This window comes from Helianthus annuus, chromosome 13, assembly GCF_002127325.2.
Source record: "Helianthus annuus cultivar XRQ/B chromosome 13, HanXRQr2.0-SUNRISE, whole genome shotgun sequence".
NCBI lineage: Eukaryota > Viridiplantae > Streptophyta > Magnoliopsida > Asterales > Asteraceae > Helianthus > Helianthus annuus.
Window position 1 is genome coordinate 136,859,654 of NC_035445.2, and position 72,089 is coordinate 136,931,742.

The 72,089-nt window shown below is 37.1% G+C and overlaps 4 protein-coding genes and 1 long non-coding RNA gene across 6 annotated transcripts; 2 read left to right on the top strand and 3 right to left on the bottom strand.

Annotated features, from left to right (window-relative positions):
- Positions 1-4,603: 4,603 nt before the first annotated feature.
- Positions 4,604-6,485, bottom strand: LOC110903277. The gene is made up of 3 exons (XR_002571810.1): positions 6,362-6,485; positions 5,039-5,091; positions 4,604-4,633 (listed from the first exon to the last, which is right to left on the bottom strand). It is a non-coding gene; the product is annotated as an uncharacterized LOC110903277 (long non-coding RNA).
- A 6,373-nt stretch (positions 6,486-12,858) lies between these two features.
- Positions 12,859-19,322, top strand: LOC110899430. 2 transcript variants are annotated; one of them, XM_022146320.2, is made up of 5 exons: positions 12,859-13,228; positions 15,454-15,592; positions 16,335-16,420; positions 16,539-16,691; positions 18,645-19,322. In XM_022146320.2, the coding sequence occupies exons 1-4, from the start codon at positions 12,923-12,925 to the stop codon at positions 16,671-16,673; spliced, it is 666 nt and encodes a 221-aa protein (XP_022002012.1). In that variant the 5' UTR covers positions 12,859-12,922; the 3' UTR covers positions 16,674-16,691; positions 18,645-19,322. The 2 variants fall into 2 exon arrangements, with proteins under 2 accessions (XP_022002012.1, XP_022002011.1); XM_022146319.2 differs by lacking the exon at positions 18,645-19,322 and adding an exon at positions 16,885-17,186 and having other exon boundaries at positions 12,860-13,228.
- A 1,246-nt stretch (positions 19,323-20,568) lies between these two features.
- Positions 20,569-22,254, bottom strand: LOC110899432 (inositol-tetrakisphosphate 1-kinase 1-like). The gene has a single exon (XM_022146321.2). The coding sequence runs from the start codon at positions 22,010-22,012 to the stop codon at positions 20,954-20,956; it is 1,059 nt and encodes a 352-aa protein (XP_022002013.1). The 5' UTR covers positions 22,013-22,254; the 3' UTR covers positions 20,569-20,953.
- A 2,872-nt stretch (positions 22,255-25,126) lies between these two features.
- LOC110899434 (uncharacterized membrane protein At4g09580) lies at positions 25,127-28,965 on the top strand. The gene is made up of 4 exons (XM_022146323.2): positions 25,127-25,517; positions 26,550-26,820; positions 27,524-27,694; positions 28,516-28,965. The coding sequence occupies exons 1-4, from the start codon at positions 25,288-25,290 to the stop codon at positions 28,642-28,644; spliced, it is 801 nt and encodes a 266-aa protein (XP_022002015.1). The 5' UTR covers positions 25,127-25,287; the 3' UTR covers positions 28,645-28,965.
- A 784-nt stretch (positions 28,966-29,749) lies between these two features.
- LOC110899433 (beta-amyrin synthase) lies at positions 29,750-36,361 on the bottom strand. The gene is made up of 18 exons (XM_022146322.2): positions 35,960-36,361; positions 35,275-35,460; positions 35,065-35,154; positions 34,785-34,982; positions 34,239-34,323; positions 33,614-33,780; positions 33,326-33,514; positions 33,139-33,252; positions 32,574-32,693; positions 32,365-32,487; positions 32,184-32,282; positions 32,026-32,082; positions 31,891-31,937; positions 31,311-31,454; positions 30,690-30,867; positions 30,512-30,592; positions 30,337-30,420; positions 29,750-30,122 (listed from the first exon to the last, which is right to left on the bottom strand). The coding sequence occupies exons 1-18, from the start codon at positions 36,167-36,169 to the stop codon at positions 30,000-30,002; spliced, it is 2,295 nt and encodes a 764-aa protein (XP_022002014.1). The 5' UTR covers positions 36,170-36,361; the 3' UTR covers positions 29,750-29,999.
- Positions 36,362-72,089: the final 35,728 nt, after the last annotated feature.

Sequence of the window (72,089 nt, forward strand, 5' to 3'; positions counted from 1 at the left end):
ATAACAATTTGAATATGAAGCAATAAAGAGTGGGGTAAGGATCCGTACCTTAATAACTCCAAAGTGAAGCTACCTTGTGCTAATATTTTAGATTTATATGGGCAGAGTTTAGACTACTGATTAATCTTTTAACCTAATTTAAATAACATGCACACAAACTAGGTTAGTAACTTAATACAGCATTTACGATAACTCACGAGATCAAATTCTCACAACGAACGACAAAGTGCGATACTTAAACATCCATCGAATTAACGACGAACGACAAAGTACGATACTTAAACTCATCCATCGAATTAACGACGAACGACAAAGTACGATACTTAAACTCATCCATCGAATTAACGACGAACGACAAAGTATAACCCTAATGTGGGCGGCACTTAAACATCCATTGGATATATTGATCAGGCGGAAAATGAATCGTAATAGCGATCGAGTTATTACCCTGATTGTGGCAGCACTTCGTGAATTAATGTGTGTTGTGGACTGATTTAACTATAACTCGATGTACACAGAACTTATGAGCGTCGTTTCAACTTCCCAGATCAAGTCCCAATGTCCTCTATTTATACTAATTTTTGGGACATGCCTACCTACCTGCTTGACATGCCTACCTACCTGCTTGACATGCCTACCTACCTGCTTGATTGACATGCCTACCTACCTGCTTGACATGCCTGCCTACCTGCTTGACATGCCTACCTACCTGCTTGATTGACATGCCTACCTACCTGCTTGACAGACATGCCTACCTACCTGCTTGACATGCCTACCTACCTGCTTGACATGCCTACCTACCTGCTTGATTGACATGCCTACCTACCTGCTTGACATGCCTACCTACCTGCTTGATTGACATGCCTACCTACCTGCTTGATTGACATGCCTACCTACTTGCTTGATTGACATGCCTACCTACTTGCTTGATTGACATGCCTACCTACTTGCTTGATTGACATGCTTGGGTATCTTAATTAGGGTTTTCTAGTGGTTTATAATTACTATTATTCTTTTTTATTTCTAGAATAATGATTTTAAATTTATGGGCATTACATCATCACTACTTCTTCCCCTTTGTTGTCACATGTTTGATAGTGGATACTTAGTTTAGGCTGTAACGTTTCGTATTTCTGTACTTTCCATTTTTGGCAAGATGTGTTGAACTTTCCCAATTTAGATAATTGTACTCTCGTTGCATTCTATTCGTTTCCAATTTGTAATCTGAGACTTGAAATCATAATGAAAATGCATTCGTTTTAATCATATTCTTGTTTAAATTCTATGTTATGTTAAAACAGTTGAAAGCATGTTAAACTATGTCAAACACGTAAAAACAATTGAAAGATACCCTAATCTCAGTTCTTGAATCAAGCGTTGCCAAGAGATTACCCTAAACCGTACAAAAATCTGGAATTCATATGTTAATTCGGTAAAATACCCAAAATTTGGGTTAAATCAAATAATTATAATATTTATTAATATTAAATAAATAAATTAATATTTTTAATTAATTAAATAAATAAATATTTTAAATAAGGGAATTATTAGTTTGATTAAATCTAACCAATTTAGTTAAATCATATTAAAAAGGGTTAACAAAGTTAGTGAAAACCATAGTTAAAGGATAACTAGGTTAGTAATTATTCAAAGGGAACCACTAACTGAGTTAGAAAACTCAGTTAGTCCAGTTAAGTGCAAATAAAAAAGGGGGGATCTCTTGTATGATCCGCCCCTTACACGAATCGAACCCGCGACCTCAGTCTCACAAACACACACACTAACCAAATGGGCTACCATCATCACTGGTTATATTTGGAAACATAATAAGTTATATATGTTGTTCGATATTCAAACCAATTCCAATTAACCGCCCAAAACAGCAAACGCGTGGACAGCTTCTCCTTTCCTTTTTTCGACCGGCAGGCCTGTCAATCAACGATCAAATACATCAATTGCCTTATTTACGATCAGTCAAATCCTCAAATCCATTCGATCAATCAATACGATCTTGGTCAATGCTTTCCAAACCTGAGACCCCCTTCGACCCCTATATAAACACCAGCCCTCCTCACCATCCTGAAACCTTTCTCCACCCGAAACTCACACAAACCGGAACCCACACACACTTCTTTCTCACCCCGTTGTCGCCGGAATCCCACTGCCCGTTTCTTCTCTCGCAGACACCGCCGGAAGACCGCCGGAGAACACTCCAGTCGCCGGAAAAGTCCTTCTTCCCCGGTTCCGTTTCTTCCGACCACTGGTATGGTTATATCATTATTATTAAAATTATTATTATAATTATTAATTAAATAAATTCAGTTATTATTATTATTATTTATCATTATTAATTAAATGAATTCAGTTATTATTATTATTATTATTATTAATTAGATAAATTCAGTTATTATTATCGTTATTATTAATAAAATAAAATCAGTTATTATTATTATTATTTATCATTATTATATTTATTAATTAAATAAATTCAGTTATTAATATTATTAATATTATTATTTATCATTATTATTATGAATTACTATTGTTATTATTATTATTCAGAATTTTTAATCAAAAATATTATTATAGTAAATCCGAAATATTATAAAAAAATCAGAATTTATATTATTATTACTTTTAAAAGTTCTCATTGTTTTAAATCAGAAATGCTTATTATAATTAACTAGAATTATTACTATTCTTATTATTATAAATTTTATTATTGTTATTGCCATTATCACAACAAGTAATATTATTTAACAAAATAATATTCTAAATGTTGTTATTAATTCCCATTACCATATAAATCATTTTACCAACCTAAATTAACGAATTCCCAATCACAATAGGGTAAATCTCTTGCGTTTGTTGCAACTCTTTTGGATCCAACTCACTCTCTTCTTTTAACAAGAAATACGCAACGCAATCTAAGGTGAGTATACATGACCCATTTTCGTTTTACACGTTTTGGGTGCAATATGTATTACTTATCAAACTACACCATCACATCAAACATTTTATGCACACTCTATCCATACTCTATGTGATACATTTTAATCATGTTAGACATGTTATGCTACTGTAAACTCTCATGACTATGTGTTCATTAACTTTGCAAGCCTCCCCTAACAATGGTAGCGCTATAGGTTGAGAAACGCCCCTCTCGTTAGATTAACGGGTATTGTTAGGTTAATCTATGTTAAAACCACCCATACTCTTTTGGGTAGGCACGTTAATTGCGTTAAACTTTGGTTTGGACATGTAGAGTAACATCGTTTCGAGTATACTGTCAATATGATATTGTATTTCACATTTGGATATGAGCAACATTTTAAACACGTATTATGCTATGTATGAAAACTTGTATACTCGCCAACATGCTTTTGTTGATTGTACTTTAATACATATTGCAGGTTGATGTTCAAGAAACAAAGCAATCCAGCTAGGATGGAATTAGAAACCCATTTTAGCATAGTATTTTATTATGTTTGAATTGTGATGTAATTAAAAACAATGTATTTCCATTGGAAATTTATGAAATGAATTTAATTTATATTGTCACAATAGTGTTATGTTGTTTTGAGCAATTTGTACGTCTCATCCCGATGTTTCCGCCATCGATTTGGGTGTGACAGATTGGTATCAGAGCCATAACTATAGGGAATTAGGTAGGATTGCCTTACTTTTCCCTAGTCTATAGTAGGAATACTCTGATACCAGATTGGTATCAGAGCCATAACTATAGGGAATTAGGAATGCCTTGCCTAGTCTATAGTTTAGGAGCTTATTCACTATGTGTTGCTTAAAACAACTTCCTTTCTATCTTCTTTGCTTCCCTCTACTTTCTTTTGGACTCTTAATATACATGCCTTTCCTAAGGCTAACACAATACACACTTGGAGGCTTTGAAGACACTCTTACAACACAATCGAAAAGACTCATCAAGATAGGGGTGATTCCCACACTTGGTGATGATTTTCACTCAGCTATACTTTGATTTTTGCACGAAATCTACCCTCAAGTTAGGAGTGATATCCAAACCTTGATGGGAGTTTTCCATTTCATATTCTAGTGGACCCTTATCTTAGGATAAGTACCAACCACTTTAGGGTACGATGTTATCAAGTTAGAGGTGATACTCGCATCTTGTTAACTAGTCCCACTCCTCGATTTTCGCTCTCGCCAAAGTTTCGATTTTCCCAATCGATTAAGGACGTGTAGTAACTGGAAGGACAAATATCGTTAATCGCTTCTCGATGAGAGTATTTGTCTATTAGGCCAAAGCACGTTTCCTTAATTTGAAAAGGACTTTGATTCACTTTGGAATTGTCGTGTCACACCCTCAAATTACCACTTAGGGAGTATCCCTGTTAGGCGTGTGACCACTAGTAATGAGCCACCAATTACATTGAATCCATAAGTTTAAAATAAAGTTTCATCATTTAATAGTAATAAAATCCAAACATAGGTAATTCAAAAACCATCAAGTTCAGCGGAAGCGTTATTGTATCATAATGTAAATACTTTCCAAACAACCATAGTAAATAAATGTCTGATAAATAAATCCATCAATGCAACCATGACCACTCTCGCCCCACAGCCAGCAAGTTCCTGTTTCCAAGTACCTAACGACCTGCGAGCATGTAACAAGTGTATCAGACAAAGCTGGCGAGTTCACAGTTTTAGAAACGTTCGTTACCAGTTGTATGTAAAACAGTTCAATGACCAATGCAAGTAATATTGTTAATATCTCATTTCCGAACAAGATGGCTCCTGAAATACATGACTGCCCTTCCCACGTACTCCTATCTAGTACTGGGCCACGACTGGGTCATTAGTTCACATCCGTCCTACCTAGGAGCGGTGTGAGGGTGCCAAACCTAAGTAGCGCTACCAACTAATACCCGTTACCCTCCAGGTAACATAATAAGGGACTTACAAAATGATAGGTGAGAATATTAACCAATATACCCGTTTTTACCCAAACCACTGACTGTCCCCAACCACTGGGACGCATGCTCGAATGTAGTGAACTCACCTTAGAGTGCTCGGTAGGTTATGTTACTTGTTTAAGAGTTGGTTAGATACGTCCTATCATGGTTTACCAACAACAATTAGTTTAGTATTCACGTTTAATCACATACTTCATCACAAATTACATTCATGCAATATATACACAAAATGTCATGTCATAATCAACAGTTGATCACATAACATATTCAATCGTAACATACATCCTAACATTTCATATACTAAACATTTGAATCACATAGAATATATATCACAATCAAATTCAATAATCAATACTTGTTAGCCCACTTCAGCACTTGTATAATCATGTAACCCAAAGGTCCGGCCCGGCCCCCACAGCGAAGCCCAACAATCCTGGCCCAAAAGAAATGTAGAGTGGTTCGATAGCCCACTGTTTATTTCCACCAATGAACCCCCCTTATACCCAGCCCACTTTCTCGATTAATATCCTTCATGGTGCAGTACAATACAATTTGCATGACATCCCTTTTTAATTGCAACCATGTAGATTTCATATTTTACGACTTTCACTATCAACACTACATATTGTACCATCTAGCATTCGGTCCCTTTCATAAACAACACATACTATACATTCCATGTCTTATGCAAGTTATTCAACTTATCAGGTGAACATTTACCCATAGCACACATTATCATATTAACACATAATCATGCAGTAACCATTTGGATCACAAGAAGTTTTGCATTACCATCATGCTATCCTAATAACAACTGACAGCCCAATGTGGTTCTTATGGTGGTGTGCGGCCCAAATCGGTGGTCCGCAAACTGGGTTCGCAGCCCACTCCGATCCAGCGCAACCACATCTCAGCAACATTAATCACACTCTACTTACGAATCATCATATACGCCTCATGACAGTTTCAGCATGTCATCGAATCAATCAGGATTTCATATCCTAACAAGTATCATTCATCTCTGTCATATACGTATCTAACATTCAGTTGCGTATAAATTTCGGGTCACGTAAGTATCGTTCACATAACATAAGACTATCAACCAATCCTCCTGATGCAACACTAATACCGCACAGTTCATGCGGAACATGACCCGGGATCGATCATCACCCGTTACAACAAACCCTATGTAATCAATGTAATGATCGATACAGTTTAACCTATCCTATACTCACTACTTGTTTAAATCTGTCGGTTAGTTATTATAGGATGTTTATCAATCTTCTATTATCATGCATATCATATTTCACAACTAACAGGTAATAATATTCCATCACACAATTCAATATAGCAACATATCACCCATTACAATAAAGTGTTAAATCAATTAATAACATTCATGCACTAACCGTCAAAATGAAACTGAAGAGGGTTTCGAGAAAGGGTGGGGTCTGTCGTTGACTCCAAGAACGATGAGGGGGTGGGGTCTGCCGCACGTACAAATTGGGGAGAAGTAGGGTTTCTTTGGTTTGAGTTTTTGTGTTAAGTCACCACATGATAATATTACCTACACTAAATAATAGAGGTTGTGGGCTTTTAGCAAAATAAATACATGTTGGGCTGAGCAATACACGTTGAGCTGAGTGTTGAATCACCAGCGATGAATTGGGCTACTAAATTGCTTACATACATTAGTGGCCCAATACTATTTGGAACCGGGTTAAAGTAGTTCATTAAAGACTTTGGCCCAACATAACTCTTAGACACTTCAACTAACCCACTAAACACGCAAACATATTTAACCCGATCTTTCATTTAACAAGCTTATAACAGTCACACACATTAACAATTTTTATCATCGAAAAGGATGTAAAGAGAAATGATTAGAGAACAAGATCACGCGAGTAAAGGAACTGACCTCGAAAGTTTGGGTTGTCACATGTCGTATGTTACGTTCCGTGACAATCCATATTTTACGTTAAATCTCTTTTATGTTATCTCAATTTCTATGTGTTTACGTTTGAACGTTATATTCATTTCAAGCTAGGAGTCACGATTCACACTATTGTCGCAACCTAAAATAATTAATGATACTCTCTCGTGAACAAATTAAATTTATTACGCTTTCAAATTTACATGTTATTCTATGTGAAAATTCATGTTATACTATGTGAAACTTTATGTGAAACAAGGTGCTACATGTTGCATTCATAAAAACAAATTTTTCAAATAAACATTATGATCAAAGTCTCATCCACATTTCATTTCGAATTCGTAGATGTCTTCATCTCGTCAACTCTCCAGCTCATCCAAGAAGTCAAGAATCAGTTCGCAAAAGAAAATGATGGCTTTCATGGCCAAGCAATTCACCCGTATCATTCCCAAGATTGTGACTGAAATTCAAGCTTCCAACACCCCTAACTCCTCTATTGACTCGAAAGTGGTCCAGCCTAAGCCTGTCACCTTCAACTACAAGCACTTCGCCTCTTGCCACCCTAAACCCTTCACTTGCAAAGAGGGTGTGACAGCTATGTTCGAATGGTTCGACAGCATAGAAGTCACGTTTATCAACAGTGAATGTCCTGATGAGCTCAAGACACGTAGTGCTACTGGTGTCTTTCAAGCAAGAGCCCTAGAGTGGTGGACGAATGAAAGGAACATTCGTTCAAACGAGTTGGCATATGCGTTGTCATGGGAAGAATTGAAACAACTCATGATGGAGGAGTTATGCCCTCCTCATGAACAGCAAAAGCTTGAGGAAGAGTTTTGGGCCCTCAAGCAAGTTGGAGACGATAACCTCACGTATACCACCCGTTTCAAGCAGCTGAGCTTTATTTTACCCCACCTGGTTCTCACTGTTGATCGTATAATCAAAAAGTATATCCACGGTTTACCCCCTACCATGAGAGACACCATCGAGGCAGCCAAGCTCGACAACATCAAGGCTGTCTATCGTCTCGCTGCTAGTTTAAACAATAATCGTGTTCGTGATAAACAAGTTGTCGCATCCACTCGGGTAGCCAACCAGATTACCATTGACCCTGAAGCCCCAGCAAGTGGCAGCGAGGACAGGAAACGAAAATTTCAAAGCTCGGAGGCAGTCAACAGAGTTCGCGCATGCTACAAGTGTGGAGACACACCACACCTTCGCCCACAATGCCCTCTATGGAATCAAGAACGGCAACCAGCACCAAAAGGTCCAGCTCTCAATGCCAACTAAGCTCAAGATGCCAGCACCTGATGGTAAAACCGTCACGATCGACGTTGTTTTTCAATATTCATATTTCCTCGGTCAACCACCGCATTGTTTCTTTTCTTTCAGTCTTTCCTCTAAGATTTCGAGGACGAAATCTCCTAAAGTAGGGGAGACTGTAACGTTTCGTATTTCTGTACTTTCCATTTTTGGCAAGATGTGTTGAACTTTCCCAATTTAGATAATTGTACTCTCGTTGCATTCTATTCGTTTCCAATTTGTAATCCGAGACTTGAAATCATCATGAAAATGCATTCGTTTTAATCATATTCTTGTTTAAATTCTATGTTATGTTAAAACACTTGAAAGCATGTTAAACTATATCAAACACGTAAAAACAATTGAAAGATACCCTAATCTCAGTTCTGGAATCAAGCGTTGCCAAGAGATTACCCTAAACCGTACAAAAATCGGGAATTCATATGTTAATTCGGTAAAATACCCAAAATTTGGGTTAAATCAAATAATTATAATATTTATTAATATTAAATAAATAAATTAATACTTTTAATTAATTAAATAAATAAATATTTTAAATAAGGGAATTATTAGTTTGATTAAATCTAACCAAGTTAGTTAAATCATATTAAAAAGGGTTAACAAAGTTAGTGAAAACCATAGTTAAAGGATAACTAGGTTAGTAATTATTCAAAGGGAACCACTAACTGAGTTAGAAAACTCAGTTAGTCCAGTTAAATGCAAATAAAAGAGGGGGGGATCTCTTGTATGATCCGCCCCTTACACGAATCGAACCCGCGACCTCAGTCTCACAAACACACACACTAACCAGATGGGCTACCATCATCGCTGGTTATATTTGGAAACATAATAAGTTATATACGTTGTTCGATATTCAAACCAATTCCAATTAACCGCCCAAAACAGCAAACGCGTGGACAGCTTCTCCTTTCCTTTTTTCGACCGGCAGGCCTGTCAATCAACGACCAAATACATCAATTGCCTTATTTACGATCAGTCAAATCCTCAAATCCATTCGATCAATCAATACGATCTCGGTCAATGCTTTCCAAACCCGAGACCCCCTTCATTTAAAAATTATATTTAATTCATGCACATCAAGTTTTTGGCGCCGTTGCCGGGGACGCGGGTTTTCTTGAGCACGGTTCGAGTTACTTATTTAGCCATTGTGAAAAGCGTATAAAGTTTTTGTCTACTTGTTTTATTTGTCTTTTCATGATTACTTGAAAAAAATGATTATTTGCTAGTTGTTTTTAGTTTTATATACATATAGTGCATTGTGCTCCTCCTTATTCCCTACAGGTCGTGCATGTCCTCAACCCCCGTTGCTGAAATAGTTGAGCCTTCATCGGAGCTGGAGCGCAATCTTAATCGGAGACTGCGGGAGCAGTCCCGCGTGGTAGCTGCTGCGATCGAGGTAGACGTGGCGGGAGGCGACACATTCTACGAGGTTTAGGTAGATATAACGGACGAAGAGGAGACAAGGATCTTAAATGAAATAGGAAAACCGTCACTTGAGGGTTTACCTGCGAGCATTAATGCACCAACGATAAATATTAATAGTTTCGAGATCAAATCTGGCACCATATCGATGTTGCAGAATGCGGTGCAGTTTTATGGCAAGGATCACGAGGATCCTTGATGTGCACAAAATGCAACATATAAATTACATCAATTGTGGCATAAAACTAACCCTTTTTTAGTACTAATGTTGGAAAAAGTGTGCTTTTGTCTTCCTTTTGTATTTTCAGGATTAAATGAGCTCAAATGAACAAAAGAAGCAAAAAGACAGCTAAATCTAACATAAATACAAGAAAAGGAACAAACGTGGCATGCCCGACCTCCCGACAGCATCTCCCAAAGCAAAACAAGAAGACAGAAGGCTGAACACGCCCCGTGCTCAGTGAGCATGGGGGCGTGCCCAAGTGTCAGCAGAAAATAAGAAGTGATAGAAGCTTCTACTGCCCACCACGGGGCCGTGCTCAGCGGACACGGGGGCGTGGTCAACTGTTGCAGACGCATTTAATGAAATTGCAAATTGCAATTAATGAAGAGAGAGACTCGGATGGACACGGGGCCGTGCCCAGGCTTCTGTTCAGCCTATAAATAGGAGTGCTTGGAGCTCTTGCAACTCATCCCTTGGCACACCACCTCTCTCACACTTCACCCACCACCCACCACCATCACAATACCATCATCCACCACCATCATCCATTGTCCATCATAGAGTGTGTGAGTCGTCTCGGGATCCAAGATTGATCGTAAGAGTTCTTGACAATCAAAGGCCATATTTGCCTAAGTCTCTTACATCACTTGGTGAAGACAAGTGTTTAGTGTAATACTTTTTATTTTTAATCTTTTGCACTTTTTAATTGGTTTTGTATTAATGACTTTAATTACTAGTTTCTATGTTGAAGGTGATTCTTCCTTATCGTTTGTCCGTGGTGTCTTGGCATTATTTTACTGTCTATATAAAATAAAAGATTTTCACCATTCATATCTCCACGGTCTATATGGAGGTATGTTGGCTACCTGGTCGGGGGTTAAGGGAACGGTTTGGTAAGAGTCTTGCCATTGTTCATTGTATATATCCTGCAAAGGACCTGGGTCAAATTTAATAGGACCTCCTTCAATACCCAACGGTATTGGATGGCGGGGGTCCAAACTCTTTGACCCCCTCATAAGTTAAACTACTATTAAAACTTTAACCCGGCTACTTAGGACTGTATCCCTGCTGACTCAGACTACTTAGCCGAGGGTAACGTCGCCTTCAAAAGAGGGGCCTACCACATTATGCATTAATAACTTAATTAATTATCTTTTAATAATCCGACCCTTTAGGATTGTATCCTTGCTGACTCAAACTACTGGGTTGAGGGTAACTCACTTTCAAAAGAGGGGCCTACTACAATAACTAAGATAATCTCTTAAACAAGTGCAAAAGTGCGAAAATAATCAAAGGTTACACTACACACGAGTCGGATCCAAGTGATTCATCTTGTCTATCTGTTTTTACTTTTACTTTCTTTTTCAGCATTTTAGTTAGTTTTATTTTTCTAGTTTAAAAATCTCTTTCTAACATTTTGATTTGATTAGACGTTGAGGATAAACCGGTATTAAAAGCTCTTGTGTCCTTGGACGACCTCGGTAGCTTACCAACACTATACTACGTCCACGATGGGTGCACTTGCCCATATGTGTGTTTAGTGTTAGTGAATATCGTGTTTATAAATCTAAAACTTGGCTAAAAAGTGTAAAAAGGGCTTAAAATATACACCTAAATTATATCGCACTTCACGCACATCAATCCTAGTGTCCACATCGCGGGTTTTCTGTAGGTTTGTGCCACGTTCACGATTCGTGATGCATCATCGGATGCTATACGCCTTCGGCTCTTTCCGTTTTCTTTACGTGATGGAGCCAAAGAGTGGCTTCTCTCACTTCCAGCTGGATCTATCACTACATGGAATCAATTAGCTGAGAAGTTCCTCCAGAAATATTTCCCTCCAGAGAAAACTGTTCGGTTGAGAACCAAGATTCTCAACTTTCGTCAGGACGAGGATGAGCCCCTTTATGAGGCGTGGGAGCGGTTTAAAGAGCTCATGAGAAAGGTCCCACATCACGGGTTGCCTAGGTGGCAACAATGTCAGATCTTCTACCATGGTTTGGATGGTCCGGGGCAGATGATGGTTGATACATATTCGAGCAGAGACATTGGCATGAAGAATGCCAACGAGGCGTTTGAGATTTTGGAGTAATGCGCCGTGAAGAATCAGACACAACAGCCACAAAGACATGGAGTTCATCAAGTGGACGACTTCACTGCCATGACAGCTCGTATGGATGCCTTATCTTCGAAATTTGACCGGATGATGGAAGTTCACTCAAGTGGTTCTTCGAGTGGGGGAGCGTATCATGTAGGCGATTTTCCGACGGGAGAGCTATTACACGAGCACGTTGATTTTATGGGAAACTAATACCATCCTCAGCATAATCCTTACAGCAATACTTATAATCCTGGGTGGAAGAATCACCCAAATTTCAGTTGGAAACCTGGCGCTTCTAGTCAGCATCCACCCGGATTTGTTCCACGTCCCACAGCTCCTGGAGCATATGGTCCACCTCGGCCTCAACAGATATCTTCCACTAGCGAACCTAGTGCGCAAGATATGTTTAGTCAACTTTTAGCTAGTCAAAACGCTCAAAAGATCGACAATGAGAAGCGTTTTAGAGAATATGACGTTCGTTTCACGAGGCACGAGAGTGAGTGGCTTCCATGCAGACCATTGAGAACCAACTTGGCTAGATTGCCAAGATGTTGTCAGAGAGATAACAGGGGGGCCTTTCAAGCAATACAGAGCCTAATCCAAATGCTACTACGAAGGCTATCATGTTGAGAAGCGGCAAGACCGCTGAGCCTATCACTTCGGGTTTGGTGATCACATTTAGTTCCTCGGGTTTCTTACTCCCTCAAATTTTTATTACGTGTCGCTATACATTCAGGTCCGTCTATGTTCTACGTTTTTTTTTTTCAATTTTGTCATTTGATTGCTGCTTAACACGGCTTTACACCTCATGCTTGCACCCTGTAACACTGATAACACACTTTTACGCCCCCATCCGCAACATGGGGTCAAGACTAGTTTTTATGAATTAATAATACGACTCTTTTCACTCACAAAACCCAAAAAGAAAAAAATCAAACCACCAAGCCAACTCTTTTCACTCACGAGTTACCATGACCAACCAAGAGCCTTCATCAAACCCTACCACCACCACCGCCACCGCCACCACCACCACCACCGGTCTAATCATCTCCAAAACAGAAATCCTCCGATCATTCCTTTCTACATCCGCCACCAACACTCACCTCTCTCAAGACCTCCGTCAAATCGCCGCATCTCTATCTCACAATCACTCTTCTGTGCCCTACCGATCTCTCCGCTCCATTTGGTCCGCATCCGATCCGTTAACCCGACCCGATCTATCCGCTCTGTTAGCCGGATCACAGTTTGTTCTTACCAGTCCTAAACCTCGCCAGAAGGTAACTAACTAAATGATTGTTAATTGTTTTCAAATTGTTGCGGTTTTAGAAGATTAAGTTCCAAGAGTTGTTTTTAAATGTGTTTGGTTTGTTAGAGTTAGTTATGTTTCTGTTAGTTTCTTTTAGTGACTTACTGATTCTCAGTTTTGAATTTATTGTGTTTTTAGAGGATTAAGTTCTGAAGAGTTATTATATTATTATTAGGAATGTTGGATTATTGAAATTAAAACATAGCAATTGATTCACAGGAAAAGATATGTTCTGTACAAATCTTTGGATTTGTTTATATCCATGAATATGATTCCGGATCCGCTAATATGTTAGTGTTAGACCAAGTGTAGTGGACTCTTGGTTTTAGAAAGTGAGAAGCGAATAAAAGCGACAAGGTCTAAAGTCTAAACCAAGGTGCGACGCACCAAGCACAAAAGCGCACCGCTTTTCGTACCAAAGGCGCAGCTAATTATATGTTTCCTATAGGTTTCTAGCATCATTTACTCAATCTTTAGAGAGAAGGAAGCTTTATATATCTTTTAATATGAAAATTACATACATATACAACTGAATTGCATGTTGTACAACAACCTTCTCACAAAAATATGGGAATACATGAGGCACACGTCTCGGGTCAATTTTTTTTTGCCAAGAAATCGCGTCTCAGGTACACTTTTTGAAAAAAGTGTGCCTTATGCTACCAAAAGCACATGGGCTTGAGCCTTGTTGCGCCTAGGTGTGCTTTTTTCAACCAAGGTAGTGGTTTAACTAAAAAGTGAAAAAGCTTATGCAACGTACGCAGTGGGGCTTTAGCTAACTACACATTCGAAAGTGTGTATTGACTGTATTCGTTTAACTTAAAAAGTTAAATAAAGAAAAAAGAAAATAAAAAAATGTGGGTGATGTGCTAGGTGGTGATTGGCTCAAAAAAATTTTTTAAAAAAGTTTCACTCTCTCTTACACACGCCTAAAGGTCACGCCTGTCAACTCCATGGTGCCGGTGCCCTTAATGCGCGGTAACGCCCACACCGGAATGGTGTTTGGCGCCTTCAGGTGCTGAGGTGGATGGGTAACGCCCTCCACTACACATGATCTTAGGCAGAATCCTATCTTGATTTCAGTTTTCTGGTCCAAATGATCACATTCGGAAAAGCAGTAGTTGTAGATTGTATGGAAAAATGGTTATTGAAATATATAATCTAACTATCTTGATTACAATAATCGATTTAAAAATGCATACCAAGACACCACTAAATGAATGTCTTGATGATCATACTTGGAGAAGCATCATGCATGTCTTGATTACAATAATCGATTTATAAAATGGTATAGGGGTGTTCATCGAATCGAATATCGAATTTTCGAATTTTTCGAATAATTTTTATTTTTCCTTGAATTCGAATTCGATTCAATTCGATTAAAACCTACCCAATTTGATTCGAATTCGTATTCGAATAAAAAACCCAATTCGTATTCGATTTGTATTCAATTAAAAATTCGAACTCGAATCAAATTCGAATAAATTCGATTTGATTCGGATTCTTTTAAAACATGTAGAAAAACTATCAAAATGAAACATCAATTTTAAAGCAACCATAAAGCACGATATCAAATTAAAAAGTTTCAAGTAAAGTACCATAAGTCTTAACACTCAAAACGAGAAGTCGGTAATAACCACTCCACATTACAAGTTAATATTTTTAGTGTTAGAAATCTATTGATAGATTTGTTACTTAGGTTTTAGTTATGGGCCATATAGTGGGTTTGGTATTGGGTAATTTTAATACTTGGAATAAATTTTAGAAATAATTTATAATATAGCAAAAACAAAGTTATATATGTATTATTTATAAAAATAATAAATAAAAATGTATAATTTTTATTCGAATTTCGAATCGAATCGAATTTGAAATTATAAATTCGTATTCGATTCGTATTCGATTTACTTGACTTGAATTGAATCGAATTCGAATTCTTATAATCGAAATGAATTCTTGATAATCGAATCGAATTTAATCGAATTTCGAATTTTTCGAATTCGAAACGAATTCTGAACACCCCTAAAATGGTATATTGAATCATATGTAAAATCACATAATTATCTTGATTTTTGATTACATTGATCACTTTAAAATGCATGTTCAACACCCCCAAGCTCGATTATTTGATTATGAAAACAACTATTGATGTACTGACTAATGATTACATCTTTGTTGATCTATATGTATCTGTAGAGTGAGGAGTTGAAAGCAAGGCTCAGGAAATTCGAGGAAGCGGCGGAGAGGAAAGCGTATAAGGAGATGGTTAAGGATATTACACCACAAAGGGACGAAAGTGAGCCATTTTCTTCGTACAAGGATCAAATAGGATTTGGTTAGTTTTTATTTTCCTTTTTTTTGTGGCTATATCTATGTTCCTTTTCATATCTTAAACGCTAATTACACATTTACACCCTTTAATTTATTACAAACTAGAATTTTGACTCGCCGCGCGTTGCAGTGGCGTCGAAACCTAAAGTAACTCGAATTTGTATGGTCAAATATCTGACCCGACTCATTTCCAAGAAATATTTACGTCAAAACGTAAACCAACTTGGATTTAATACCGAAATGTACTTAAAGAAAGCACGTAAGAAAATAGTATCTTTAAGTTAAAAAATGGTATCGCGCGTTGAGGCAGCGTTGAAACGTCTTGTAACTCGAATTTATACCGTCTAGTGAAAGCATATTATATATGACAAAACGTAGACAAACTGAAAACATACATAAAAATAAGCACGTAAAACTCGAGGGGGGGGGGGTCAAAATGACATTTTACAAAGTTTTTATAAAGCTAAGGGGTGTAAGTGATAATATGCTGAAAGTTAAGGGGAGAAAAAAAAACAAAAAGAAAAAACATTTAAAAAAACCAAATCACTGTACATTTAAATGAAGCTAAGGGGCGTGTAAGTGATACAATGATTTTGGTTTTGTTAATTGTTACATTTAATAATGTTATGGTCTTTGATACCAAAGATTTTCAGCTTTTGAAAATATTAAAATTTGGGTGTTCATTTCATAGTCGGTGGCAATTTCGGCGATTTTGTGCATCTAACATTGATATTGAACTTTATCAGGTTTGCATGTCGCTCTTACGATGTTTACAGGCTATTTGGTTGGATATTATACATTCAGGGCATTGTTTGGACATAATGTAGTAATGGTACTACTTATTCAACCATCACAACTTTCTTGTATATTCAGTTGTACAAACTTGCATGATATTGTTATAACTTATAAATTATAATAAACAATTTTTTTTTGTCTTGATTGATTTTCAGCATGCTGCTGGAGGCATCCTTGGATTGGTTGTCGGCATGCTTGTAGAAACGCTTCTTTTTATAATACGCGCATCCAACCAAGATCGTGATCGTAAGACGACTTTCACAGCTTCTAAGATAAAGAAGAATCAATAGATCTTCTTGTCTTTACAGGTAAATATTTCTTTCTTTCTTTTTTTTTTTTTTTTGCAATTTTTGGTCATGACAATTTTCTTGCCCTGTACATGTTCAAACCCTTGCCATAAATAAAATATGTTAGATTATTTCTATAAAAAATCTGGCTACAATGCGAGTAGATATATACGTTAGGATTGAGATCGCCTCACGTGAATGATCTCACTTGCAGTTGCAGCATGTGTTGCGCGGTTTGGCAATCTGCTTGAATCCGTGGGTTAGGATTTTATTGTAAGTTTCTTCAACATCGATGAAGTACATAGCATGAAGAAACCTGCTTTCTGCTGAAGAAGAAGAAGAAACAGACAGAAATACGCCATAGAATAAGTCTTTTATTAGTAATTGTTTCTTTTACCAATTTTTTTGTTGATTTCTTTTAAAATATATTTGGTTAAGCTGTAGAATTGGGGTCTATGTAGATTTGTATAAGTATAACTAATTACTTTCTTAAAGAATTTTTTAATTCTTGAGTTATTAAACGTGTTATATTATCAAATGTGTCAAGTTCATAACTAAATGAAACAATAAGAAATTTGAATTAAATAGTTATAACAAAAATAACATGATAATAAAAAATAAATGTAAAGTATGGTGTTGAGCCAAAGGGGTTTCTAGCCTAGTGGTATCCATGTGCGGTGTTTCTTTCCATGAGGTTGAGGGTTTGAGTTTTATATTGGGCATTGGTGTATACTTAAAAGTAGGATTAGAGGGTGTGTTGGCTGTTCTGGGAAAAAGATAGTGTTCATGTTGAAATCAAAGAAATTGTGAAGGATGATAAGATTGAAGAAAAGTGTTTAAAGAATATCCGAATGTGTTTCCACTTGTTGATGCTCCTACACCATCTCTTATTTACCATATAAAGGTATTATATCTTTTCATGGTGCGCTCAAGACCGGTCGGGACGAGAAGAGTAGGAAGCTTTTGGATATGTGGGAAATCAAGGAGGACGATCCGGGCTAAGGGCGATGCTTAGTTAGCGAGTGTAGTGTAGTTTTGTTTTTGTGATTCGGGTTTTGTGGGTTTGGCTGTGTTTTTGTTGGCTTTGTAGTTTTTTGTCTGCCTAGGCTTGGCATGTCAAGCCTAGTTAGTGTGTGTCGAACTCTTTGTCACACCCTGTTCTTTGATTCTTTATAAAATTCACCGGGGTAACCCTTTACCCAAAAAAAAAAAAGAATGATTACAATTCTGCGTCAGAGCACCTCCAATGGAGGCGTTTGTGGGTGAATTGAAGCCTATGTGGAGGAGAGGAGAGAGAGCAACTCATTCGTACTTAAAACGAGAAATGTGAAAGAAAAAAATGAGGAGAGAGAATAAAAGAATGAGAGTAGAATGAAATGGTGAATTGCTAGCGTAGATGTTATTATTAACTTATGAATCACTAGCGTAGATGTTTACATTTTAAAGAAACATATAGCTAAAAAAGAAACACCTAGTAACAAATAAAGAAATAATATTTAACATATAGTTATCCCTTAAATATTTTTGACGTTTTAGACAAAGTTGCATGTCAAGTCATCATACCCTTACAAAAAGGTTAACTCGTTTTAACCAAATACACGATAATGCTGACCAAAATGTATGATTTCGGGCTGACTCAGGATGGCCTGAACTTGAAATATTAACGGATCTTGAACAAGAGAACGAGTAAACGAGAGTAGAAAGTTGAAACCTCGACCTAATTTCATTGATGGAGGCACAAAACAAAGAATTTGACGTGTAACTAGAATGCATGCATGCCCAGGTATCAATTTGGATTTTGGACACATGACAAGTGTTAATCCAAAAGGTTTTTAATTGATTATATGATCCTCAAGATAAAATTCATTTTGCTTTTGGGTTATGTCTCTTACTTTCCCTTTTGTGATATCCTGCAAAGAAATTTTAGACTAAAAGAACGTAACACTTTGAAGATTTTTGATGAATTTGTTGCAGGTTTTACATCCTTACTCTTGATGGGAGATGTTGGATCTATAATGCTTAACTGGAGATTGTAGTTCGTTTTATGGGTATTTTTTCACGGGACTGCGAGATACAACAGTAGTCACTCACATTACTGTCAAAGTTCCAAAAAGGCATCCAGGGATTACCTTAATCGCCCACGTGAAACATAAGTCCTGGGTACTCGTCATGGTTGATAACACAATGACAAACAATGAGCATTTAGGGGAACGTCTACAGGAGAGCATAAATGGTATGAAAATCACTAAGATTAAAATTGACAAAGAGCATTCATATTGCTCTACATAAGGTTTGCGGATGCAAGCCATGAATAAATGGTCAAATATCTTCTCAGATGGTTTGGTTCTAACCTCAACTCCAGATGGTCAAAATATAGCCAAGGGCATTAAAGAAGCATAGCATACAATTACCATCTACCAACACTAAAGAAGCATAGCAACTATGAAGACTTCACAATCGTTATACTCCAAAATGAATATTGAGAAACATACCTAACTTATATTTGAAAAAAGTTCACTACTGGGACATGCCATGGAAAGCTTCAGAACAAAGAAACACGTATATGACAAGACTATAGAAATATGTTGGTTGGAATATTCAGTTTTACAAAGTAATGCATATTCCGATGCGTCATTGACCCATTTAAGAAAACTATACGAAACGAAAAGAGTCAAAAAACAAATAGAATTTCATCGCGTATAAAAATTACTTTGTTTAGTTTCCATATTTGGCCTTCTTTGTATCTATAACCTATATATAGAGATTGGAGACTAAACCTCATACTGAATATCGAGTCAAATATTTCCAAATCTCTTAATTGTAACACCAACTAATAACTATTCATCCTTTCTTAAAGGTCATTTGCGTCTTGAGAGAACATAGCTTAAGCTAAATATCTTATCAATAGAAAAGACTCGTGAAAACAAGTTTCAGGGCTTTAAAATGACCAGGTCAAACCACAAAGCACAAGAAACTATAAGCTGACACTAATACTATCTTCACTCCTAATATTCGTAAACATCATGCATGCAATAAATTAACATGCTTTATGATACAACTACCCGTAGTTGTCAATAGCAAGTGTAGCGATCGCTATAGCACGCTATGTAGCGTATAGGTCTAGTCTCGCTATTAGGGTCGATAGATAGCGACAGTTTATTTTTATTTTTTGTTTTTTTAATATGAATAGCAATTAAATATAGCTATAAGATAGCTGGATTTTAGCTTTTTGTTAAATATACATGTAAAATAGCATATATATACCAGGGTATTTTGATATAATATACATATAATTTTTTCTTTAAAAAATATTTCTAGAGTATCGCTATTTATAAAATAGCCTCACGCTATTATCGCTATTCGCTATGTAGCATATAGGTACCTTATCGCTATTTGGCGCTATTCACCATTAACAACTATGCAACTACCTTAATCTATGATGTGACAGAAGAGAACCTATTCTAAGGACACACAAATATATACCCACTTTCCCCATGACAAGACACCCCCATATAACCTTAGGGAGTACATTAGAGGTGGTTTGTCACCTCAATTTTTTTCGTATATACAACCACTCTACCAAACTTAACATGACAACGATCCAACATGACCATCCTAAGGTTACACCAAAAGATCATCCATCATAGTTTGTGTATAACTAGAACTTAAAATCATTAAAGATACCATTGACTCATGTACACTTGGATTAAACCCCTATTTAGTAGTGCTATCAATGCAAGTAACCTCAAACTACCATGTCACACCATTGAGCAAATGAGAAAAACTAAGCAGCATTATCAAACTAAGAACGCTTGGGTAGTATTAGTGATACGCTAATGAGTTTCAAACAAACTAAAGCAAGAAACAATCTATATTACAGTAAGAGAAAATAGCAATCTAGTACCATCTTCCAAAAGGCAAAATTCATTTATCAAAGCTGTCAAACAGTCAACGGCACACATTTTTAAAAGTTCCCCAAACTATGGAAACTTAACATTCCTACAAACTTAGGGAGAAACGGAAAGTACCTATCTCTGAACCAAACGATAAGATGTACAAGATCAACAAGGAACACCAAGTAAATTGTCGTCAGGAGGCCAAAACAAAAGTAACGACCCTATTCATAACTCCTGTACTAACAACTATCTAAATTAAAACGCCCACAGCCAGCGCTCCCTTTGATTAACAAACCCGAAGATCAACATTCACGATTCAGCATGCGTTTTCGCAAAACTGACCCGACTTCCACGTGCAATTTCGAAACCCTAACGTCCTCCTTTCCTCTAAGCAGAAGAAACATTCGGACACACTGTATCCTCATCACATCCACCATCATCACCCACCAGCTTCATCAACTCCTTCTCGCAGTCGAAAAACCGATCCTCTTTCTTATTCAAAATATCCCAAAAGAAATCCGTCAGCACGGATTCATAACCGGGCATCTTAGCATACCCCGGGAAATAGTTGATATCAATAACAAGGTACCGATTCCCAACCTTCGTATCCCTAATAACATCGAAATTGAAAAGATGCAGTTTCATCGCTTTACGCAGCCCACGCGCGATATTACTTATCAAATTCATCGGCGGCATTGCCGCATCCTCCGAATCCATCATCTTATAATACTTATCATCATTCCTCTCATCAGATGTCAAATTCGACACCTGAGAAAACGACAACGAACCGCGCAAACTCTCCAACTTCTCGTCGTCGATATCCGGCAATGACTTCCGCTTCACACACTTCACATACTTCCCAACCACATACACCTTGAAAATCACTCCACCATGATTCACAAACTCCTGCAACACAGTAGGAGTTTTCAGCTTCTCGAAACCCTCGGAACTAAATATCAACAACATCTTATGCGATTTCGCACTCCCGTCCGCCACTAACGGCTTCGCAATCACCGGAAACTTCAAACTCAATCCCAAACCCTCACTCAACTTCTCCGGCTCGTACACCACAACCTGTTTCGGCACTCCAAACGACGCCGTTTCATCAATATCCTTCACCTCATCAATCTCAATCTCCGAAACAACATCAAGCATAGAAATACGGTTATGTAACCGTTCAATAGCATCAGGATAATCAATAACAACAGAGCTAGGGTTACGAATAACGTACTCACGGAGCTGATTTCGCCAGTCGTTGCCGGATAACTTGTGCAGTACACAATCGAACGGGCCTTGATCTGCTAACGGCTTGTCGGTATCGATCTTGATGAGATCGATTCCGCGTTGTTTGGCTGAATTGATCAACGAATCCTGGATGAAACTCTGTTGTTTTTTGAGTAATAAAGCGTAACCTATGGTGAAGCGGTTGGTGTTCATTTCCGCCATTGTTGTACGGTTTTGTAAGGTTCTGATTTGTGAGAATTGATCGGAAGAATCATAACCTAGGGTTTCGGGGTGGAATTAGGGTTTTGGATTGGGGAAACAGATAGACGGAGCGATAGACGGAGGTGTGATGTTAATCGGTGTGGAAACGGCGGTGAGGTTATTGGAGGTAACGGAGATAGTGTGGGTGGGTGAAGGGGGATGTGTATAGGGATTGAGGAGGTGGGTTAAGTTGGGGTGGAGTTAGTTAACTATGGTTAAAGGGGGTGGGAGCATAGTTGTTAAAAGCCCTCGCCTAGGCCCATTTTTTATTTTTTCAGGCAAGGTGAGTCAGTTACGCTTTAAATCGAGCAAATTGCTTTTTAATTCTCCAGGTGATGGTTCAGACACACATTCCGACGAGATTCCTAGATTCTGAAGAGTTTCCAGCCAAATTCTTTAAATTCCAACAAAATTCTAGCCAAATTTCTTCTTTTATCTAAATAAAACTATTTTTCTACACTAATACACTAATATTTTAGAACTTTTTGTATTAAATAGATTATATAAAGTGTTATATAATAGATTTTAGTTATTTTATGTGAAGAATAGTATTCTTTTTCTATTACATAATATATTTTAATTTTTTTCATTATGCGCTTTATTTTTCTCAGCCCCTCGCTTTTTTTGCACTTTGCTCCTAAGCCCCAGGCGAGGCCTATGCGCCTAGCGTTTTTAATAACTATGGGTGAGTGTTCATGGTGTTAAGTGCATATTTTTTTGAATAATATATGTTGAGGCTATCCGGTTTGGGATTGCTTATTTTAGTGACTTGTTAGTTTATTGAATTTTTGAAAAGTTAAAAGATGTTTGGCATGAGATTATTATGTGAGAGCAAAAGTCAGTAAGTCACTCCATTGTGACTTTTATTAACTTTTCTAAAAAGTCATTGTTTTGAAAAGCTAAGCCAAACATGGCTACGACAGGGAAGGGAAGCAGGGAGGTGATGTGGAGGGAGTGGGGAACACCGTGTTGACGTGTTGTCCCCTGGTTTCATGATTTTCGAAGGGAGCGTTGTTTCGATCCATGGCTCCGTTGATATGTCCATCTGTCTTTTTCTTTATTTAATTTAAGTAAAAATTTATAGAAAAGTAGCTGACTGGTGAGGAATGAGTATAGCATATGTTGTAAAAAAAAGTAAACAATTGCGTACTTGGACTTTTTTAAAGTTTTCAGTGGACACAAGTTATTATAGAAAAAATTAATTAAACGATAAATGAAATACCATCGAAACTATAAAATTGAATATTGCTATTGGTATTGATTTTCGATTAGTATTGGTTCTTTCGGTTTTGTTCGATTCAGTATTGGTACTGGTACTTGACATGTTTTATGATACAAAAAATACTTTATTTTTAAAATGATTATGTTTTCAATAAGATTTAAAATTGACATAATAGGCCCTTGCTGTTTATAAACATTGTTAATCCTGATTAACTTATTACACTAACTTAGTTAGTGTATTTCCTTTATAGAATTAACTATCACCCTAACCTAGTTAATTAGTTTATTTAAAGTTTCTTCTTTTACAGAAAAACCCCTAAACTTTTAACTTAAATTAACTAACAAAATTAACTCTGTTAAAGCTTCCTTTATAAAAACTAACCGAGCTTACTGAAACCTTTATACTTTTTAACGTTTTTAGTCCGGTTTTAATCCAACGTGATACATGACGATAATTAAATATTAAAAATAACCAAAATTTATAAAAATTCTTATTTGTATTTGATTTTAAAAGGGTCCAGTTTTACAATCCGGGTTGAATTTTGGAGGTCCGGTTTTTACGGATGTTACAACGAGGGTGTTTAGAACTGGTATCAGAAGGAGAAGACAAAAGCTATATACCATCATCTCCACAAGGGTGTTTTGAACTGGTCTCAGAGGGGGAAGACAAAAGCTCTGTATCATAATATCCACAATGGCGTTTAGGATTAGTCTCAGAAGAAAAAGACAAAAGCTCTATAACATCATCTCCCTCACTTATTTTAGCATCCACAACAACATAATGTAGGAGACAGGAGAAAGGAGTTTGAAGATTTTTCTTCTTGTCCTAACCACAAAAACGTCTTGCCTTATCTCTATTTGCTTTTGTCATCGTGATGAGCGAAAAATGAAGAAACTTACCTTTGAAAGTGAAATTGAAGAGAAGGGAAAATGCCACACGAGATGAAGAGAAAAGATGGGTGTTTTTGAAATCCAAGAGGAGTATTAATAAAAAGGAAATTGCCGATAGTATAAGATTCGTGATGATTCTCAACATAGGTTTCAAACCATTTTTTTCTTTAAGGTTTTGGTTCAACATAGGTTCTTATGCCCGTAGATATTAGCAATGTATTCAGGACCAGACCAGAAGTTGAACCGGTATCCTTATCGGTCCACTGGACGAGCCGATCGGACCAGATGTAAGAACCGGGTGATACCGTAAACATCAGAAATATAAATAGGGTAAATTGAAACATTTTAATCAAATCCGGTTCAACCCCCTTGGCTTTCTGGTCCGACCGCTGTTGGTTCTCGGTCCAACCAACCAGTTCAACTCAAAACAAGTGTGGTAGGGTGAACTAGACTGACCGATTTTCAAAACACTCGATGTATATTAGACTCTATATCCAAAGATATGTCTAGTGCATAATGATGTCTTTCATGAAGGATAAGATCCTAACTGTCTTAAGCACGTATATTGACATTATAATAGACCTTCTATAAATCTATTATCCGAACCTACTTTAACCAAAGAATCCTTAAGCTGACCCGATATATAAATGAGAAAGGCTTATGAAACCGACCTACTTTAACCAAAAAATCCTTAAGCTGACCCGATATATAAATGAGAAAGGCTTATGAAACCGACCATGAATCCAATCATCATATGATTGAACAACCCTTTATGTTATTCTTATATCTATATTAGCCATTATTATCTCACTAACATAAAATTCCAATATCTATTATCACCTGAATTTCAAATACTTAGATAGACACAAGTATTATGCTATATCACCAACAATATAAAAACAATTACATGATTATTGATATCAACTCACATTCCAACAATAAGAATCGAATATTCCCAAACCTCATGATTATCCCACAAAAAATCGACCACTAATATTATTATTATTGAACCAATAAGTAACGTATTACGTTTCTTCTTTCCCCCCACCCTATCTCCCAATTTGTTTTCCTGAAATCCTCATTATAATTAATCGAACGAACACACAAGTTTTTCAAACAATTCGATGGATCAGGAACAGTTAGCGACCAGATCTGCAACGAGAAACGATGAATATAATGGGGAAAATAGGGTGAAATTGTCAAAATATCCGTTAACGATTTGGGAGGTAGCGGGTGCGTGTGGTGTGTTGTTATGTTTTGCTGTTGGTCTCCTCGGAGTTTATCTTACGTTGCCGGATTCTGATTATAGTTTTCTTAAGCTTCCTAGAACGCTTGAAGATCTTCATCTTCTTAGGTAATTTGTTTCATTATTAATAATAAATAAATAAGTAATCTCTTTTTTGTTTTTGTTTTGATGTTCTTTGTTTATGTGTTGTTAATGTTAATTATTGTGAGATATTGGATCTGTTTGGTTTTTATTTTGTTATTTTAGATTGGAATTTTAAAGAATTTTATTAATTTGTATGTGATAATTGAAATTAAAAATGTGTGTAATTTTTGGTTCGATGTTGAATGATAATCTTTTGAATCTTTATTGTGATCAGCAAAATCCCCATTACAAAAAAAGTAAAAGAAAATATATATATCATCAAGAATTCTGATATTTATATAAAATTGATGGGGGATTACATAAAATGTCATAATTGTCCAAAACACAAGTTTTCGATGCGTAATGTATGATGCAAATTTGCGGAAATATGCAAGTTTACAAGCATTTGCCCGGAAATTTGATGGCCTGTAAGGAGTTTCTCATCGGATATCTTTTTAATAATTTTTTATGGTAATGATGATCCTTGTAGATGATAGCTTAAAGAGCGTTATTTTCGTTGATCAAACGAGTTGGTTCTTGAAAATTCAGACGACTAAATATGCTTTTATGTTAAGTAATCTATCTTTAATGTTGCATATTGCAATTTGCTTGGTCGATATTTAGATGATTCTGCTATTGGTGGGATTTACTGAGTATGATGATTGATGATATTTAGGTGATTTTGAAATATTGGTTTGCGACTGAAATTAGTGCGATCACTGCCAAGACCGCATAATTATGATTTTCTGGCTATTAAAGTGTTGAGATAAATTTGTAGTACCCAATTTGTTATAACCATAAAGGGAAGCACTTGATTATCTGTTCATGCGATTCTAGTTTTGTAACACACAATTATCACTTTGAACACGCTCTTTTAGATCACATCTTTGGTTTGAATACAATGTCTAGAGTTGAGTTTTAACATTCGTAAACAAATGTTTTTGTGTCAACGGGTGTGTCTATGTGTCTTTGGATATGTTTCTAAAAGCATCAATGTCTTCTCTTGATTTTCCGCAGAGATAACATCGAGGGATACACAAGCGACTACACTGCACAAGTCTTAGTGGGGTATTGCGTCGTCTACATCTTTATGCAAACTTTCATGATCCCGGGAACTGTCTTCATGTCACTACTCGCGGGGTCCCTTTTTGGCGTCTTAAGAGGCGTAGCTCTCGTCGTCTTTGCTGCTTCCGCTGGCGCGTCTTCTTGCTACTTTTTATCTAATTTGATTGGGCGCCCCCTTATCTCGTCTCTGTGGCCAGATAAATTAGTTTTCTTCCAAGATCAGGTTAGGCCCAATGCTCAAATTTCTTACTCTAAGGGTGGCATTTTCGATCAACCGAAAATTTGGGTTTGAGTTTGCCTTGTAACGAGTGAACGGAAAATAGTTAGTTACGGGTTGAACGGGTTAAAAGTCCTAAATCGTAATGTTTTCAAATTTAGATCATCATCATAATTACATAATTTGTTAAGCATATCTAAAACATTAGAGTAAACTTCGAAGTACACAGATAGTCCCTGTGGTTTACCAAAATTTTGGATTTGGTCCCTAGCTTTCTAAAAGTACACGGATGGTTCTTGTGGTTTGCACTTTGTAACGCATTTAGTCCCTAGCCAACAAATCTAAAGGATTTAGCATGTCCAAGTTAGGGACTAAATGCGTTACAAAGTGCAAACCACAGGAACCATCCGTGTACTTTTGGAAAAAAGTTGGGGACTCAATGCGTTACGAAGTGCAAACCTCATATTTTAGTAAATCGCAGAGACCATCCGTGTACTTTACTCTAAAATTTAAGTAAATAAAAGTTGATTAGTGGTCAGCCCTGCGCGACATGTTTTGACCCGCACTAAAACGTTGGCCTGACATGTTTTGACCCGCACTAAAACGTTCACCTATTTAATCCATTTCCAGCTCTATCCATCATTTGAAAGTTGAAAGTTTTTATTTTTATCTATTGAGGAAGTTGACGATTTTAGTGTTGCATACTTAGGTGGCTAAAAGGCGAGATGGGCTGCTGAATTACATGCTTTTCTTAAGGTTGACCCCGACGTTGCCTAATATGTTCATTAATGTTGCTTCACCAATAGTAAATGTGCCTTATCATATATTCTTACTCGGAACTACAATTGGGCTTATTCCAGCTGCTTATGTTACCGTCAAGGTATTATTTTAAGCTTTTTGTGCTTATCTTTTATACAATTCACTAGGGCTGCAAACGAACAAGAACAAGACCTTGTTCATGCTTGTTTGTTAAGGAAATATATGTATTCACGAGCTGGACATGAACACTTACCGAACGAGATTTTATGTTTGTGTTCTTTTGTTAAGGAACTGAACGTGTTCGTTTGTTAATTTTAGGCAACGGACATTCACGAACACAAATGAACACAAACTAATGTCCATGAACACAAATGAAACGAACGAACACAAACAAGCGTTCGTGAACAGAATATATAATGCGCTAATACTTGTTAAATATTTTATTTGTCGAAATTTTGAAGAATTTAAATAAAATATAAAAACTAAAACCACTAATGAACTATGGAACATAAACGAACACGTTACCGAACGTTCACGAACATAAATGAACGAACGTGGGCTTCTGTTCATGTTCGTTCCTTTAACTAAACGAACAAAATCTCTTGTTTGTGTTCGTTTGTTTAATAAACGAACTAACACAAAGGAACTTCCCGCTGAACGGTTCACGAACTGTTAACGTTTGGTTCGTTTGCAGCTCTACAATTTACATCCTAAAGGGTGTTTGGATGTGCGTTTAAAAACTAATTATCTGAACAATCAGCTTTTAGATTTTGGATGAACGAATTCTCGTTCTAGTTATCCGAACATTTAGAGGTCAAATTATCAGTTTAATATCAACTGCAACGATAATGATTAAACATCCCCCTTTGTAACTCTTATTCAATTTCTTTTCCATATTTTTTTTATGTGAATTTTAATTAATGTTCATCTATAATCCTGCAGGCGGGAATAACGCTTGGAGAATTACAGTCAATTGGAGACTTATACGACATCCATTCAATCGGAACGTTGTTTCTCATCGGGCTTGCTTCTATTACCCCCACACTCATAAGCAAGAAGAATGCACCATGATAATTTGTTCATTCATGCTTTGTTTATAGTGTTACTAACCAACCCCTCTCAAGATTTAAAGTCTGTACAAAATTACAAATTTACCCTCAGTCACGACCTTCGGCTGTGGAGATTTGTTGGTTTGTGCTACAGATGTTGAAGATGCAAAAGGGATTTGTTCTGTTGAGGGTAACTAGGTAATATTGCTAAAAAGGCAGTTTAGTCTATGTTGGAAAATAATATTCCTAGTGTAAATAGTCATTGTAATGATGGATTGTTACTATGATTTTATTTTATGAAATGTGAAATTGGCACAACTAATGAAATATTGGTTGTTACTAACTTACTACTGTCATTCTCTTGTTAGTTTTTTTTTTAATTTTTTTTTAATATAGGTCTTATAAAATATATAAGAAGAATAATATGAAATATCGGTTACTATTTTATGTTTAGCAAAAAAGAAAATTATAGAAATATTTTATATGTATATTTTATCAAAATACGTTGTTTTTATATGTACAAAAAAGAAAACTAAAATCCTGCTATTTTATAGGTATATTTTATCGCTATTTTGATTTAAAAAAAAAACTACAATCCCGCTATTTTCACGCTATGGAAGCATCAAAATTAGATGGTGACCTATTGCTGCATTGCTATGCTAACAACAATGACTTTTCATGAATGGAAATTTCGGAAGAAAATGTCGATCTTTGTGTTGTAACCTGTGACCCCACATACCAGACAATATTGTCTTCTTTGCCCACAAAGAGCTCACAAATCTGTTTGAAATTTCCGACCCAAGCACTCTTAACCGTGGATTTCTCTTCCACAACCAATGTGTTCAAAGCGTGTTGGTGTTATTGGGGCCACACATTTCTTACGTCTTGGTATCTCTCCTATAAATGGGCGATGTGGGATTTGCCTAAGGTCTCACACATCATGCCAACTCAGCGTTCTTTATTCGCACCACCCCTTTATTTCATATCAAATGAGTTCTCAAGGTTTGCACGCACCGTATTGAATTTTTTTATTATTTTCATTAGTTATTTGGAATATTATTTGTTCTTTTGAACCTGTTATTCTACAAATATGCTTTCATCACAATTTACATGCAGTGTTTGATCATTGCAAACATCTATTCACAAAGCACATGCTACATCGCAACACCAGATTAAATGGAACAACCGATTTATTATGTTATCTGCGCGGATCATTACATAATCTTAATAAAAGTTTAAGCCATACATGAAGAAGATAAAAAAAAAAAAAAAAACAGAATTATACATAATTTTAGTAACTCTTGACCACCTAAAAATTTTTTTACTTCATATAAATAATTATTTAATGTATTAAATCAAGTATGTTGGATGGTAGTATTAAACGCTTTTGAACAGGGGCAACACATGCTTGCGATAATCAGCTAGAGCCCACATCGGGTATATATTTCGGTATAGCGCATAGTGCAGCATGCAGTTCTTCATGAATACTCCAGCAATTTCCTGCATTACGCCATTACATATTATTTTCATCATATAATATACTTGTGGTTTGTTTTGTAATAATTATCGTCGTATTGTGATATATAACTGATGAGTTTATATTATAATAAGTGGGCCCATTTTTTTATCATTCTCGGAGATGGCCTTGCTTGTAAATGAGTTTCGTTAACTTAATTATGCTTTAACCCTAAACATCTTTTGCATTTTGTATTACCTGTTGCGGAAAATCACCGTTTTCCAGCTGTGAGTTGATCAACAACTTGGCTGCTTTATGTAGCGGTGTGGCATCTCTCTCCATCTGTACATATCAACAAATCAATAAAACATTATAAATTCGCTAAAACTATATGTATATATTTATAGTTTTGATTTTTCGATGATAAACTGACCTGCCGAGAATGAATGAGTCCCATCATGGCCCATGCAGTGTGTACCAAATTGGACCGGCCTCCTTCCAAAGGTATATATTTCTGTTTTTCGAGCAACCAAAGAGAAATTTTGTTAACATTAAATTATGAATTTATTTTTCATTTTTTTAAAATGTATTTTATGTTGTAGTGTTGTTACCTTTTCCGGGCAGGATTGGTAGCTTTCGCCCCAACCACCATCTTCCAGCTGTGTTTCCAGCAGAAATTTGACACCTTTACGAATAGCGGGACAGTTTTCGTAAGTCTTTCCGACAGCCGCCAGTCCTCCAAGAGCAAACCATGTACCGTACGTAAAACACACGCCCCAGTTTCCGTACCTATTTACCGCAGATTCTCATGTTAACAAAGTAACACAAAAACAGTTTCCAACCAGAGGTGGCGATTTTAACCCACTTACTCATAAGTGAGTCAATTTGGATCACGTTTTTATCTCTAACGGGTCAAACAGGTCAAAATTTGCCCGAAGTGTAATTTTTAATGCATAAATCCTCCTAAACCAGTTTATTCAAAAAAACTAGATTTATTATTGAAATATATATTTTTGTAATCTCAAAAAACCCCCCAGTTTATAACTCGGTCACTTTTTACCCGAGGTTTGTAAGCCTGTCACTTTTTAACCCGAACTTTGTAAGTCGGTCACTTTTAACCTGAACTTACACAAGATATGCAAGATTAGTCTAACAAATCCAACCCACCCGCCCATTTTGCCACATCCGGTTTCAGTTCTTTTTAATTAAAAAAAAAAAAAACAGACACAAACCATGAACCATCTTGCATCTGTATTTTCTCTAGGTATCCACTTGCACCCGTAAGGAAATTTTCGATCTCTTTCCTTCTATGCTCGGGGTGTAACTTCTTAAACAACACAAGGGCCTGGATTGATGATGATGTGCACTCAACATACCTGATCAACAAATTTTAGAAGTATCTTCAAAATTCAAATTAACCGTCTAGATTATATATATATATATAAATATAGAGGCCGCTTATTGTACAATAGGGATTAACGTACATTGCGTACGCGATTGTTTTTCAACGTGCGAGTTTTCCTTCAACATGCGATTTCTCATATATTACAACATGCGATTTGTTTGTTTATAACATGCGATATTCCTATATATGTATTTCAATATATAACATGCGATTTGTCTATATATATGTGTATAACATGCAATTTGTTGTGTATGACATTCACTTTTATAACATGCGATATTTCATCTACGGGTTTATAACATGCGAACTTGCCATCGCGTACGCAATGTAATTTAAGCCTTTTGTACGATACACTTTTTCTATAAATATATAATGTATGGAAATGGTAAATTATATTGACGTCTTACTCGTGCTCAATGACGATGTCCGCAAAGAACTCGGTAGGATTGAGAATCTAATATCGAAAAAAAGAATACGTTAAGCACAATATCGAATTTTGTATCTTAGAAAACAAATATTATCTTTTAGACTTAGATATATACCTCTAGCCAATCTGATGATCCTGCTGGTTCCCATGCGGCTAGTCCACCGTTTTTGCTCTATATTTTCGTCAGTTATAACTCGTTAGAACCGGATGGTGCCTTGTATGCATTATAATTTTGGTATATTTATAAATTTTCTTGTAGTAATGTACACCGACCTGTAAGGAAAGTATTACGTTGACAGCATCATACAGTTGCGCGGGTTGCATTTTCTCGCCGACAATTTCTGGTGGCATTGTTGAAAATAGAAGGCAACACTGGGACCGAATATAGGTAGACAGTAAGTAGATCATATAGAGAGGCTTTTTTTTAATAATATGATTATGCACTTTTATATACCTTCAATGCCTCGGCGGTACAGTCTGAAACTTGCCATCCATGATCTTGATCGGAAAAGGTCCACGACCCTTTAGAGATATGCCGGTGCATGCTTTTGAAGTCACCGGAAGGATTGTCTTGAACCTGCACAACATATTTAATAAATAATCAACAACTATTAAGTAAAAAAAATACAAATAACTAAGATAATGTATCAGAGATTTAGAGACCTGTGAAGCTTTAATAAATTCATGCCCTTTCATCAAAGTAGAGCCGATTTCTTCGGTAAGATCAGTAGCCAATAGAGCTTGAATGGCGAAACCGGCATCCCACTCTTGACTACCAAAACTCTGTTTTGCAGTTAAAACTAATCTACAATCAATATACTTGTTTTGGGTATAAGTATCTATATCTATATCTATACTTCTATATCTATATCTATATCTATATCTATATCTATATCTATACTATGTAATAAATAAAAATACTAAGGGGACACATGTAACAATTCTAAGTCATCTAAAATTTTGTTTTCGCGCCTCTCTCTCATGTTAAATAATGATATTAAAAGGCTTTATTTTCAGATATTTAATATAAATTTAATTATAAATACTTATAATCTATATATATACATAATGAATTATTATTCTTACATTGTATTTTATCCAACTCACAGTTTATTTTTTATATATAACTTTTAATTACATTTATTCTACTAGTGTATACACGGGATTCTAATCTAGTATAATAGCTATATAAATACATATCATGTTTTTTTAAGGATTTCGACGTGACCTGCATTTTCATTCCATCTTCGGCAACCCAGAGATAATCCGGGATTCGGGCAAGGTGCTTTTTGAAACAAACACCGTTTGGATCCTCAACCCAGCATGCAAGCATACACAGTGCCTAAACAAGAAAGATCAAATATTTATAGTAAGTATTTTTAGTAATAATTTGATTAAATTATTTATCAGCTTACTTTTTCTACAGAACCAATAGTGATATATCGACTGTTGTCGTCTTCATAATGAATATGCTTCATTGTCGTTTGAAGCGCTTTCTCTCTAAGTTTATTTAACGGCCAGTGATTCAGTAAAGGCTCGGTGCAAACATAGAGACTGTCCCACATTAAATCTTGTAGTAAAGGATGAGGGTAATATAAATCTTCCTGAAATTTATAAGTTGGAAATAAAATAATTAATTAGCAAGAGAGATAACTATTACTATTATTGTTATAATAATAATTGTTATGAATAATAGTCTGAACCTTTGCACACAAATGTCTTATGCTCTTCCATTTGATTTCTTCATAAGGCTGCGCGTAAAGTTCATCTCTAAGTTGTAGAATCAATGGAGTAATGGGACCCACGAATCGTTTCCCGTATAGGTACGACATTGGCATGTATACCAAGCGACAGTAACACCACATTTTTGCTGCATTTAGATAAAAGTAGAAAATAGTGCATTATAAACGTTAGACGAGCATTTAGTTTTATAAAAATGTTATTTTGATGCAGATGGTGCTAGAGAACTATTAGCAGGGATTATTAAACTTAATTTATGATATGTATATGTATTCGAATGATAATATGATAACTAGAACTCGATATATATATATGATAAGTCATGGTGGATGTTATAAGCGGGTAATTTAAACTGCCTATGACAGTTTCCCGCTTGAATTAACCGCCAAGATTATCAAGTATATAAGGGGGTATACCGGCAACATTAACCGGTACTAAGACACTCAATTTCTTTCGTTAATTGTCTGTCCATTCGTTTGTTATTATCTGTCAATTATGTCAAACAAGTCCGCTGCAAACCAAGGGTTGAATCATCTGCAAGATGATGATGTTCAGATCAAACCAAATTTAACCCCAACAAGAACTAACCTGGATACATAGGTAGGAAAGAAGGAAGGATCCAGAACTCGGGGGGCATCGGGTTGGTTCCAGCCCATTCGCATACACCAAGTATCTAAAAACAGAACCGTCTATAAACGTGAGCAGATTGGGTAACGGTTAAAACATGACCAACCAACAGTTTTTGTCTATGTTTCAAATTGGTGTTTTTATAAGATTATATTATTAACATATGAGAGCTCGAGCTTTGTTTTCAAAGCTCGAGCTCGACTCGTTTATTATCTATTAATTAATATATTAAATATAAATAATAGACTCGTTTAGGCTCGCGAGCTCGATACGTGAACAAGTTTAGGTTCGGACTCGGCTTGTAAACAAGTTTAAATAAGCTCGACCAGCTCGTTTACAGGACAACTTTAAATAAGGTGTAAATGTTATTAAATAATAATAAAAACTAATATTATACTAAGGCTCATGTGAAGCTCGTTTGATAAATAAACGAGCTTTATTTTAGGCTCAAGCTCGTCTCGGGCTCGATAAGGTTCGGCTCATTTAGTTCTGAGAGAGATATCTTACAGAAAGCCATGTTTTGCCCCATGATGGAATGGCTGTGACCGAGCCATGATCAAGGATCCATTTACGGGCTTTGGTGCAGGCGCCATTCAGACCACCGTCCGGTCCTTCTCCTAACAGACGCATACAAATGTAACTGAGGGTGGTGCAGAACATTGTGCTGTGACCCTCTATGTGGAATCCCCACCCTCCGTCTTCGTTCTGTCGAATTCCACGTAATGTTTGTTAATGTATTTTCACTTAAAAACTTATATTTCAGTTACAATTGTAAGTTAGTAACTACCTGATGACAATACATATACCGTAGGATTTCTTTTCGATATTCTGCTGGAAAAACACTGTTAAGGTGCCCGGTAACATACAAGCACATCACCTGCGATTTTTTAATTTGTCAAAAGATTTGTTTATAAAATTTAGTTGTTTTGACCCAGTTGACTTTTTACCCAACCCACCCGACCCGTTCATTTTCCCATCACTAACAACAAAGGCTTACCAAGGGCTGCATGAAATACAAGGGTCCAGCATTTTCAGCTGGCCAGTGACCATCATCAGCCTGCAAGGCTGCAAAGAAATTAACCGATCTCCGCAACGCGATCGTAGCGTTTTCATACGATATTTCTTCACCATCCTCGATTTTCACCTGCGGTATCGTTTGTTTAAACTCCTTCTCTCTTAAAAACTGCATATACAAATTCATACAACATAAGGTCACATTCATTATTCATAACCATATAAACAATAATCTTTTTAAAAGTTAAAAAAAGAGTAAAATGTCATCTAACATCTTCGTACAAAGGTTTGTTTTTCCGCATTTGGATCGAAAAGGTTTGAAATCTTGCCATTTTCATCCAGTTCGTTAACTCCATCCATTTTCTCCGTTAAGTCAAGGGTATTTTAGTCTTTTTTGTTAACTTAAAGGGCAATTTGGTCTTTATCACTTAAGGACTCGCTTGTACATAAAGTGAAAAAGACGGAATTGTCGTTTAAGTTAGAAAAAAAAAGATGAAAATACCTCTGACTTAATAGAAAAAAATGGATGGAGTTAACGAGCCGGATGAAAAATGGAAATATTTCAAACCTTTTGGATCTGGATACGAAAAACAAACCTTTGGACAAAAGTCACAAAACTGGTCAAGAGACGAAAATGGCATTTTACTCTAAAAAAAAAGAACCGAGACCTGCATACGCCAAAGAACATCACTGCTAGTCTTAACTTCATGTCTACGGTTCCAAAAATCGGCACGTGCTTGTTCCACCTCAGCGCGTTCTTCCAAAGTTCCTCCATTCGGATCAAACTCCCATATTTGCCTCCCTGCAAAGTTGTTTGTGCTAAAAAGGTACGGGTTACGACCCGTTTGACTCGCTTCTGCTATTTTCAGCCTCCACATCTCTCTGTAAGTGAACACTGGATAAAAAAATGTGGTGTAGACTGTAAGGAAATTATGTGTGTATTGAAGATTGAAATCAGTAGGTACCCCTTTTATAATAGTTAAGAATATAACTCTTATGATACTTAATTATAACTTTTTCTTATGACATTAACAGACAGTCCAAGTTCCAGAATTATTTTTCTGAGTGAGACAACAATGTCAACCTTTCAGTAGATGCTAAAATCATGCATCTTTAATATTTGTTAGAAAAGTAGTTGTGTACTTATAGTTTAATTTCATAAAAGGTATATTTTCAAAACAAGTTAAAAGTACAGTCTCTTTAGAATTTTAACAAACAAAATTATGAACACAACAACAAATAAGAGGTTCCGTCGATGAAAATAGGACCCGTTGGTAATATGTGGGCTAAACGGTCAGTTTTCCTAATGGAATGATGACGACTAAAATTTTTATTTTTTTTTTATTTTTTTAGTTTTGATTTTTGTGTCGGCTATCTGTCGGTGATCACTGATGAATCGTTGGTAATCACCGTCTTTGATATGTATCTCTTACAGTGGCGGAACTAGACCTTCAACTCAGGGGTATCCCAAAATTTTTTAGGGGTGTCCTCGTACTTGTTCAGGGGTGTCCTGTGTATAAAAATCGGATTTTTTTTTTTTACACTACTGGTAAAAACTTGAGCCGTAGCCCGGGCTACGCCCGTTTACACTACAGGTCCGCCCCTGATCTCTTAGAAAGGTTTAAACCCACATGCCAAAAGTTAACAAAAACAAGAATATTCATTGTTCATTTGAACATCCACAATGTTAAACACCTACAAACCACCAGCTCAACTACCACATCAGATTTCAAACATTTTTAAAAAAACACCCAGTTTTCTTCAACGCTGACTCCTTTCCCGAACACCTACTTTTTATAAGAAAATAATATTGTTTGTTAGTTTGTGTGTGTGGAACCTACCCATCCGTCCGTTAGGTGTTTAAAACTCCGGACAAGAAACCGAACATGAGCCACGATGCATGCGTTTGGAAATTCGGACAATGACACGTAAGCGTGAGTTGTGCATCCTCTTAGGTATATATGGGATTTGTTTTTAACCTCTCGCCCGTCATTATCTTTTTTTTAATGTCAGACGTTACTCTACTCCAATATGACAAAATACTCCCCCTTAGGTTTAAACCTGGAATCACCCCCTCTAAAAGACATGTCACATGTATCTCTACCAAGTGGGCTAGTAGTCATTATTAATTTTCATTATGTCCACAAGTTAGTCAACACGTTTTTTTTTTGTTGAATGACAAATTTGGATCACTGATGGACCACTGGAGTATGATCGTACCACCAGCGGAACCACCCGAGCATATCCATCTCCACTAGGCTATAATGCATATACACCAATGCAGGAGGAAACCCAATAAATCTGGGAAAAACCCCTTGTGGGAATCAAACCATGACTAATGGATCAACGACAACATCTTCAACTACAGATCATCCATGACTATGTTGTCCTACGGATCACATATAACATCACTATTGGATTAGCGAGACTTTTTCATTAACGTATCACCGAGGTTTATTCCATTAGTGGATGTCGGCTTTGTTTTTAGTAGATTAGGGTTTTCTATTTAGAAGGGGATGACGGTGCAGTTTGTTGTCCGTCTACCTGCTATCCTTATGTAATTTGCTATGTTGGTTGAAATGAAAAGAAACCCATAAATTTGTGTAAAAAAATTAGTGGTAGCTATTTTTAATAAAAATAAATAAAACAAAAAAGTTTGAGAATATTTTGTAAATTCAAATAACATGTTCTAAATATGTATAAAAAAACTTATAATGAAAAGCTTTACAAATCTATATTTCAATCAAATAAAAAATGTTCATAAAAACTATATATAAAAAAAACTTATACATAAAAACATTTACGTTAACCTAAGTTGTTTAAAAATAACAAGTTAGGTTAATATTTGATTATAATTATGCTAAACCACTGTCTTATTATGTGTTCATGCGTTTTATAAGGTTAAATAAATCATTTTAGATTATAACAAGTCATGTTAGGTGTTAGAGCATTCACATCCAATCCATCAAATTATACATACATTCCACTAAAAAACAACTCCTATATCAATATATTTCCACTAAAAACAAATACTTTTTCTCTCTCTTTTCAATTAAATAATATTATCATTACCTTTTTCTCTCACTTCCACTCACAACCACCTTCAAAATATATTAAAAAATTTATAACGGGTGAACAGTGTCCCCCCAAATATACAGATTAACAGTAACATTTTCTCTCTCCTCTACTCACAACCACTTTTTATACCCTTTATAATATAAAAACCCCTCCTCACATAATTTGATGGTTAGAATGTGAATGCTCTTAATAAGGTGGTGTTTGTTTTTTCGATGTAAAGGTCTGCAGTCTACGGGGGATTGTTGGAAGTTTGGTGTGAATGGAAAGTCTCAAGTGGTAAAACCACCTTGTCCCACATTGGTGTGGGAACAAAAGAAAAGGCAATTTATAAGGCAAAAGCTTCTCCAAGCAATTGTAGTCTTATGACATGTTTTACCACAAGTCCTACCCGCGCGTGCGCAGGGGGGGGTGCAAAAATTTGAGTTTCGGAGCTGGAATTTGGTTGAACTCGTGCGTGCCCGCACGTCCTGCGGACACGAATGCAGCTCCGAAAACCCGGACCCGCGTGAGGCCAGTTTTTGCACAGACTCGTAACTGTTATTCTCGTTTTTAATTATGATCATTCTTTTCAGTTTCTAGACTGTTATGATTTCTTTTTAATGATCATTATGTTTCAGTTTTAAAACTGATACAATAATTGCAATAATGACCATTAATCTGGTCTTTTAATATGCTGCAATGATGTTGAGAACACAGTTACAATTTTATGGCTATAAAACCGAACCTTTTCGTTCAGTTTAGACACACCGAAATCAACAGTCTCTTCTCTTTCTCTCTACAGCATTCTCCAGTTTTCTTTCAGGCAAGTGTTCAAGTCCGGCAGCGCTCGGTGCTGTTTCGAACCGGCGTACCCTGGGAACAGACGGCGAATCTGTTTAAGGGAATTGTGTCAAACACAAGCCCGGTTAAATCGTTTACTGTTTCTTTTATACTTCTATTTTGCAACCTTTCTAACCACTGTTCTGATCAGTGGTTCTGTTTCATCTTGCCACTGCTTCAACCGACAGTGGTTGATCAGCGGTTAGACTGATCAGTGCTTAAACTGATCAGTAGTTAAGTTCATCAGTAGTTAGACAAACTGATCAGTAGTTTATCAAACTGATCAGTGGTTTCCAATCAGTAGTTTTCGAGCAGTGGTTATTTTTCTAACAAACTTAAACAGATTTTATTTACTGATTACCAGTTTTCTTTCAGAATGGAATCTCAGCCGATGACTACTGCTGTTTCTGCTGTCATGACCAGTGCTGTTTCTGCGGTCATGACCTCCGTTGTTTCTGTCACTACCGGTCTGGTTGCACCACTGCCTAATGCAGTTTCGCATGCTGAAAAACCAGAGAAATTCAATGGTGTGAATTTCAAACAGTGGCAGCAAAAGATGTTCTTTTATCTGACCACGCTGAATCTGGCAAGGTTCTTGACTGAACCGAAACCCCATGTTGAGGAAGGGGAGATGGATGCTCAAACTGTAAGCGCGATGCATGCTTGGAATCATTCGGATTTCCTGTGCCGCAACTTTATCTTGAATGGTTTGGTGGACACATTGTATAATGTGTATTGCAAAGCCAAGACTGCCAAAGAATTGTGGGAGTCTTTGGATCGCAAATACAAAACAGAAGATGCGGGCACTAAGAAATTCGTGGTGTCAAAGTTCTTGGACTTTAAAATGATAGACTCAAAAACTGTCATGAGCCAAGTCCAAGAATTGCAGGTTATCCTTCATGATATTCATGCGGAAGGAATGATGCTCAGCGAGACATTCCAAGTTGCTGCAATGATCGAAAAACTGCCACCAAGTTGGGTTGATTTCAAGAACTATCTCAAGCATAAGCGAAAGGAGATGACCATTGAAGATCTTGTTGTTCGTCTTCGGATTGAAGAAGATAACAAAGTGGCCCTAAAAAAGGTTGATGGTCCTGAAACTGTGAAGGCCAATCTTGTTGAACATGGGCAATCTTCAAAGGGAAAAAACAGTGGAAAGGGCGGAAAGAAAAGTCATGGGAAACGCTCCAACCTTGGTCCTAAGGGGGGAGTTGGGAAAAGGAAGTTCCTTGGAACTTGTTACAATTGTCAAAAGCAAGGCCACAAGGCTAGCGAATGCAAGCTTCCCAAGAAGAAGGAAAATGCTCAACAAGTGAACATGGTAGATGAAGTCGATAAGCTTGTTGCCATGGTCACGGACCTCTCGATTTTGGTCACGGAAGTGAACATGGTTGGGCAAAATAACAAGGATTGGTGGGTTGATACGGGGGCTACTCGACATGTGTGCTTTGACAAAAGCCTTTTCAACACCTTCAAGGAGGTGACTAATGGAGAAAAGGTTTTCATGGGAAATTCTGCCACGGCAGAAATAAAAGGCGAGGGTAACGTGGTTTTGAAGATGACTTCGGGAAAGGAACTCACTTTGTCCAATGTGTTGTATGTTCCCGAAATTCGTAAGAACCTTGTGTCGGGATGGCAGTTGAACAAGTTTGGTTTCAAAATGGTAATTGAGTCGGATAAGGTCGTGTTGACCAAAAATGGTGTTTATGTTGGTAAGGGCTATGCCCTCAATGGAATGTTTAAACTGAATGTAATTGTCGTGAATGCAATGAAAGAAAACGCTACTAGTTCTACTTATTTGATTGAGTCTTCGAATTTATGGCATGGTAGACTAGGTCACGTAAATTATAATTCCATTCGTCGTTTAATCAAACTTGATTGCATACCAACATTCGATATCGACTCAATTAATAAATGTGAAACTTGCGTAGAAGCAAAACAAACGAAATCGTCATTCAAAAAGGTGGAACGATTCACCGAACCCCTCGAGATGATCCACACTGATGTGTGTGATCTAAAAGCAATTCCTACTCGTGGTGGGAACAAGTACTTCATCACGTTCATTGATGATAGTACAAGGTATTGCTATGTGTACTTACTTAAGAGTAAGGACGAGGCTATTGACAAGTTTATCTTGTTTAAAGCCGAAGTTGAGAATCAACTAAATCGGAAAATCAAAATTGTAAGGAGCGACCGAGGAGGTGAATATGTTTCACCTTTTATTGACGTATGTGCAAAAAGTGGAATCATCCACGAACTCACAGCTCCTTACTCCCCTCAATCAAATGGCATAGCGGAACGGAAAAATCGTACCTTGAAAGAAATGATGAATGCCATGATGATAAGCTCCGGTGTAAACCAAAACATGTGGGGGGAAGCAATCTTATCAGCAAATTATGTGTTGAACATGATACCCAATAAGAAAAAGGATGTAACGCCATACGAATTATGGACGGGAAAGAAAGCACCATATAAATCCTTGAAAGTGTGGGGGTGTCTAGCTAAGGTGGTGGTCACACCACCTAAGCGGCTACTAATAGGTCCCAAAACGGTGGATTGTGTATTTATAGGATACACCCGTCCTTATGGTCCTTATCGTTTTCTTGTGCATGATTCTAAGAATCCTGGAATATGCAAAGGCACCATAATTGAATCTAAGGATGCATCATGGTTTGAACATGTGTTCCCATGCTTAGATAAAAGTGAACCAAGTTCTTCTAGACCGGTTGAGGAAATTGTTCCCGAGGGAGAAGTTGAAAACGATGAACCTCGAGAACAATCTAAGACCGAGGAAAATCAGGAAAAGTAAACGACAAAGGACTGAAAAATCCTTTGGACCTGAGTTTCTTACCTATATGATAGAAGATGAACCTCAAACGTACCAACAAGCGGTACATTCCTCAGAAGGACCTCAGTGGAGGGAGGCAATCAAAAGTGAGATAGACTCTATCTTACAGAACCATACCTGGGAACTAGTGGACCTTCCTCAAGGATGTAAACCACTAGGATATCGATGGATCTTCAAGAAGAAGATGAAACCAGATGGAACCATCGATAAGTACAAAGCAAGGTTGGTGATCAAAGGATATAAACAACGAGAAGGTTTAGATTACTTTGATACATATTCGCCAGTTACGCGAATAACATCCATCAGGTTGGTGCTTGCCATTGCCGCCATTAGAAATTTGGAAGTTCACCAAATGGATGTGAAAACAGCTTTCTTGAATGGGATTCTCGAGGAAGAAATCTACATGGAGCAACCCGAAGGGTTCACAGCTGTTGGGCAAGAAAAGAAAGTGTGTAAACTTGTGAAATCCTTGTATGGATTGAAACAAGCTCCAAAACAATGGCATCAAAAGTTTGATCATGTCATGCTTGATGCTGGGTTCAAAATCAATGAATGTGACAAGTGTGTGTATGTGAAGGACACATCTGATGGATATGTCATTTTGTGTCTATATGTAGATGATATGCTCATTGCTGGAAGCGATGACAAAATCATAAAATCTACAAAGAACATGCTAAAAGCAAGATTTGACATGAAAGACATGGGTCTGGCGGATGTGATTTTGGGGGTCAAAATCACGCGAACCCAAAATGGACTCGTTTTAAGTCAATCCCACTATGTGGACAAAATTCTTGAGAAGTTCAATGCGAATGACTCTAATGAAGCTAGAACTCCACTTGACACAAGTCAACATCTAGCCAAGAATAGAGGTGAACCCGTAAACCAGTTGGAATACTCAAGAATTATTGGTAGCTTGATGTATCTTATGAGTTGTACTCGACCAGACATAGCATTTGCTGTGAGCAAGCTAAGTAGATACACAAGCAACCCAAGTTCAATGCATTGGAACTGTATCACTCGGTTGCTTCGTTACTTAAGATACACTCGAGAATACGGGTTGCATTATAACAGATATCCAGCAGTTATAGAAGGACACTGTGATGCAAATTGGATATCTGACACGAATGATTCCAGAGCAACAAGTGGGTATGTATTCACACTTGGAGGTGCAGCGATATCGTGGAAATCATCAAAACAAACGGTTATTGCTAGATCCACGATGGAATCTGAGTTCATCGCTTTAGATAAAACAGGTGAAGAGGCAGAATGGCTACGTCAATTTGTTGAGGATATACCAAGATGGCCTAAGCCGGCAACGGCCATTTGTATACATTGTGATAGCCAATCGGCACTTGGCAGAGCTCGTAGCACAATGTATAATGGTAGGAACAGACATATCAGACGTAGACATAATACGATACGACAACTAATCTCTACAGGAATTATCACTGTTGACTACGTGAGGTCAAAGGATAATATTGCGGATCCGCTAACAAAAGGCCTAAGTAGAGAGTTAGTACAGAAGTCGTCCATGGGAATGGGACTGAAGCCCTTGAAAATAAGTTCATATGATGGAAACCTAACTCAGTAGACTGGAGATCCCAAGAGCTGAGTTCAATAGGAAAACCTAATTGTATGAATTAATAAGGTCACTGTGGGAGATAACCCTACGTATATATATAAGGGAGTTTATTGCAAGGCTTAGTAAACTTCCTAGTCCATTCCAAAAAGTGACAAGTGTGAGGCTAAGCCTATGGCTTTTAATGATTCGACTAAGATAACCATACATGGTGAATCACCTATGTGAGAGAGAAGTGGGGTCGCTTCGAAGGGTGTTGTTGGGGCACAATACCTAATGGCTCTCGCAGAACCAGGCTCATGTTCATGACCATAACGAACATAACTATGAGGACTTGACTTTGTCAGGGAGAGTCTTGTGTGAAGTGCATTGTCGTCTACACAAACGGCAGACGAGTTCAAAGACATCGAGTTCTACTCAGAGCTAGTAGGCTAAGTGCATTTCATGAGCGAAGGTTCAAAGGGTAACACCTACCTATCGTATGCAAAACTCAACTGCTGAAATCAAATTGGAATAATGTTGTTTCTGAGATCGACCTCCATTCATGTGGGGGATTGTTGGAAGTTTGGTGTGAATGGAAAGTCTCAAGTGGTAAAACCACCTTGTCCCACATTGGTGTGGGAACAAAAGAAAAGGCAATTTATAAGGCAAAAGCTTCTCCAAGCAATTGTAGTCTTATGACATGTTTTACCACAAGTCCTACCCGCGCGTGCGCAGGGGGGGGTGCAAAAATTTGAGTTTCGGAGCTGGAATTTGGTTGAACTCGTGCGTGCCCGCACGTCCTGCGGACACGAATGCAGCTCCGAAAACCCGGGCCCGCGTGAGGCCAGTTTTTGCACAGACTCGTAACTGTTATTCTCGTTTTTAATTATGATCATTCTTTTCAGTTTCTAGACTGTTATGATTTCTTTTTAATGATCATTATGTTTCAGTTTTAAAACTGATACAATAATTGCAATAATGACCATTAGTCTGGTCTTTTAATATGCTGCAATGATGTTGAGAACACAGTTACAATTTTATGGCTATAAAACCGAACCTTTTCGTTCAGTTTAGACACACCGAAATCAACAGTCTCTTCTCTTTCTCTCTACAGCATTCTCCAGTTTTCTTTCAGGCAAGTGTTCAAGTCCGGCAGCGCTCGGTGCTGTTTCGAACCGGCGTACCCTGGGAACAGACGGCGAATCTGTTTAAGGGAATTGTATCAAACACAAGCCCGGTTAAATCGTTTACTGTTTCTTTTATACTTCTATTTTGCAACCTTTCTAACCACTGTTCTGATCAGTGGTTCTGTTTCATCTTGCCACTGCTTCAACCGACAGTGGTTGATCAGCGGTTAGACTGATCAGTGCTTAAACTGATCAGTAGTTAAGTTCATCAGTAGTTAGACAAACTGATCAGTAGTTTATCAAACTGATCAGTAGTTTCCAATCAGTAGTTTTCGAGCAGTGGTTATTTTTCTAACAAATTGTGGTATTTTAAATTAAGCAATACAACTTTTTTTCTTAAAATAAAAAAAAACTAAATCATATGTTAAATGAAAGTTAACTTACATATTTTAAAAACCTCGCACACAGATTTTGATTCTTAAGATGTGAATGCTCTAAGGCTGTAACCTGATTTTTTTAAGTTCTTACTTTCACCAATATCTTTAAAAAAAAGTATAAAAAAACAAAAAAACTAAATTTTACAAATAAAATTATTCAACAATAAAATCAAGCTTAACTTATTTACACCATTTACCCATAACAGGACTTGAATTCTCACAACTTCAGGAGGGGCGGCATCATTTACTAGGGCTGACAATAGATATGACAATAGATATCTGTATTAGACACGATTAGACCTATTTACTGAAAAAGTACATAATATGATATTTTACTTTTTTAAAAATAAATAAAATTATGAGGTTAGGATCCATCATTTCTTTTTCTTGGTACATAAAACATAAAACTGTGTTATAGACATGAGATAGTTAAACGAGTTGTATTCATATTTAATACTTGAATTATACGCGTCATCAGAGACCTGTTAAACCCGATAAGACACGATTTGTCAGCCCTACCATTCACTATATTAGTATTTGATTCGTAAATCTTATTACTCAGAAAGGGGGCAGGGTTTTGTCTTTGGTAGATTAGGGTTTGCAATTCAGAAAGGGGTGACGGCGTAGCTTGTTGCCTATCTACCTTCTGTTTTGATGTAACTTGACAAATATGAATCAAATTACTATTTTAAATAAAAAAAATACGAACATTAGAAAGGTAGACAATTAGATGTGATCACGTTTTTTTTCTTAGATTCATATGGTAGTTGATATATCAAATCATCATTGAGACAAGTATTAATCGAGTTACTTCATTTGGGCAAACATCAATCAATTATCCTCCGGAGTTCAATTCCTACCGGAAGTAGCCATGCCTAGTAACGTGCTCAATCAATTTTTTTCTTTTTATAATCATACATCATATATCACTAAATTAAGAGTAAACAGTTAAAATGGTTCCTAAGGTTTGGTTACTTTTGCCATTTTAGTTCAAAACTCAAACTTTTTGAATTTGGGTCACCGTGGTTTCAATTTTGTTGCCATTTTCATCCAAAAGCAAAATCTAGTCAGATTTTTCAGTTAGAGTTAATTACATAGTTAGTCCCTGTGGTTTGCACAAAATAACATACTTTGGTAATAATAGTTTAAAATCACATTCTAGGGTATCAACTTTTCATTTTGTAACGTTTGGAGGTATTAACGTTATTTATAGGTTTAAAATCACATTTTATTAGTACCTAAGTATGTTATTTTGTGCAAACCACATGGACTAACTATGTTAATACCTTAGAAGTTAATACCTCCAAATGTTACAAAATGAAAAGTTAATACCCTAGAAGGTGATTTTAAACTATTAGTACCTAAGTATGTTATTTTGTGCAAACCACATGGGCTAACTATGTAATTAACTCTTTCAGTTAACATCCAGTTTTTTTTTTTTTTTTTTTTTTTTTTTTGTCTTTTTCCTCCTTTTTAATGAAGGACAAAATGGTTAGATTTTTTTAATTTGTTATAACAAAACGTTAAAAGACCATTTTGCCCTTCATTAAAAAGGAGGGAAAAGACAAAAAAAAAAAAAAAAACTGGATGTTAACCGAAAAAATCTAACTAGATTTTGATTTTGGATGAAAATGACAATAAAATTGAAACTACATGGACCAAGTTTCAAAAGGTTTGAGTTTTGGATTAAAGTGGCAAAAGTGACCAAACCCCAGACACCATTTTGGCAGTTTACTCTTAAATTAAATTTAAAATTTCTTTAATAACTATTGTTTGTTACTGTTTTAAAAAATTCCAAATATTCAATCACGGACTTAGAAAAAACATTTTTCGTGAGAAGAGTAAGAAGACATAAGAATTGACATGTAAGAATTATGTTTTGGACTTAGGCATGATGTTTTTGGTTGTTTTGGCAAGAAATATACCAAACATAACATTTTAAAACACAATGCAATGAATTAGGGATGAGTAATTGGTATAAAATACCGTCCCGATCCTGATCCCGATCCCAAAATCCCGATCCCGAATCTTTTCGGTACCGGAAACGGTATCCACTTTTTGGCATTTTCGGTATCGGTACGGTATCGGTAAAATACCGAATTTTACCCTCAAAATACCGATACCATACCGTACCGACATATTTCGGTATCGGTATCGGTACCAAGTTTACACAAAATTCGGGATCGGGACGGTATCGGTATTTGTCCATCCCTACAATGAACTATAGGCTTAAAACTTAAAACACCATGCCAAGAATGTTAAGTAGTGTTTTAAGTGTTGAGCAATGTGTTTTAGTTGTGTTTTAAATTTCATGCCTAGAATTTATTGTGTTGTGTCTTAAATTGTTATGTTTGGTGTTTTTTTGTCAAAACAACCCAAAACATCATGACTAAGTCCAAAACATAATGTTTACATGTCAATTCTTATGTCTTCTCACGAAAAATGTTCTTCCTAAGCCCGCGATTGAATATTTGAAATTTTTTTAAACGGTAACAAACAATAGTTATTAAATAAATATTAAATTTCATGCCTAGAATTCATTGTATTGTGTCTTAAATTGTTATGTTTGGTGTTTTTCTTGCTAAAATAACCCAAAATATCATGTCTAAGTCCAAAATATGATGTCTACATGTCAATTTCTATTTCTTTTCATACTTCTTACGAAAAATGTCATTTTTACAAAAACCTTGTCACGTTCAATTTTATTTTATCAACATTTCCATATATATACAAGTTGTTGAAACCAAGTTGTATTAAAAAAATATTTTTTTATATATTATAAACTATACCAAGTACCGGTACTGAACCAAATCAAATAACATCGATATCGGCAGAATTCATTTTTGTTTTCCGGTATTGATGATATTTCATTTTGTTGTTTAATATTATATTTATTTGATAACCTGCGTTCACTAACAATTTTTATAAAATATAGTTTAAAACGGAGTTTTAAAAAAATAAAGTACTTTTTGGTATTGTAAACCATACCAAGTATTGTATTGTACTGAAGTTGACCGATGTTGACCGAACGACATCGACACAAATACAGGCATTCATTTTATGTTTTACGGTTTTGATTATATCTCACTTATGTTTTAATTTGATATTTATCTAGTAACTTATGTTCGTTAACCTTTTAAAAAATTCTACGTACACAATTGTATTTAATGTTTTTGTCAACATTCTGATATACATTGTATTAAACACGTAGTTATATTAAAAAAAATCTGTAGAGTAAACTATACCGAGTAATGCTACCGTACCGATACGACATCATTGTCGTATCAAACTGAACCAATACTAGCCGAACAACATCGGGACCAATATTGGTATTCATTTTTATGATATTCCGTTCCGATATGAGTAGGTTTTGGTTTTTTCTAATATTTTTGTACTGCCTGAACCGACATTGTACCGTCATAAGCATTACTGTGTGATTTGTGGTTTTCCTCATTTACGGTCTCCGTAACACTTCGATGTAAATTTATTGAAACGAAGTTGCATTATTTTTGGTATTGTCAACTAAACCGATTACTGGTACCATGCCGAACTAAACTCATACTGACCGAACAACACCTGTATCGATACCAGTATTCATTTTATGGAATTTGATCTATGTAAAACAAGTTTCAACATCCTCTTGGATATGTCACGATCTCACGATTGTACTTTTTGCTATACGGACTTAATTGGAAAATTAATGGCGTTAGTTGGTAAGGACCACCATACTTACAAAATCCATACCACCAGGAGCCATACCACTAGGAGCATAAGTGTAACTACGAGCCATTAGTAATATATATGAAAACCAAAAGGATCATCCGAGTAATTAACCTTTTTAATATACAAATGTTTCATGTTGTATTGTGTAAAGAAATTCCCACTAGTTGGTATATAGGAGCATTCACAATGGAATCTTATCTCCATTCATATAATTTAACTAAAATACACCTTTATCGATAGAGTATGTTCATTTTATGAAAACCTTCCACTTCATAATTAATTGAATCATATTATTTTCAACTCAACCACATTAAAATATAAGATAGGGATGAAACCCTCGAATATGAAGGTTTATTTTAGTTTTTCATTTAATTTGAGGTACGGACTATGTGGATGGAGACTCAGGTGTAGAAGTGAAAACGAACCAGTGTTGCAAAAGTCGGATTCCTCGGCCGAGTACTCGGCGAGTACTCGGTCCTCGGACCTCCACCTTGGCGACTTCCTCCTAGGCGGTCTCAACTAGTCGGCCTCGGGAGTACGCGGTCCTAGTCGGCGCCTAGTCGGCCTAGTCGGAGCCTAGTCGGCCTAGTCGGAGCCTAGTAGGCCTAGTCGGTCTAGGCGGTCAACGTGGTTTGTTGACTTTTAATCGGTCAAACTCGGTCAAAATCGGCCTACTCGGCCTTGTACTCGGACTACTCGGCCTTGTACTCAGACTAGTCGGACTTGTATTCAGAATATTTGAACTTTAAACATGTTTCATTTTAAATTATACCTAGTTGACATGAATTATGCTTATTTTAACACATAAATAATATATAACAATTAATTTTATTTATATTTACCATGTCCGCGTACTCCCCGAGTACTCTCCGAGTACTCCGATTACTCCCAACTCCCCAGTCGGCCGACTAGGAACCGCCTAGCGACTTTTACAACACTGAAACGAACACATTCTTATGTTTTTTAGAGTAAATTCCTTTTTAAGATCCTGAGTTTTAGTGGTTTTAACTACTTGAGTCCATAACCAAAATTTTTAATGATCTGAGTGCATATTTGGTAAATTTGTAACCATTTGAGTTCAATGTTTTAACGTCATCCAACAAGACAGTTATGTATAAGGGTATTTCAGTCATTTTTAGAAATAAGTAAAACACTTTAATGCATAAGGCCATGGGTGTAACATCCCATTTTGGGATTTGCATTAGATAGAAAAAAGGATGTTGTAGTTTGGGTCAATAATGTCAAAAACCAAACTATAAGGATTATTTGTGCAATTTAACCCTTTTGGTTACATGGCTATGTGAATACGAAGGTAAACCTGTAATACGGTTACTAGGAAACTAACAACGTTAGCAAGTCGTAAGAAAAGTGAAAGTTTTGGCTAATAATGTAAAATACCTATCTACGGGGACTGAAGTTGTAATTATACCTAATGTAACGCCCTGCGTTTTGATACTTTTATTATCTCCGCAAGCCTTATCGTACTTCCGATCCAGCGATACTTGTACACTCGAGATGGCCAATCATAATGATAAATGAGACTGTTTGAATCTTAATTATGTTAAACTATGTGAAACTTTTACTCTATGTGATGCTTCTTGTGATGCTTATTATATATGCACGATGTACTCACCCTAGATTCTTGACTCTTTATTATGCTTTGTTACTTAATGAACGAGAAACTAATCCTAATCCGAAACACGAAGTTACTCTTGTTACTTATGCTATTTGAACATCTAGATGTAATAATACTATATGAAATGATTACACACAATTATATGCAACACAAACGCTTAACCTCGCTCGCAAAACGAACCAAAGTCGGAAAACTAACGAACGCGAACTGGCCGTCCGAATGGACATCCGCTCGGATGACCATCCGCCCGGATGGCCATTCGACCGGACGTAGCCGCTCGCCACCGTCTTAGCCATCCGATCGAGATTCGAGACCATTCGACTGAGCCTGTCACTGTCACCTATAAATAGTCGACTGTAACACCTCGCAAAATCATGTCCAATATAGTGTTGACACGTGTCATGAACTTTAAACGTGTAACGGATTGATTATGAGGGACAATAGTTGACAAACGAAGAAAGTATGTGTGTAAAAGGATCCAAAGTGTCAACATTTGAAAATTGTGCCTTTCAACGACTCTACACGATGTTTATACCCTTAAACGAATGAATTATAAAACCGTTTGTGGAAGAAAGTGAAAGTTTACAAGACGCAAGGGTTAAATGTGTCAACATGTTAAAGTAATACCTCCGAGTGACCTTTTAACGAACCCGGAGCCTTGTAACGATTAATTCTGCTTCCAAGAATAAGTGATAAAAATTTCACAAGGTTTCGATATCGTATGAGATAAATAAGTTAACTTTCATAATTAAGGGGTTAAAAGCGTCAACGAGGCAAAACTTGTGTTTTCGGTTATCGTTTAACGAAACCTGACCTAACGGTGTTTGGTTATATCTCATGGATCCTAAAAATATAAGTTATATGGGTTAAATGTGCCTAAAATGAAAGAAATTACGATTTAAAAGGTTCAGGGGGTGAAAATGGCAAGTTTGAAACTTGTTGAGCTGGTAACCCAGGTGGTGGCGCTGCGCCACAGCTAAATCCATCTGCCGTCGTGCGACGCGATGGCTTAAACTGGGCAAATTCTTTGCACAGGTGCAGGTTCAGCAGTTCTTCTTCTCCAGTTAAGCTTTAACTCGATTCATTGGACTCTTTGCTGGTTTTAAAAACCACCTAAACACATGTATGCCTCAGATTATACTTGGGGACACTTGTAACAATCTTGGGTCCATCCAAAACCCTATATAAAGGGGCAGATTTGGAGCTCATAACTTGCACATCATAAATTTTCATACTTTCAAACTTGCTCTCAAGCTTTGGAGCTTTTGAAATACCTCTCTGGAGCATCCTACTTTGGAAGGAAGCTCTATTAGTCTCAATCTTCGTGCTAAGGACTCATGTAAGTGTTCTTAGCTCCTGTAATTAAGTTTTCATTAGTGTAATGACCGAAAGTCAAAGATATCGTAAATACGCTTTGACTTTGTGATTAATCACTAACGGTCCAGCCATTATTCGAATTGAAAGTGGCTATGTGTTGGTAATTACGTAGGTAATAAACCCTTAAAAGGGCACCTTCTAATTATCACATTATCTCAGTCAATTGTCGGGTCAAACTTATTAATAAAAAGTCAACAGAATCAGTTTTTACAAATTAATTCATAACTGATAATGCAGAGGTTATAGAACATGTTTTAACACTTAAACAACTTGGTAAATAATATAAGAACATGTCTAGGCATGTTCAACCCGACAATTCTGAGTTTAGGCTCGATTCGCAACCGAAAGTCCCAAAACTAGACTTTTGCTTTGACTTTCAGTTCTGACCCGAATTAGCTTAGTTTAGTCATGCCTTAGGGTTCCTTTAAGACCATATTTCATGTTAGTATAACCCTCTGAGATTATACTACGTGGTCCTTTAGAAATCTGAATCATTTGCATGTTTCCCTTAAATGCTTAATTGTTGACCATTATACCCTTTTATCATTAAAACAAGATTTTTGAAAATGTGAGTGGACAAAAACCTTTATTACTGATATTTAAGTATGTCCAAAAAATTTGACATCAGTTTATGGTCTGAAATGAGAGTTATGCTCGATATCGTAAAATAAAAGCTTTTTATTAATTAAATGGCATTTTTGACATAAATCCTATTTAGACCCAATTTTGGCACCAAACTTTCTACCCACTGTTATAATATAATATTTTGGGATTTTTTGAAATTTTTGTTAAATTTTAAACTGATCATAGCATAGAGTTCTTGCATAGACTCGGTAATTGACGATAACGCCCTTTTCGCTAATAAAATGAGTTTTACACATCCTTTACATGCCAAACCTTTTTCTACTGATTTATACATTAAATATATTATTTTAAACTGTAGAGGATGATCAAAATATCAGATTTCTTTAAATAACCCGAATATCGTCAAATACCGACTTTTATGCGATCTAGGTACATAGTATGGTTTAAAACCATACTTAGTATCTAAGTCTTGAACTCAGATTTCCAAATTTAACCCTTAAAGCATATGTGAAATAACCAAAATGCCCCTTCGTTGCATAGTTTTGCCATAAATGATAAAAATTCACACATGCATGATATCTTACTGATGTAACTTGATAAAATTAATATTTGTACTGATTGTTTTAGACCAGAACCTCAGGTTACTATTTAACCTCTTTTATAAACATTAAAATGACCAAAATACCCCTACGGGGCTTAAATTAGTTTTAAATCCGTTTTGGGCATAATGGAAGGTATCCTACTGATATCACAACATATTAAAAGCATATTAACTTGTGGAACTTGTTCATGACTCATTGATTACCCGTTATGCGTTTTCGCGCTCGGTACGGTTTATGTAACTGGTTTGCATTAATTAACCGAAACGGGTCAAATCTTATCATTTTCACTTCAAAATCCAGAATGTATTTAGTTTACCCATACTATACAAGTCTTCATAGTTGTCGGGTCAAAATCACATTCTAATCCGGTCTTCGCTTAATCGTGCGTTTTAAACCGTGAACCTTTCATTAAAACTAACCGGTCTAAGTTTAAACTTAAGTAAGACCTGTTAGGAATCTAATAGGTTATTAAAACCTTCGTTCCAGATTAGGAGCCCAGTAAAAGATACTTTTACTTGCTGATTGATATACGACTGAGGATAAATTTATATTTTTGCTCAGGTAAATACTTTTAACTTATTTACGGGCTTGGGATACGGTATTATAATAATACCGCTTGGTCGGGTATTGAATATTTAATCGATTAGTGGTTAAATTATTGAGGTAACCCGTTTTAATCTGTATGGTTTGAAACAAAGCCTTTGGGGGTTAATGACCATGTCCCGGATATCCTTGGCATCATTTAAATGCAAATGACCACGTCTTAAGCACAGGGTGTAGGCATACACCTGACTGTTGCATATGAAAAACGGTATCTCACCCTCTTGTGGGCCTATACTTGTGGTGTGTCTATTAATCTTGTCTCGGTTTCTATATCGGGCCCTGAATGTATAACAAACATATAAATCTGTATACAAGATTATTTTTAAATAATTGTTCCAAGTTATAAAAGATTTTATGCCTTGTGCATCCAAACCAATTTTATAAACACTTTTCAAAAAGAGTCAGTTAATTGTATTTACCAGTGTACACTGACGTATTTTCCAAAAAGGTTAAGTGCATGTATTACACGTAATGGGCTGGAAACTCCTGGGTGATTAAATAAAAAGTCTTGCAAGCTTTTATCACTTTAAGTTTGTTGAACAATACTTCTTTTGTTTTAATCCGCCCGTGGATCCATTTTACAACCGTTGTGTAATATTTTATTATACTTTCGAATCGGTTTGTAATATTATTACTTTAGACTTCCGCTGTGCATTGAACTGTGAATAATTGACTATGATGATATCAACTACGTCACGATACTCCCCACCGGGCCCACCGGTAATATGTGGAAATATCGGGGTGTGATAGGTTGGCATCAGAGCCAACATTGAGTGAATTAAACACTAGCTTTTTGTGTTTAATCTCAATGACACAGTTGCACATTCCTTGACTTCCGAGTCTAGACATGAACTAGGAATAATCTCATCCCTAATAAGTATACTTTGTTTTCGATATTTATGTATCTCAGGGTCATGTCGTCAAGTAAAGCTGCCATTAGTGGAAGCTCTCCAAACCCGAAGTTCAAGAATGTTAAGCTTCGTACCACTGCTCGAATAAGTATACGACCAGTATGGAGAAAAGACCTTTTTGGACCTATTCCCAAAATCAAACCAGTTGAAACCATTAACCATACTTCAGATTCTTTACCTAAGACTTTTGAAACTCCAAATGAGAAGCCAACATCGGAGGAGTCCATACCAACAGTCCCTGAGGCTCCCGCTCCGAAGATGATACATGTGGACCCAAAAGACCCATATTTCGTACCTCCAAATCTTGGAATTTCAAACTTGGATTATACCAGTCCTGACCCTATTTGTGATCCATATTATTCATTAACCTAGAAGCCTTGGATTCCACTTTTGCAAAGATTCCTAGTATGGAAGATTTCGACTACCCGCCAAAACCTTCAGTGTCCATACTACACTCAGTGAACCAAGGGGAGAACTTTCAGAAATAAAATGAAGAAGAAACTTCTTTTGTTGTATTTCATTTCTTTATTAGTCCTTATAAGGACATATTTATTTTTAGTCCCTGCGTGGACAAATTTATTTATTTAAGACCCGTTTGGGGCAATTATTGTAATTTTAGGACTTTCTATGAAAAGTTTCTTTTTTTAAAAATTTACCTTGGAATTAAACGTATATATATATATATATATATATATATATATATATATAATATGTCCTAAACCAAAAACATCATTTCAATTTATGATTGATCTGCCATTGGATATTAAAAGAAAATCTTAAAGGTATAACCTAGCCTATATGTCATGATAGACATGGCCATGATGGTTTAACCTTTTTAAGATTCAGATCCTTGTTAACATCTGAAAACCTGTTAGCACTCCTGGAAAATGTGATTCGATAAAATCACACTAGTCATCCTTATATTGGATTCTTCCGATTCCTTTTTCTTAATTATTTAAACATCCATTAGTGATGAAGTGCCTATGGGCCATACTTATTGTCCTATAAGACAAAAGACAGTTGTAGTCTACGACTCCATGTCAAGAAAAGGTGATGAACTATGTTCAAGCCTTAATGCCTCGATCCTATAAGATCATGGCTTATAATTTAAAATTGTCCTTGTGACTAGGCCTTTTGAGCCACTCAAATATCTTAATGATTATAACAAAGGATAAATTATAATGAAAATCCTAATTAAATATAACTAGCAAATTAACCAATAGGGTTTATTGTTACCATGGTTAATGAATCGTAAAAATGACAATTCTATTAATAGACTTCTGAATAAATCATTGTCAATACTTTATGTAGCAATCAAGCTACATGGCTGGATCAGATGAGGTTAACAGCCACCTGAGGGAGAATAATGATACTACCAGAGTTAATGTAGCTGGTGCGGAACTGCAGGCATTAATAGATAATGTCGTTACTCGAGCTCTTGATAGACAGTTTAATGAATCAAGTGGTACTCGCGTCAGAACTCAGTCTGTACCACATACAAAACCACCCTCAAAGACTCACACATCTCACAAGAGCGATTCTCATCATTCATCGAATCAGAGGAGTGTTCTGTCTAGACAGGTTGTGCTTAATCAGGAGCCTTGGGTCAAAACCTATTCTTATAAATACTTTGTCTCCTGTAAGCCCAGAGACTTCACAGGGGAGAGAGGAGCCATTGATTGTATGACTTGGCTCGATGAGATGGATACAGTGGTTGATATTAGTGGTTGTGTAGAGCATGGTATTGTGAAGTTTGTCTCACAGTCTTTTAAAGGAGAAGCTCTAGCTTGGTGGAGGTCCCTAATCCAAGCTACAGGAAAGATCTCGTTGTATAACTTGACATGGGATCGGTTTGTTGCTCTAATCAAGGAAAATTTTTGTCCTCAACATGAAGTTGAGAAACTTGAGACTGACTTCTTGACCTTGGTCATGAAGAAATTAGATTGTCAGGCGTATCTTACGAGTTTCAACACTATGTCACGATTGGTTCCATACTTGGTCACACTAAGCATAAAATATGAAGTAGAATTGGACGATGGTACCATAGAGACTGCTTCAACCATATTAGATGGATGTTTTATATCTATTAGGAACCACTCTTTTCCACTATCTTTGCTTCCTTTGAAATTGGCGGGATTCGACATAGTGATAGGCATGGATTGGTTGTCTTCTAATCAAGCTCAGATTGTATGTGACAAGAAGCAAGTGGTTATCAAGACTCCTTATGGTGAGCCGATAACAATTCAAGGAGATACTCAGTACGGATTACCTAAGCAAGTGTCCTTGCTTAAGGCTTCAAGATGTATGAAGAAAGGTTGTGTCATGTATATGGCACAGGTAACCATTAATGAACCAAAACCCAAGATTGAAGACATCCCAATTATTTCTGAATACCCTGGTGTATTCCTTGAAGAACTACCTGGTTTACCCCCAGATAGGCAAGTGGAGTTCAGAATCGATATCATTACTGGAGCAGCACCAGTTGCAAGAGCACCTTATCGATTGGCACCAACTGAGATGAAAGAGTTAAGAACTCAATTAGATGATTTGATGGCAAAGGGTTTCATTCGACCTAGCTCATCCCCTTGGGGAGCACTGATTTTCTTTGTAAAGAAGAAGGATGGCTCGATGCGTCTGTGCATCGATTATCGCGAGCTGAATAAAGTAACCATCAAGAAAAGATATCCGTTGCCCAGAATCGACGATCTGTTCAATCAACTGCAAGGGGCAAGTTACTTATCCAAGATTGATTTAAGGTCAGGTTACCATCAACCGAAGGTCAGAGATGAAGATGTGCATAAGACCGCATTCAGAACTTGTTATGGTCACTATGAGTTCTTGGTGATGCCTTTCGGGCTCACTAATGCACCAGCAGCGTTCATGGACCTCATGAATCGCGTTTGCAAGCCATACTTGGACAAGTTTGTCATTGTTTTTATTGATGACATACTTATATATTCAAAGAATCAGGCCGATCATGAGAAGCATCTCCGATGTATTCTCAAACTTCTTCAGCAAGAGAAGCTCTACGCCAAGTTTTCAAAATATGAGTTTTGGCTTCGTGAAGTCCAATATCTTGGACATGTGGTAAGCGAGCGTGGTATCCAGGTGGATCCCGCTAAGATTGAAGCAATCATGAATTGGCGAGAGCCTAAGACTCCTACAGAGATTCGCGGCTTCTTGGGTCTAGCAGGATACTATAGGCGTTTTATTGAAAACTTTTCAAGGATTGCCGCACCTCTAACATCGCTGACCCGCAAGAATGTCAAGTTTGACTGGGACCCAAGCAGCACGAATCCTTTGATATTCTTAAACAAAAGTTGAGCAATGCTCCTGTGTTGACATTGCCTGAAGGGATTGAAGAATTCGTGGTTTACTGCGACACATCACACACTGGCATGGGATGTGTACTTATACAGAAGGGCAAAGTTATTGCATATGCTTCCCGACAACTAAAGGTGCACGAGAAGAATTACACCACCCACGATTTGGAGTTGGGTGCCGTTGTATTTGCACTGAAGCTTTGGAGGCATTACCTGTATGGGACTAAGTGTGTGATCTATTCTGATCATAAAAGCCTTCAACACTTGTTCAATCAGAAGGATCTTAACATGAAACAACGTCGATGGATGGAGACTTTAAATGATTATGATTGCGAAATTCGCTACCATCCAGGCAAAGCGAATGTTGTAGCTGACGCTCTAAGCAGGAAAGAAAGGGTTAAGCCTATTAGAATCAATGCCAAGAGCATTGAGTTAAAGAACAGCTTGAATGAAAAGTTGTTAGCCGCTCAAAAGGAAGCTGTATTAGAAGTTAAATATCCGAATGAAAAGCTGGGCGTAACTGCTGAATAGTTATCGTATGGCAAGGATGGGATCCTCTGGTTAAATGGTCGAATCTGGGTCCCTATTCATGGAGGACTTAGAGACGTGATCCTTCAGGAAGCCCACAGTGCGAAATACTCAGTTCATCCTGGCAGTGATAAGATGTACCAGGATTTAAAGGCAAATTATTGGTGGATAGGTTTGAAGAAATCTATAGCCACTTATGTGGCCAAATGTCTGACATGCGCCCAGGTTAAAGCCGAGCATCAGAAGCCGTCAGGGTTGCTGCAACAGCCTGAACTTCCCACCTGGAAGTGGGAAATGGTAACTATGGATTTTATCCCTAAGTTACCAAAGAAAAAGCGAGGAAATGATACCATTTGGGTTATAGTTGACAGGTTGACCAAGTCAGCCCACTTCTTACCGATTAAAGAAACTCACAGCTTCGACAAGCTAGCTCAGCTTTACGTGGATGAGATTGTATCTCTTCACGGAGTGCCCGTATCTATTATCTCCGATAGGGATACCAGATACACGTCGCACTTTTGGAAAAGTTTTCAGCAATCATTGGGCACTCGATTAAACTTCAGCACTGCCTATCATCCTCAAACGGATGGGCAAAGCGAGCATACAATTCAAACGCTGGAGGATACGCTAAGGGCTTGTGTTACTGATTTAGGCGGAAGTTGGTATGATCATCTTCCGTTGATTGAATTTTCGTATAATAATAGCTATCATTCGAGTATTCAAGCTGCACCTTTCGAAGCTTTGTATGGAAGAAAGTGTAGGAAGCCAGTTTGTTGGGCGGAAGTTGGAGATGTCCAACTAACAGGACCTGATATAGTCCTAGAGACGACAGATAAGATTATTGTCACACCCCGACCACGTAGGACAACAAACCGTGGCGGAAACGTTGGGGAGTGTTGCAACAGAAGCCATTGTTTCACAACCATGGATACAAAATAGTTTTGTTTTATTGATAAAATTAAACATTTCATTGTCTTAACACATAGAACAAACAAGTTTTATATCGTCTATCATAGTTATTATGTCACTAAGGCCTTGTCCAGATCTTACGTGACGCATGCATCCTAGAAATCAATCAAGCATCAACACCTGAAACATATGTAAAAACTTAGTCAGCAAAGAAATGCTGGCGAGTACATAGGTTTTATAAGAGTATCGGAATCATGGCTCGTCTATATGTTGCAGTACTTATTTAGACTACAAGAGTCAAAATACAAACCTTGTTTTGAAAAGTGTATTGCAACATAATTAACCAACTCAAATCAAGTGGGTTATAGTTTGTAAAATCCCATAGCCATGCTTCTTAACCCAAAAACATTTGTTTTAGAAAACCAACTTGTAAAACATCTTGTAAAAACTTGTTAAAAACTCGTATGGTTTATATCTTTTAGAAAACATCGTTGTGTGACATCGTTTCAAAATCGTTTACCCAAGTGAACTAAATAACGTGACGGTATGTAATATGTTGAAAACACTTATATACAGGAAGTACCAGCGGCGTATCCACCATGCTTTCATCACATTACACCCGTCCCGTTATCTAAACACTAACCAAAAACCAATCGTTTACCCAAATCGTTTAACTTGTTAAAATCGTTAACTCGTTTAAAAATCGTTTAAATCATCCTCGTTTTAGTTTGTGAAAAAACTATTTATGGTCGTCTCGCTAACAACATTCAAACCTTCGTGACTCGATCACCTCGCTTCTCGCTTCTCGAGTTAACAAACCACCAAAGGGTAAGTTAACAACATCAGATTTAGTCGTTACCCACAACCCCCACACATAACCATGGGTGCAGTAAAATAACGGGATTTGTCAGATCTTATGGTACCATAACCTAATACTGGTCGGTTGGGCCAAAATTAATGAATTTCATTCGTTATGTAACTACAACCATCAAGTTTGTTTACATTATTGAAATCGTTATTAGTTTAGTAAAAATCGTTTTAATCGTTTTTGAAATCATCGTTTAAACCTTGAAAACATTTCGTACATATGAATCACCCCAAAACATTTAAAAACAGTAAAATAGGGGAACTATGTACTCACATGTAGTGCAAAGTATCCTCAATCAATAGAACTTCAACAAACTCAAGTAAACCAGAGAAATCAAGGAGCACCTAGTAATCGAACCACTAGTCAAACAATAGACGCCTAAATCGGACGATCGGACAGAATGAGGTCTTGTAAACCAAATGAGTGTTGGAACACATGTGATATGGTTTAACAAAGCCTACATCCTAAATTGAAACCTAACCTAAGTGCTTTCGACCCATCGCGACCTATTAAGGTAGCTTACGCTACTTTAACGCGTCGTGCGCGCAATGCGCGTTTGAGACGTCTAACTAGTCCTATGACAAGTATTATATGCCCATACATGTTTAATTATGTTACATAATCAGTTATGTGACAAAAGTTTAGGTTACATATGCTTAATTACCAATTATGTATGAAAAGGGTATTTTGGTAATTTACCAAAGGCATATAAACTACCTATCATGCGACTAATTAAACCTAAGTGACCAAAAGGTATAACCTCGGAAGGTTATTCCCTACGCTACTATGGTCACTAAACATGTTTGGTCGGATCCTAATGATCGACCAAACGGCTCGTGTTCGAAAGTCTAAGCGGGTGTTTAGTCCGCTTGACTTACGACTCTACACAAGCACTAATCTAAAAAAAGTGACGAGCTAAGCATGTCGAAACATGTTTAGTTAAGTTAGAAAACAGGTTTTGATATCAAAACAAACGGTTTTGATACCCTAGAGTAGTTTGGTTACAAAATACGCGTAAATACGCATTTTGGCCGAAACTACGACTCGTCACTGAGCCTAGATAACGTGGTAATCAGTAGGTATAGTCACTAGGGACTATAACCATCATGATTACGCTCACGTTATGAAGTTCAAACGAACTTCGCGTTGACCATAAACTGGTCAAAGCAGAAAGTCAAACGCAGTTTGACTTTAACGATAAAAACGATTGAAAGAACGAAAGAATACTTACAGAAGGTCCCCGCAAGCTCTTGATCCGATTTACTCTCAGGTATGAAGCATAAACTTCAACTTAGAGAGCCAAAATCAGATCAAGTGTGCCTTTGGGAGGAAGTGAGGGTGGGTATTTATAGGAATTCAAGAACCGTTAAGATCGTTCATCGAAAACTGAGCTTTGATCTGGACCTTACATGTGTGCCCATGGTTTTCAAAAACCATGGGAGCCCCTAATATGAGTCATAATGGACTAGGTTCTTTGAATACCAGCCCATGGTTTTGCAAAACCATGGGTTAAAACCATCAACACTTCAAAATGGACTAGGTTCATTGAATCTGGTCAGAAATTTCAAAAATGGTCCCTGCATTTGTAAAACTTGATTTCTTTGCACTTTTAAGCCCCGTTATCCCCATTTCAAGGCTCTAAAATAAAGTTAAAGTATAGGGAACTCAAAACATGCTCAAAAATATCTCGGATGTCGGTTCGTTTGGTCGTACGGTTGCGTTATTCGCTTAATTTCGACGGAAGTCGTAACGAACGCAAAAACGATCCAAATTAAGCGACGAATGGAATTTTATCATGCCAAACACCAAAATAAAATATTCTAATGCTTACATAAATTTTTGGATGTCCGGATATATTCAGAACGTAAGATATGCGCGAAAATGCAAACTTGTGCACTTTTTGACGCTTTTAGTCCCTATTGATCAATAAAGTTTATTTTAGCATACCGAACCCCTCAAAGCCTATTTCTAAGCTACGTAAAGGTTATTTAGGGTATTTTTAATTTATGATCAAGTTCCGGAATGTTCGTTACTATACAAATCGGTATAGTTTCGCAGTTTGACACAAATAGTCCCTGCGATCGAACAAACTTGATTTCAACACACCAAACCATCCAAAACTTATTTATAAGTTATGTGGAGGTTATTTAAGGTATGTTAAGCTTATTTCACTATTCCGGAGTGTTTGTTGCATTAAACTGGTTATATTTACGCATTAGTGCGCGTATAACCTTCCAGAAAGCGATTTAGAGCTTGAAATCGGAATTGAATCAAATTGAAAAATCACCAAACACAAATACACACATAATAACATCAAAACACATATAATAACACCAAAGCACATTGTTTTATTAATAATCATCATTGTTTTACATTGAACCACAACTATAGAACACAGTTGTCACAGTCTCCCCTACTTCAGGAAATTTCGTCCCGAAATTTTATTTAGAGGAAGCTTGTGAAAACAAATGTGGATATTTTGCCTTCATCTGGTCCTCACGTTCCCAAGTAAACTCTGGGCCACATTTGGACTCCCAATGAACTTTGACCAATTTAATCCGTTTGTTCTTCAACTGTTTGAAAGCACGGTCCACGATCTCCACGGGTTTCTCGACAAAGTGCATCGTTTCATCGATTTGGATCTCGTCGAGAGGAATGTGAAGATCAGTGTCAGCTAAACACTTTCGCAAATTGGACACGTGAAAAGTCGGGTGAATATTCCCAAGCTCTGGAGGTAGCTATAGTCGATAGGCAACCTTCCCAACTCTTTCCACAATCTTAAATGGTCCCACATATCGAGGTGCAAGTTTTCCTTTCTTTCCAAATCTCACCACTCCTTTCCAAGGTGAAACCTTGAGTAGGACATGATCTCCGACTTGAAATTCTAAGGGCTTGCGTCGCATATCCGCATAACTCTTTTGACGGCTTTGAGCTGTCACAAGATTATCGCGGATTTTCTTGATTTTGTCTGTTGTTTCCAGAACGAGTTCAGGTCCAGTAAGCTGAGCTTCACCGGTCCCGTTCCAACAGACAGGTGAACGACATTTTCGACTGTAGAGAGCTTCGAATGGTGCCATATTAATACTAGCATGATGACTATTGTTGTAAGAGAACTCGATCAATGGCAGATGTGAATCCCAATTACCACCAAAGTCTATCACGCATGCTCTAAGAATAACCTCCAAAGTTTGAATCGTTCGCTCAGATTGACTATCTGTTTGGGGATGATAAGCAGTGCTTAGATTCAGTTGGGTTCCCAAAGCAGATTGCATGGTCTTCTAGAAATGAGATGAAAATCGAGCATCACGATCAGAAATGATATCCAAAGGAACACCATGTCGTGATACAATCTCATCAACATAAATCTTTGCAAGTTTATCGGCAGATAGATCCTCGCGAATTGGGATAAAATGAGCTGATTTCGTTAATCGATCGATAACAACCCATATAGCATCATGACCTTTAGACATACGCGGTAACTTAGTGATGAGATCCATCGCAAGGCTCTCCCACTTCCAAACCGGTATCTCTAGTTGGACAAGCAAACCAGAAGGTCGTTGATGTTCAGCCTTGACTTCGAGATAAGTCAGGCATTTTGATACATACAAGGCAACATCCTTCTTCATACCAGGCCACCAGAACTTAGTACGAAGATCCTTGTACATTTTATTAGCACCAGGATGGATAGAATATCAAGAATTGTGAGATTCGTCCATTACCAAGGTGCGAAGATCGTCTTGTTTTGGAATCCACAAACGATCCTTGAAATAGAGCAACCCAATCGTCCTTCGCTTCAAGCTTAAGCTCAAGTTGACGTGGCAATTCCTTACCTATCAAATTTTGTGAAACACAAAATTGCTGAGCTTGAAGAACACGAGTTTGAAGATCAGATAGCGTTTGGAACGCTTCTTCTTGTTTGGGTCCCCACTCAAAAGGCTTATTCTTATAAGTCAAAGCAGTGAGTGGAACCGCGATCTTTGAGAAGTTTGAAATGAATCGACGATAATATCCAGCAAGACCAAGAGAAGATCGAATCTCTGTAGGTGTTGTTGGTGTATTCTAGTCTTTAATAGCAACAATTTTGGATGGATCCACATGAATACCCTGCTCATTGACTATATGACCCAAGAATTGAACTTCTTTAAGCCGGAATTCACACTTGGAGAATTTAGCAAAAAGTTGTTCCTTCTTCTGGAGTTCCAATGTTAAGCGAAGGTGTTGCTCGTGCTCGGCTCGAGACTTCGAATAGACAAAAATATCGTCGATGAACACAATGATGAACTTGACTAAATAAGGTTTATAGACACTATTCATTAAGTCCATAAAGATGGCTGGAGCATTTGTCAAACCAAAGGGCATGACAGAGAACTCATAATGCCCATACCTTGTGCGGAAAGCAGTTTTGGGAATATCTTCTTCGAGAACACGAAGTTGATGATACCCAGAACGCAGGCCGATCTTTGAAAAGCATGAAGCACCTTGCAGCTGATCAAAGAGATCATAAATTCGAGGCAGGGGATATCGATTCTTAACGGTGAGCTTATTAAGCTCACGATAATCGATACACATTCTAAAAGACCCATCTTTATTTTTCACGAAGAGGACAGGGGCTCCCCAATGGTGAAAAGCTCGGACGGACGAATACTTTATCCGATAACTCTTAAAGCTGTTTCAATAACTCTTGCATCTCTGATGGTGCAAGACGATAAGGTGCTTTCGCAATCGGGTTGGCATTGGGTACAAGGTCAAAATGAAACAGGACTTGACGAACTGGAGGCAAACCAGTCAGTTCATCAGGAAACACCTCTGGATAATCCCGAACAATTGGAATATCCTGAATACTCTTGCGCTTGTCTTTCTCCTTCATAACATGTGCTAGGAAAGCAACATATCCTTTTCTCAAATAACTTTGGGCTTTTGTTTCTTAAAAGAAACGGGCGCTTAAGGTTCTTGGGGAGATCACAAGTGATCATAAAAAAAATGACAAAACCACACGAGTAGTTTATTTTTGTATTAACATCATAAGGTTGCATCAAACATTCATACGATTGCATTGGTTCAAAAAAATAAAAACCACAAATTTTTATTTATATAACAACCGCATTGTCTTTAAATGTTAAAAGATAACAACCAGAGGAATTACAAAATACTAATCGTTCACTGCTGCATCATTGATTGCCTCATTGATGTTATACACTCGTCCACGTGCTGGATTCACATTGACATTGACGTTCGCATTCGGGTTTGCATTAGCATTCGCATTTGCATTCACCAGTCTGGGACAGTTGTTGCGGAAGTGACCAAACTCTCCACAGTTGAAACATAAACCCGGTGGGAATCTCGCAGCATTCCCTTGAACCGGAGCTTGAACCTGAGCAGCCTGATTCTGTCCCAGACGACAAATATTGGCCAAATGCCCAAGTTTTCCACACGTTGTGCATTGCTTACAAGCTTTTTGTGCAACGTGATGACCGTTGCAGCGTGCACAATGAGGTGCGGTACCAGCATACGCCTTTTTCGCAGGTGGCTGAGCCGGTGGGTTCTGATCAGTCTGTGTTGTAACAGCAAAATTCTAAGCATCCTTCCGCTTCCTCGACTTCTTTGTCATCTCACCTTCTTTACCCCTACCCTTACCCTTTTTCTTATCTTTTGCAGAATCGGTAGACTTCTTCTTATTATCCTTGCGGGTGAGTTTACCCTTCCTGACTTGAGACTCAGTCAGGGTAGCAGATAACTCGATTGTTTGACGAAGGGTAGTAGGGTTAACACCGGTCACAATATCCTGAATGGAATCGGGTAAACCATCGATATATCTCTCGATTGCTTTCTCCAGAGGGGTAGCCATAGTAGGACACAATAGACTGAGTTCCTCAAAACGATCCGTGTACGCATGGTGTTCAGCCCCATCTTGCTTTAAATCATCAAACTCTCGTTCCAAAGCTCGAATTTCGTGACGGGGACAAAACTCTTTCATCATGAGAGCCCGAAGCTCTTCCCATGTTTGTGCCAATGCCACTTCGGCACCCCTGTCGCGCATAACACCATTCCACCAGGTAAGCGCTCGCTTCTCAAACACACTTGAAGCAAATTCAACCTTACGCGCATTCGGACACTTGACGTGTCTGAATGTGCTCTCGCTACTCTCAAACCACTGCAGGAGTGCAGTTGCTCCTTGCGACCCAGAAAACTTTAGAGGCTTAGCAGAATTGAAGCTCTTGAAGTTACATGGTGCATTGTTGTTGTTATTATTGTTGTTGTATATCTCGTGGACTTGGGTCACAACGCCTGGAAGCACAGCAGCCACTTGCTGAGAAACCAAGGTTGCGATTTCTTCAATAGTGAAAGATTGTGCTTCACGTCGAGGAGGCATTGTATAATAAGGAAACAAGAGAAACGAGTGAGGTTGAAAAGCAAAAAGAGGTATTGAAAATACCGTCAAAACACCAGAAAGGTGATCATTTGTTTGTTACCTCGAACAAACAAACGACACGCAGAGACTAATCAAAGTTAATGGATCAAAAATAATGTATCGCCGAAGACATGCTCGCCTATAAGTGGACACTCACCCCAAGAGTTCCCAGGTAAGAGTGACTGGTCCGATACTGCGGATTTGTACGAACACTCTAGCCTTAGACAGAAGACCCAGGGTACAGGCACCCACTCTTCCAGTTTGCACGTGTTCACACTATTTAGACCCAAACTTTGACGAGACTTTGAAAACCCAGAAGGTACCATGCCAAGCATAAGTCAAACTGGAAGGGTTCAAAACCTTATAACAGAGGGTTCAAAACCTAGTAATCAATCATCCTAGAACAGATGATTAGTTTTCAAAGCGGATTCGAACTTAGCGTTCTCATTGTGGTTATCACCTAAGGATAGGTGACGGTATTGTTTTAAAATCTAAACGAGAGTAAACTTGCGTTAGGGTCCTAAATTTACAGTCTAGGTCAAAGCATTACTAATAACCTAATTCCCTATAACCATTGGCTCTGATACCAACTTCTTCTGTCACACCCCGACCACGTAGGACAACAAATCGTGGCGGAAACGTCGAGGAGTGCTGCAACAGAAGCTATTGTTTCACAACCACGGATACAAATAGTTTTGTTTTATTGATAAAATTAAACATTTCATTGTCTTAACACATAGAACAAACAAGTTTTATATCGTCTATCATAGTTATTATGTCACTAAGGCCTTGTCCAGATCCTACGTGACGCATGCATCCTAGAAATCAATCAAGCATCAACACCTGAAACATATGTAAAAACTTAGTCAGCAAAGAAATGCTGGCGAGTACATAGGTTTTATAAGAGTATCGGAATCATGGCTCGTTTATATGTTGCAGTACTTATTTAGACTACAAGAGTCAAAATACAAACCTTGTTTTGAAAAGTGTATTGCAACATAATTAACCAACTCAAATCAAGTGGGTTATAGTTTGTAAAATCCCATATCCATGCTTCTTAACCCAAAAACATTTGTTTTAGAAAACCAACTTGTTTGGTCGGATCCTAATGATCGACCAAACGGGTCGTGTTCGAAAGTCTAAGCGGGTGTTTAGTCCGCTTGACTTACGACTCTACACAAGCACTAATCTAAAAAAAGTGACGAGCTAAACATGTCGAAACATGTTTAGTTAAGTTAGAAAACAGGTTTTGATATCAAAACAAACGGTTTTGATACCCTAGAGTAGTTTGGTTACAAAATACGCGTAAATACGCATTTTGGCCGAAACTACGACTCGTCACTGAGCCTAGATAATAGTCACTAGGGACTATAACCATCGTGATTACGTTCACGTTATGAAGTTCAAACGAACTTCGCGTTTACCATAAACTGGTCAAAGCAGAAAGTCAAACACAGTTTGACTTTAACGATAAAAACGAATGAAAGAACGAAAGAATACTTACAGAAGGTCCCCGCAAGCTCTTGATCCGATTTACTCTCAGGTATGAAGCATAAACTTCAACTTAGAGAGCCAAAATCAGATCAAGTGTGCTTTTGGGAAGAAGTGGGGGTGGGTATTTATAGGAATTCAAGAACCGTTAAGATCGTTCATCGAAAACTGAGCTTTGATCTGGACCTTACATGTATGCCCATGGTTTTCTAAAACCATGGGAGCCCCTAATATGAGTCATAATGGACTAGGTTCTTTGAATACCAGCCCATGGTTTTGCAAAACCATGGGTTAAAACCATCAACACTTCAAAATGGACTAGGTTCATTGAATCTGGTCAGAAATTTCAAAAATGGTCCCTGCATTTGTAGAACTTGATTTCTTTGCACTTTTAAGCCCCATTATCTCCATTTCAAGGCTTTAAAATAAAGTTAAAGTATAGAGCTTGAAATCGGAATTGAATCAAATTGAAAAATCACCAAACACAAATATACACGTAATAACATCGAAACACATATAATAACACCAAAGCACATTGTTTTATTAATAATCATCATTGTTTTACATTGAACCATGACTATAGAACACAGTTGTCACAATTATGCAGATACGTGATCGTCTCAAAGCTGCCAGGGATAGGCAGAAAAGCTACGCAGATAAAATGCGTAAACCTCTGAAATTCGAGGTAGGTGATAAAGTGCTACTTAAAGTATCACCTTGGAAAGGGGTGATGCGTTTTGGAAAAAAGGGCAAGCTAAGCCCAAGATACATAGGACCATTCGAGATCATCGAATGTGTCGGAACTTTAGCCTACAAGCTAAATCTGCCAGAAGAGCTCAGTGGAATCCATAATGTGTTCCACATTTGCAACTTAAATAAATGTCTAGCCGATTAATCGATAGCCATGTCACATAAGGATGTACAGATAGATGAGAGCTTAAAGTTCGTTGAAAAACCATTGTCGATCGAGGATCGACAGGTTAAGAAGCTTCGAAGGAAGCATGTACCAATTGTGAAGGTAAACTGGGATGCCCGTAGAGGCCCTAAATACACGTCGGAGGTTGAATCCACAATGAAACAGAAGTACCCTCATTTATTTCAGTAAAGCTTGAGATCGAGATTTCTTTTAAAGGGGTGAGGATGTAACACCTCGCAAAATCATGTCCAATATAGTGTCAACACAAGTCATGAACTTTAAACGTGTAACGGATTGATTATGAGAGACTAAAGTTGACAAACGAAGAAAGTATGTGTGTAAAAGGATCCAAAGTGTCAACATTTGAAAATTTTGCCTTTCAACAACTCTACACGATGTTTATACCCTTAAACGAATAAATTAGGAAACGTATGAAACCGTTTGTGGAAGAAAGTGAAAGTTTACAAGACGCGAGGGTTAAATCTGTCAACATGTTAAAGTAATACCTCTGGGTGACCTTTTAACGAACTCGGAGCCTTGTAACGATTAATTATGCTCCCAAGAATAAGTGATAAAAATTTCACAAGGTTTCGATATCGTATGAGATAAATACGTTAACTTTCGTAATTAAGGGGTTAAAAGCGTCAACGAGGCAAAGCTTGTGTTTTCGGTTATCGTTTAACGAAACCGGACCTAAGGGTGTTCGGTTATATCTCATGGATCCTAAAATATAAGTTATATGGGTTAAATGTGCCTAAAATGAAAGAAATTACGTTTTAAAAGGTCCAGGGGGTGAAAATGGCAAGTATGAAACTTGTTGAGCTGGTAACCCAGGTGGTGGCGCTGCGCCACAACTAAACCCATCTGCCATCGCGCAACGCAACGGCTTAAACTGGGCAGATTCTTTGCACAGGTGCAGGTTCGGCAGTTCTTCTTTTCCAATTCAACTTTAACTCGATTCATTGGACTCTTTGCTGGTTTTAAAAACCACCTAAACACATGTATGCCTCAGATTATACTTGGGGACACTTGTAACAATCTTGGGTCCATCCAAAACCCTATATAAAGGGGCAGATTTGGAGCTCATAACTTGCACATCATAAATTTTTATACTTTCAAACTTGCTCTCAAGCTTTGGAGCTTTTGAAATCACTCTCTGGAGCATCCTACTTTGGAAGGAAGCTCTATTAGGCTCAATCTTCGTGCTAAGGACTCATGTAAGCGTTCTTAGCTCCTGTAATTAAGTTTTCATTAGTGTAATGACCGAAAGTCAAAGATATCGTAAATACGCTTTGACTTTGTGATTAATCACTAACGGTCCAGCCATTATTCGAATTGAAAGTGGCTATGTGTTGGTAATTACGTAGGTAATAAACCCTTAAAAGGGCACCTTCTAATTATCACATTATCTCAGCCAATTGTCGGGCCAAACTTATTAATAAAAAGTCAACAGAATCAGTTTTTACAAATTAATTCATAACTGATAATGCAAAGGTTATGGAACATGTTTTAACACTTAAACAACTTGGTAAATAATATAAGAACATGTCTAGGCATGTTCAACCCGACAATTCTGAGTTTAGGCTCGGTTCGCAACCGAAAGTCGCAAAAGTAGACTTTTGCTTTGACTTTCAGTTCTGACCCGAATTAGCTTAGTTTAGTCATGCCTTAGGGTTCCTTTAGGACCATATTGCATGTTAGTATAACCCTCTGAGATTATACTACGTGGTCCTTTAGAAATCTGAATTATTTGCATGTTTCCGTTAAATGCTTAATTGTTGACCATTATGCCCTTTTGTCATTAAAACGAGATTTTTGAAAATGTGAGAGGACAAAAACCTTTATTACTGATATTTAAGTATGTCCAAAAAATTTGACATCAGTTTATGGTCTGAAATGAGAGTTATGCTCGATATCGTAAAATGAAAGATTTTTATTAATTAAATGGCATTTTTGACATAAATCTTATTTAGACCCAATTTTGTCACCAAAATTTCTACCCACTATTATAATATAATATTTTGGGATTTTTGGAAATTTTTGTTAAATTTTAAACTGATCATAACATAGAGTTCTTGCATAGACTCGCTAATTGACGATAACGCCATTTTCGCTATTAAAATGAGTTTTACACGTCCTTTACATGCCAAACCTTTTTCTACTGATTTTATACATTAAATATATTATTTTAAACTGTAGAGGATGATCAAACTATTAGATTTCTTTAAATAACCCGAATATCGTCAAATAACGACTTTTATGCGATCTAGGTGCATAGTATGGTTTAAAACCATACTTAGCATCTAAGACTTGATACCTACTGATGTTATGAGTAAATTTCTTTACGTTAACAGTAAGTTTAAGTCTTGAACTCATATTTCCAAATTTAACCCTTAAAGCATATGTGAAATGACCAAAATGCCCCTTCGGTGCATAGTTTGGTCATAAATGATAAAAATTCACATATGCATGATATCTTACTGATGTAACTTGATAAAATTAATATTTTTACTGATTGTTTTAGACCAGAACCTCAGGTTACTATTTAACCTCTTTTATAAACATTAAATTGACCAAAATACCCCTACAGGGCTTAAATTAGTTTTAAATCCGTTTTGGGCATAATGGAAGGTATCCTACTGATATCACAACATATTAAAAGCATATTAACTTGTGGAACTTGTTCATGACTCATTGATTACCCGTTATGCGTTTTCGCGCTCGGTACGGTTTATGCAACTGGTTTGCATAAATTAACCGAAACGGGTCAAACTTTATCATTTTCACTTCAAAATCCAGAATGTATTTAGTTTACCCATATTATACAAGTCTTCATAGTTTTCGGGTCTAAATCACATTCTAATCCGGTCTTCGCTTAATCGTGTGTTTTAAACCGTGAACCTTTCATTAAAACTAACCGGTCTAAGTTTAAACTTAAGTAAGACCTGTTAGGAATCTAATAGGTTATTAAAACCTTCGTTCCAGATTAGGAGCCCAGTAAAAGATACTTGTACTTGCTGATTGATATACGGCTGAGGATAAATTTA

What these genes read in the sequence shown, in the direction of transcription:
- LOC110899433 (XM_022146322.2), bottom strand. Translation starts at nt 36,169, where the DNA reads ATGTGGAGGCTGAAAATAGCAGAAGCGAGTCAAACGGGTCGTAACCCG. An exon ending in TTTCCTACCTATGTATCCAG is followed by an intron (nt 33,781 to 34,238) that starts GTTAGTTCTTGT and finishes ATCTAAATGCAG; the next exon opens with CAAAAATGTGGTGTTACTGT. An exon ending in GATCATCAGATTGGCTAGAG is followed by an intron (nt 31,938 to 32,025) that starts GTATATATCTAA and finishes TTTCGATATTAG; the next exon opens with ATTCTCAATCCTACCGAGTT.
- LOC110899432 (XM_022146321.2), bottom strand. Translation starts at nt 22,012, where the DNA reads ATGGCGGAAATGAACACCAACCGCTTCACCATAGGTTACGCTTTATTA.
- LOC110899430 (XM_022146320.2), top strand. Translation starts at nt 12,923, where the DNA reads ATGACCAACCAAGAGCCTTCATCAAACCCTACCACCACCACCGCCACC. An exon ending in CAAGGATCAAATAGGATTTG is followed by an intron (nt 15,593 to 16,334) that starts GTTAGTTTTTAT and finishes GAACTTTATCAG; the next exon opens with GTTTGCATGTCGCTCTTACG. An exon ending in TTGGACATAATGTAGTAATG is followed by an intron (nt 16,421 to 16,538) that starts GTACTACTTATT and finishes ATTGATTTTCAG; the next exon opens with CATGCTGCTGGAGGCATCCT.
- LOC110899434 (XM_022146323.2), top strand. Translation starts at nt 25,288, where the DNA reads ATGGATCAGGAACAGTTAGCGACCAGATCTGCAACGAGAAACGATGAA. An exon ending in TAGTTTTCTTCCAAGATCAG is followed by an intron (nt 26,821 to 27,523) that starts GTTAGGCCCAAT and finishes TTGCATACTTAG; the next exon opens with GTGGCTAAAAGGCGAGATGG. An exon ending in CTGCTTATGTTACCGTCAAG is followed by an intron (nt 27,695 to 28,515) that starts GTATTATTTTAA and finishes ATAATCCTGCAG; the next exon opens with GCGGGAATAACGCTTGGAGA.